The 72,089-nt window shown below is 39.8% G+C and overlaps 1 long non-coding RNA gene across 1 annotated transcript; it reads left to right on the forward strand.

The window, feature by feature from the left end:
* The first annotated feature begins 27,572 nt into the window (after window positions 1-27,572).
* On the forward strand, window positions 27,573-43,085 carry LOC121073132. Its single transcript, XR_005821521.1, has 3 exons — window positions 27,573-27,709; window positions 28,050-28,151; window positions 42,942-43,085. It is a non-coding gene; the product is annotated as an uncharacterized LOC121073132 (long non-coding RNA).
* Window positions 43,086-72,089: the final 29,004 nt, after the last annotated feature.

Genomic DNA, 72,089 nt, shown 5'->3' on the forward strand with positions numbered 1-72,089 from the left:
GGGTGCAATGGATTCTCCTGGAGATGGGCTATGCAGAAATACTGAAGGAGCAGAGATAAGCTGACCCACCTCTTAACGGTGTGTCATAGTTGAAATGTTATTAGAGGAAGTCTTCAAAGAATGAATGTTTATACGTTGCTATATGCAGCTTTGAACTTTTTTTTTTTTTTTTAAGATAGACATTATAGTCAAGTCTTCATACTGTTTTCATTAAATTCATTCTAGCTTTGAAATGGGGTCAATTTCTGGAAATTACACTATTTCTGTCTTTTTTATTATCATTATTTATTTATTTAAACATGTAGATTAGTATAGCCTGAAATGAAATATCACAATGCTTGAAACTCATAATTCACTTGGAATGCAGCACTATGCCTTGGCAAGATCACTTTATATAAACTCCTAAAAGTATTGATAGCTGAAGCTCTCCAACAGACAGAAAAAGGAAAACACATCTTTTTTTTTAAATATAAACTTAACCGAAACGAAGTTTCTTCAATAACCTCAGGTAAATTAATAACAGTGAGATCTTTCCTTGTATCCTTTCAATGTTGTTATGTAAAATGTTTTAAAATGTAAGAAAAAAAAAAAAAAGATATTCCAACTAATAAAACTATAATGATTGTTTAAGAAAATTTCTTAACCAACTAATTTGCTTCCCTTGAAAGATGAGAAAGATGCTGTAAAAAATATTCCTCTCCCCGCCCCTGGGAGAAAAATTGTGTGAAAATATATTTTCCCAACGGGAAAATTCTGACCAAAATAATGTTTATTTACAGCTAACTTTCTCCCAGAATTAAAAAAAAATCATTGTAGGCTTGATGCATTTATTCTCATACTCATTGGGAGGCTTTGCTCACAGTATCTTCAAATCTTCATCTACTGGTTAAGCCTTATTCAACCACAGGTAGGTATTACCTGAAATGTAAAAACAGTCTGAGATATGGAGTAGAATGCACAATATCAAAGAAGTGGAGAAAATATGTTCCTCAGCATATTCTCATGAAGATCTGAGTGTTTTTCATTCTTACCTAACTGTTGACTGCTAGTATTGAATTTCTGGGGGAGTAACTTTTTTTTTTTTTTTAACCACTTCCTCAAATTATTTCATTTTCAAAATATATAATAGTTGACTTGCAGAGCCAACTATGCACATTGAACCACAAAACATTATGATGCCTTGAATGGGTCACACTGATTAGGATGTGGATGCCATTTAATTTTTCAGGGCATATGGAATGTGCCTACTGTGTGGATACCAAAACTAGGAAAGACGACCTTGCCTTGAGACTGTGCTTCCACACAGTTCTAAAATACTTATTAAAACTGCTTTATAAATAAAACATTAGAGCTTTTGACATTTAAAGGCTTCAAGACATGCCATATGCCTTACTGCAGGGCATTTACGTGAGTCATTTGCTGACCCTGCTGTTTCTTCTTAAGGTATAAACTTTTACAAAAGAAAATAAAAAGAACATGGTAATGAGTGGTAATTAGACCCAGCAATAGGTAGTGAATGCTGATTCTCATGCTTATAACAATATGCCTTGTTAGCACAATACCACTTGATTTGTACAAGGAGGTGAAATTCAACCTCTTCTATAAATTGAATGAGACTTAAAACTGTTGCTTGTCCCAGAAAACATGTATTACTCCTGATCTGTATTCTAACCCATCTTGCTTTCTACGGGAGAAAAGAGCAGTTAGTTATTTCAAACAGAAGAATATCTCCTCTCACTCTTCATCATCTACATTACAACAAGAGGATCACCATTACCTCTGGGATGAAAAAAATACAGGAAAAAAAATTTAAAGTAATCCCAAACCTAAGATAGTAAGAAGGAGACAGGTTAGAAATCAATTCATTTTAAAGCATTTAGTACATTTTATTTGTTTATCTTTTTTTTTTTTTTCTCCCCCATCTATTGTGTATCAGAGCTGTTTTTATTCCCTCCTGGGGGGAATGTTGCAGCCATTAGTATCCCATCTCTATTGACTCTGTGCTCCCACCACTTTAATGGCACTTGCCTGCTTTGCAGTTGCCTTCAAACTTATGGGTGCCTGTATTTCCAGTGTTACTCTCATCTGCAAAACTGATCGCACGTGAATTATACCTAGAAAACACATGCTCGTGCTTACTGCTGATTGAGGCTTGGGATTTGGTTAATTAACATAACCTTCCCTGGAAATGCTGGAAGAGACTTATGAAGAGCTACAAATAACAGGAAGCATCACAGCTTGAATATTGACCAGGACTGTTTAGAAGTACTATTTTCTTAAACAGAGGGTGACGAATGTCAGAGGGGGAAACAATTTGTAAATTGGAAGTTGCCAAATGCGTAAACAGAGCAGACGGTGTAGCAGAAGCTCTGCTTTTGCTTTAGCCAAAAAAAAAAAAAAAAAAAAAAAAAAAAAAAAAAAGACAAAAATTTAAAAGAAATACTAACACATCTCCAAGAATTAGTGCTATGAGGCATGTTTTAAATTTGATTATTATTAATTTCAGATCTGATGGCAAACTTTGTCCCTTTTGGTATTTCTTGTTGGATATTTCACCCTTGTAAGAGCTATGTCACTCAGCCTTCACCGAATGATATAATAATTGCACACAGTACATTTGTTGCTGACATTTATTAAAATCTGGGTTAAAAAGGCCAGTTCTCTGTCTGCCATAAAGATCGTGACTGAATAGTTTATCAATAACATTTTTTCAAATGGTTAGACATACCAATCATTTCCTACACTACGACAAGAACACTACAACAAGAAACTTCTGTTGTATAATATCTGTGCAATATTCTGTTGTATAATATCAAAACCACTTTTTGTTTCATAAAACAAAGCCTGTAATTTAATCTTAATCTTAAAATGCAGGGTAGAAGCCTGCATTCTTCAGAACTTTTTTTTTTTTTTTCTTTCCGGAAGCACAGGAAAAATACTTTTTTGCTATCACTATGAAATTATTTAAACCCATCAGTTTTTAATTAAATAACCATGTGACCTCGTGATTGCACAGACCTCAGGGGACTGAAGGGTTAATGTTAGCTTTAGGTGAGAGCTAGCCAAAACAGCAGCACTTGGATTGAAGTCCAGATTTTCCCAAAGCTCCAAAAGACTCAAATCCAAGTTTTTGTTTCTCCTGGGAGAAGATCAGTCTCTAGGTCCTCCTTCCTTTTCCTCCACCTATCTGCCCTTCATGCACTTGCTGGATTTACAGTAAACTTTTTAAAGTGGGCGGGGGGGGGGGGGGGGGGGGGGGGGGGGGGGGATAAAAATAAAAGACTTAATCCCCCCATTCCATAGGCTATTAGAAGCACTGTGGTTTGACAGGTCAACATTGACTGATGGAAATTGCTTGAGACATGCTGGATGTACAGCAGTAAATCAGCCACCAGACTCAGGGAAGCTCAGTGGTAGTTTTGTCTATTATAGTAATGGTTTTGCAGTAGTATGAACAGGCTTCTTTCTCATGGCAGGGGACATAGGAGCTGGTTCCCTAAAGGGAACATTCCTTTTCCAGCACATTATATGGTAAAAAGCCCACTTTTTCCTTTTTCTTTTTTTACTTTTAACATGCAGAGAACTAGAATGCCTGTGATGCTGGAATCCACGGTTAATTCCATGGAAGCAGGCTCTAGCCTCAGCAAACAATAGAGCTTTTTTTACTTCCTTGACAATTCTCATATTCTCACTTTCTGTGAGTAAAAAAAATCTACCATCATGGAAATCATTGAAATGTTCAAGAGCCAGTGCCAATAATCTGGTGTCTTCACTCATTTCCATCATTTTCCATCATTCTCCTCTGCTATTAGGTTTGAAGTTTTCTAAGCCTTGCCTTATTTCTAATTCTCTCATTGAAGACAATATAGTTCTGTAATGCCTGCCTTAACGTCTTCCTCAAGAAAACTGAAAAGGTATCACAGAGATTGTCACCATAGATTTGAATCACTAAAAATAATCTATGAAATGTTAAATATTACTGGGTGATAAGAGCAGGAAATGGGAAAAAAAAATTACCTACAGAATACCTTTGCATTTTTCAGCTAGGGACCTTCCTATTGGCTTAGGTTTTTTCTTGGCAGATGTTGCATCTTGCAGAGTCTCTTGCTAGAAATGTTCCAGTTGATCTTCACAGGGGTTATAGCTGAGGACACCTGGCCCTTCTTCTCAGAAAAGGGCAATCTGTGCTAAACTTGTGTTGTAAGTACACAGCTGATGTGACACAGAATCACAGAACGGTTGAGGTTGGAAGGGACCTCTGGAGGTCATCTTATCCAATCTGCCTACTCAAGCAGTGTCACCTAAGGCAGATGAGCTGCAGAATAGCCTGGCTGCTTGTTAAGATAAGAAAATCTGAGAAGGAAAGCAACAGGAATCAGGAAAGGATAGTGTTTCTTCTGCACTTGCTTCATTGTGTCTCCTGCTTAGGGTCAGAGGGAACGCAGGAGCACTTAGAGGTTAAAGAAGCTCAAGCAGTAATAGGAGAGTAATTGTGTGTGGACAGATGGGTTATGGAAGGCTGAAAATTTTTTCAGAGATAAGGGCAGAGTGGCCTGTCATGTGGCCTGAGTCATTTGCTAGAAACAGGTATGGGAGCCCTTGAATTGGTATTGAGTGAGCCCTATGGCTCTTGTGAGTTTTGTTGTGTGCTGCTGTTCTTTAAGGTACAGGGAGAAGCTGTTTCAACGGATTTTTATTTAGCTTCCCTACATGAGCTTTTTCTCAGCCTACATTTTAATGCTTGACAGCTGAGCTTTTACAAGTTTTCAGAGCCATTAATCAGAGCAGTGTTTTGGGAAGACTTTGCAATGTATATTTGAGAATTTGTATGGCACTGGTTTAAATTAAAAGCTAAGGCTTACTTTTGAGGCTGCTTTTGGCCTCTTTCCATAAAGCATGGAGCCATGTATTATTGTTCTAAGAACCCATAATTAGTAGCAAATGTTTGCAAAATGCTAAAGGTTGTTGCTAGGGTGCTCCTTCAGGCTGGGATGTGTGAGGGATGGTTAAACCTAATTTAGATCTATTTCAAAAACTGTTTTCTTAAGCTGCAAGCATAGATCATTTTTATGCAGTGCAGTACATTCTGACTTTTCAAATGGGCAACAGGAATAAAGGCATTCCTTCAGGAATAGGTATGACTTCATGTGAGCAGAAATTAAGTTCCCATTCTCTGAAGTAATTTGCCAGTGAAACAGACATGAGATAGGAAACAGGACTTCAGAATTGGGAGTCTGGTGGTTGTTGTTGTTGTAGTTGTTTGGCTATAGATGTGTTGATTCATTTGCCCAGAACCACTCAATTTCAAAGGTACATTGTCAACTTTCAGTTTAAATAAGAACCTGAGGCACATATTTATCAGTTCTGAAGGTAAATGATAAGTTTTCTAAACAGATAGTAAAATGTTTGAGAAACATTAAAAAAAAAAATCCAAAAATATGTATATAGCTTATATGAACCTTGAATGTTCCAAGTGATAATATGATGATTGCTTTTCATTATGTTCAAATTCTGAAAGAACCATATAAAGGTGCTTGATTTGTGCCAAAAGATCTCTGAGTGTATTTTATTGTACAATACGCTAGGTGTTAACACACAGTAGCTCTTCTGGTGGAGATGATTGCCAGCCAAATAAGCTGACCACCTGCAGACAGGAAAGGCTGTCCCCGCTCTTTTTCAGGTGACTGTCCCATGAGGTAGGGTGTTGTTAGAATCATGCTGTGACATTCAGGTCTTGCTTCCAGTTGTGTTATGGATGCCCTGTGTGAGGTTGGTTAAGCCAGTTGTTACCTCTTCGTGGTTCATTTCCCAGCCTTCTCCCTCAATGTTTGATTCCATCTCCCTGCCACTGCACACCCCTTTTTGCATGGTGCCTCTGCTTTTCAGCTAGGTTTCCTGAGGAGCACTTGTGCCCACCCTGGGCCCCTGAAGACACCACAAGGCCAGTTGCATCCTGTCCCTGCCCTGAGCCACCTCGATGGGGCCTCACCTGCTGCCCATGCCCACTGGGAGATGGGCTGCACTGTGGCTCTGGCCTGGGCACCCAGGTCTGGCCTAAGTTACATCACATGTGGAGCTTTTCAGCCATATTCTCCAACCCCCTTTTTGGCTCTATATCTCCATGAAATGGCTTCAGTGAGAGGGCCATCTGGGGTTGCTCTCCCTCAGGGAGGAAGCAAAGGAGTATAGCTTCTCCTGTGGCACCATGAAGCCCTTGATAGCTCTGACTAACTTCACCTGGCACCTCCTCTGCCCATGAGCCTGGCCTGGGCAGTACTATGGGCATGCCACTGCCCCCGTCTCCTGATGTAGGTGTTGATTTCAGCTTTGGGGACATTGTGTGGTCACAGATGTGTGGCCCCAATGGATGCCTGCCTGCTCAGCCAGGGGCATCATCATGTTGGGCAAGCTGTGGCCTGGGCAGCGACAGTGGTGTCAGAGGACCCATGGTGGAGCTTTGGAGGTAGGGAACAGAGATGGGAATGGGGACGGCTAGAGGAAGGTGGCATGAACTGCTGCAGGAGCAGGACCTGGGGCAGGTGCTACTGGTGATGGTCCTGTTCCTAAATAAGGGTTCCTAAATGTGGGCCAGATGAGCACTCAGATTGGCTTTGGAGGTGTGGGTTTCTCTTCTCTGGCTCTAATAGTTTCAGAGTGGAGATAGATATAGGCACATGTCACAATTATCATGGGTCTGTTGCCTTTTTCATTAGAGAGATGTGGGAAAACGAGTAAAATAACAGTGTCTCAGAGGCCAGTAAAAAGAGTGACATTCAGCAAATGGTGTGCTTTCTTAAACATTCCCCTCTTTGGTCTTTCACCTGCATTTTGTTGTGAGTAAATAGGTGGGCATGCAAGAGTGAAGTTGCAGCAGCTCAGATTTTCTGGTTTGCATTCCCTCTGTATCACTGTTCCTTGGTGTGGGTTTACATGCGCAGCACTTGCCGTCTGCTCTGGACTGCATCCAGCTCCCAGGGTGCCCTCACAGGATGGCAGTCTCTGGATTATGAAATGGCATAGACTCTTTTGTGCTTGTTTAGTTACACTTTAATCTTGGGCAGCCAGATGCACATGGAAGTGTCTGTGCACAGTTGGTGGGGGGCTGTAATGCTTCTCATAAGACTTTACTGGGCTAATACAATGGAATTACTTCAAAATCATTCTCCAGCTACTTGGATAGTTGAACTGAAAAAACAACAACAACTTTGCTGGTGTACAGTCCCTTCTTGAATCCTGCTTTGTTCATTGCCATTTCATGGATAATCATTTGAACTGAGAGGAGCAGTGAGAGAATAGCATTTACAAAGAGTACTAAGAATGGTCTGTGTCAGAGGTAGGACCTCTCTTGTCTGCTCCTCTCCTCTTCATCTTTGCTGCTAATAAAAGATTATTCTCTCACTTTCGGCAAGAGTTTGTCAATTGTTTAGAGTTACTCTGTTTTTACTGTTGAAAGTAATATTAGGATCTCACTATACAGAAACCTCTTTATGCTGCAATTCACTGCAAGATGTGCATTCTTTCTTTTACCTAACCCCATTAAAAGGCTAATCTTACTTTTTCCAATATTTCCTCTTTCACTTTTAATTATGAATGACTTCTCTCTGTCTTCTCAGAAGACAGACCCAAATGTGGCTTCCACAGAATATAAGGGACAGGACAAACAAGTAAATATATCCAGTAGGGGATGAAGCTCAGCCCCAGCACTCTGGTTTGCATCAGCAATTACTAACATGCAAGTCAGAGGCAGAATGTTTTAAATGTTCCTTCTGAAATGAGTCCCAAGTGGATGAAAGATTACTATTTAATTTTACTTTCCACTCAGTGGGAAGCAGGCATTAGATAATATAAACTAGCTCACTTACCTCTGAAGATTTGACCATTTGCACTAGCAGATGATCTGCCTAACCCTATGCAGTGTCTGTAGTGCCAGGAGGAGCATGTTTCTGCCCTCCTGGTCTTTTCTAATGACTTTTATCAAGCAGGATGGACATGTGGACACTTGTGTTTGGCTACTGCTCAGGAAATGCCATGGTATCCTCTAGTGGCCTAAGAAAATGCCGTTCCATATCATCTTTTCCTTTTCCTAGGTGCAGCAATTTTATACGATTTTTTTTTTTTTTTTTTTGCTTTGCCTATCTGGACAACTTGAAGGGAGTGAATGGTCTGTCCTCCATCAGCTCTGTCTGTCACTTTGTTTCCTATAAATAAACTGCAAGCGCTCATATATCAAATCTGTGCTTGTTTGGATAAAGGAAGGAGCAAAGGCCACGACCGATAGGCCTGTCAGTAATGCTAAACCAGTTCTGATTGCAAATGAGTTTAAATGCAAGAAAACTGGGATAAAGAAGCTGCTCACTTTGGAAATGCAATGTGCAACTCAGATTACAAACAATTTTCCCCTTCAGCTCATGATGAAGTTCTAGGCTTCCAGTGAAGATTTTGTACTTCTGAAAAAATTCTAACACACTTCCATTACTGAATATTATTTGATTGTATCAATCTAGGTAATATTTTGAATATTTTAGTTTGAATAAAATCACCTTGGATTGGCAGAGTTATCCATGTCAACATCTCTGGTGGCCAGGCCACTTTAATCATTTCTAAGTTTGGAATGCTGTGCCCTGGGGCTGCAACACACCGTGCTTCCACCAAGGGTTGCCTGCTGTGCCATGTATTGCTGCAGGCATGGGCAAAGAGGTGAATGGGACTGTTGCAGCTACACTTCACTCTATACATATTTGTTGTTTTTTTTTCCCGCTTGCATTTCTTTCTAAATTCAGTCTAACACTGACATCACTGAGTGCCTGGAGTTCAGTCATGTTTATTGTGAGCCTGTCATAATCTGCCTCTGTTCATTGGTGGTTCTGCATCATTATGAGAGGTAACCAAGTCCGAGGAGATTATCTGTTCAGAGGGCCTGGTGTTAGCTATTTAAGATACCAGAGTTTAAGGTTTCTTTTTGTGTGTGTGTGTGTTTCTTTGATTTGTTTTGTTTTATCACCTTGCTTCTAATTCTCTCAGCTCCAAACAAAAGCTGTAGCATTTTGTCTTAAAGCCTATGAACAAAGCTTCACAACCCATCTACATTTGGAAGTAGATTTATCCGTAAGGTAATGAGTCAAGGCAGTACTATTATATGCATTTTTTTAGTGGAGCAAAAAGAAATAGGGCAACAGGATTTTCCCAGGGTACATTAACTCGTGATATGACCTGTTTGCAAGTAAAATGGACAGACTTATCACTGATTGCTTTGTTGTTTCTTTTTTGTTTGTTTGGTTTCTTTTCCTGAAGAAACACTCAAGTTAAAACTAAAATTTGTTCCAGCATTTGTTGTTGGCAGTTTTTGTTTGTTTTTATTTACCTCATGTCTTCCCTACCTCCCTTTTAACTCCAACACCTTTTACATTAATGAAGGATCAAGGACAGCCAGTTGGATTTAGGAACCCTCACTACACAAATGTTAACTATGAAAATGCTGATTTTCAAGTGAATTCACCTGAAGGACATACTGCTGCTAATCAAAGATTCTTTAAGTGTTACTTAGACTCTTGCTTATCTCTAGGCCTTGAAGTCCATGAACAGACCCCAATTGCCTTCCCTTAATTCTGAGGCCAGAAGATGCCTTGTTTTTGTTGCCTCTTTGAACTCTCAATATAATGTTAGTCAGTAGTACAGCTATGTAAACTCTGAGACAGTAGTTAGAAACAAAACAAAAACAGCAGACCGATGAGAGTTTTGGAATCAATTTAAGCTGTATTTTTAAACTGTGTTTTGTGAAGTAGTTTTTAGGCATGTGAGTATCTAATGTAGTTGTGATGCTTGAAAGCTGCAGTTAGAAGAAAGCCTGGTAGTCTTTAAAAGCTGGTCTTTTCTAGATTTGTTTTCTTTTGCTTGTGGAAAGAGCTTGGCTTTTAGCTCAGCGTAGGTGAGTGTGGGTGTTTTTTGTTTGTTTGTTTGTTTTTGAAAAATGTTATCTTCTGTATGTGACTTGGCTTCTTTATTTATCTTGAACTTGTGAAAACATGTTTTAATGACAACAGGGGAAATGGAGCAGGTGTAAGAGCCTACCACTTGAGCAGCAGTACTGCAAACTAAAAATGATGAAGGCATTTTTGTTTCCTTAAAATCATACTCTAAATGTGCATTTGACGAAAAGAGGTTATGTGGCTTGTGTTCTGACTAGGTGGTCCTGTGCCTGTACAGTCAAGGCTGCAGTGTGTAATTTAGACTTCTCTTCTTGCCTCTGTTTCATCTATACCCTAAGATGAAACTTTCTAGACAAGAGATGCACATGGCATTCTCTGAGAATGTGGGACAGAAGCAATGGGTGAGTGCTTTTGCTTACTTATGCATCACTTACGGTGTGTACAGACTGACCAGTAGTCATCTTGTTGATGGTATGTCCTTCTCTAAATAGGAAAACACTACTATATTTTTCTTGTTATATGTAGTTAAATTAATATCTTAAAATAATCCTGCAGAGTGCTGTTGAGTATCTAGTCTCACCAGTCACATGGGACATGGTATATGTAAAATATACTAAGATATAACTGTCCATAAAAACAGTACTAGTATTTTGATGGTTGTTGTCTGTCCTTTTTTTTATTTTATTTATTTTTTTGTTAAACAGGCTAGAGTATAAAACTTTATCTTTAATAAACAAAGCTTATGCTATGGCTGCTGCTACTTACACATCTTTAGAGAGTCGGTTGTAAAGTCCTCCTGTGAAGTAGCAGAGAAGGTCTCTTCATCCCCAGTTTCAAATAGATTTGATCTTCAGGATCAATATAGTGTGCAGGGACTCTTCTAAACTTGTATGTGCAACTTCTGTTTGGCAGCTTCAGCACTTTTTCTGGCACCCTGCTGCTTTTCAGAATGAGTTGTCCATAATGATAATTGCTGCAAGCTTTTCGTTTGGGTAATGGTTTAGTGGCCTGTTCTCAATGTCTTTCAGAGAACTGTTGGGGAATTTCCATAACTTAATGGCTAATGCTTCTTGTCTGACTTACCCTAGCCAGCTTATAGGGCTTAGGATGTCCCTTCTTTTGGATATAGAGCAATGTGACTTGAAAGATGATATTCTTAGAAACAACATAGGATGACATTAGAAGTCTCTTGATGAGGATTGCAAGCTCATATCTGGTGTCTGTCTGCTACCTGATGACAGAAGGCTTCCCTGCTATGAACACAGCATCAGCAGGCAAATATTTCCACGAAAAGAGCATGCTGGTACTGGCAGATAAGATATTAAGAAGATTTCTTGGCAACCTCTAGGAATCTCTGGTAGGAGATCCAGTGGGAACCTTCTTGGACTTGCAAAGTATCAAAAGTTTGTGTGTTAGGAAGGCAGCAGACTGTCTTGAGTAAGAAAACTGTTTTGATTGATACTCATCATAGTAAGCAGTGTAGCCGGCAGAGAATGATTAAAGTCTGATTATGACATGAATTAGGTAGCCTACTTGGAAGCCAGGTGAAAATGTGTAGCTGAGATGCAGAGATGTTTTAATGTTTTGTGGAAACTCCCCTGAACAGATGTTAAGCTCTAAGAAGAAAGATGGAAACTTAAGAAAATGCCAGTGTGCAATTCAAGGATGTAGATTTATAGTTGCTGTTGCCCATCTGTGACTTGGTCAGTATTAAAATTTGTCTACAATGTAGACATAAACTGAATCTGATTAATATAGTGATAGATTGTCTATCCCTTTCTGAGCATATCTGGTTGCTGTTGTTACTATGGTGATTGAGTACAGTTTAGATTTCATTAAGCAAACAGGAGAACCTGCCAGTTCTTCAGCAAAGGCCTGATAAGATAATTTCCTTCACTTCCTTGACAGTAGTGATGCAAGTCAGGTACTGAAAATGGAAAAGTTGTCTCTTAAAACTCTGCTTTCTGGTAGTGACCATGGTTCAGTTTGTATGCTAGCCTGGTTTTTAATGTTTGTGGTCTGATATCTGAGCATGTAGATTCTATCCCTCTTGGGGGGGGGATCTACCTCTGTGTTGTGAGGTGAGATGCTATTTAAAATTTATAGGTTAACTGCAACTACTAATCTTGTCTGGGGAATCTAACTGGTGCTCTAAGACACTGTTTTGGAGCTGCACTCCTGGTTGCTTTTTCCATGCTGTAAAAATGTTAGGCTGGCCCTGTAACATTTTCAGTTTGACACAGAGGTGTCTTTATGGAGGGAAATATAATATTACCATTTCTCTTATTACAAAAAGTATAGGTCTAAGGATAGTACAGAAGCCCATTTGTGTGTGATTTTAAGTAATCACATCTGTACAAGTGTGTGAGACGGAAGCTGGCTTGCCTGTGAAAGACAATTACTGTCATAAGGCTGAAGCAGTGATAAAGTGTTATAAATCTGGCTTCAGTAACATATTTGGATAATGATAGGCAGATAATACTGTACACAAGAAGAAAAGCAGTAGGTTCTGCATCTTTGGTTCCCTCTCAATTGTCAGTGTACTTAGCAGTATTTTCTAGTTCAGGTGAGACAGGCCAAACAGTATATGCAAGAGTGTATCTTATTCATAGGATATGCCACCTGGAGCATCAAACTGCCTTTCATGGTATTTTTGCCTTGATTCTGAATCCTGAGTTTCTTTTGGAGTGCATGAGTTAGTGGTCAAAATTAAAAATGTCTCAGCAGTGAAACAATGTCCCCCTCTTTCCTGCAACATATCTTTCAGGAAGAAAGATTGCTACTGCAGCTCTTCAACCCCAAGCCTTGATCAAAACAGTAGTGCCTGTCAACTTGCTACATTAAGTGTTGTTTTGGGGGGCCGCAGATATGGCAAGAAGCGGTGGAGACTAATTTAGCTCTTGTACAGTGACAGCTTGCCTCACAGCTTCAAAGTAGCAATTGGAAATTGGAAGATGCCCAAGACAAGGTTAGTCAAAGGTGGCAGAAATATTACAGAAGTCTCTTAAAGGCAAGAGGAACAAAGGTCTCTCCCAGATGCAGCAATGGAAGTTTAATGTCTCCATGACACTTCAAGTAGGAGGAAGAGCTATATGAGAATTAAAACTAAGGCATTTGACAAGTATCAATAGTACGTAATTGTGGATTTTGTTGCTGTGTACCTTTCTGGGGTGTCAGGCAAGTTCTACTGTCTCCAAATTTCAGATTAAATTTTGAGTACCTTTTGCTCTGAAGTAACCTTCATTAGCAAACAGATTCTTTGCTAATAGTACACACGACTTCATTAAGCTTTGTTCAGCCTCTGCTTCAAGGGTCTTGGTAGTTGGGATCTGCTCCTTCTGTAACTATCGCTAACTGGCAGATGACATACCATTATAGGAGGCCAAGTTTGAAATAGACTAATCTAGAATTAGAACTGGAATGGCTTTCCATTTCTCAGCAGATATTGCCTTATTGCTTGCAGTGTCTTGGTCTAGTATCCAGAATTCAAGGCCTTTATTGGGAATGCATGGAGGATATTTCCTTGCCCTATCCATTGCCCATTCCTTTCAAGGCTTCCCTGGTGCTATCCCAATTTAAAGTCAAGTGAAGCTGATGAGGATCTAAGAAGACATTGCGTTGATGTGTGTGACCCATAGTACTTGCAACTTGAATTATATACTAAAGCATTCCTTCTGCTGTGTACAGATTATGGAAATAGAGTAATAGAGTAAGAGTAATACAGATTATGGAAATAGAGTACAGAGTAAGGAAAAGAAGGGTGAAGTTGGTTCCTAACAGAGCAAGCTCAGACCTTGCTCTGTCCTCTAAGGATAACTCTATTGAACTCCAATTCAGAGTGACTGATGCCAAATAGTGCACTTAAATATATATATATATATATATATTGTTGTTGTAAATAAAGCTGTAGTCACAAACAGCTCTTAAAGGGGCTCATATGATATAAGTAGCAATGTTAGTCAAATGTTCCTCTTGATTTGCCATTTGAATTTAAAACAGAGAAATGATTGCTGGAGCAATCAATTCTAGCTCTGCCATGGCTTCTGTAAGAGGCAGTTGGGTATTACACTTCATGCATTTTAATCATGAAACAAGAACTACTCCTAGATCAGATGCTAATAATCTCTTTTAAGGTTGAATACTGCTATTGAAAATGTTGGTATACACAGATGATGGATTCAAATCTGTCTTCTGGTAAACATTTCCACTTAGACACCAATGCTTGCATCTTGACATGATATCTATGCCAATGAGTCTATCAGATGGTGGAAACCAGTAGCATCAAGCCCCTAAACTATTAGTTAACATATTAGTAGCACTAAATCCCTAAACTCCTTCAAGTTACTCAAGCTATTTTCTCCTGGAACTCTTCAGGAATGAGTGCAAGACTTACATAGCAAATTATTAAACTAAAAAGTGCTTTACCATTTAGCAGATTCTTTTTAAATCCTTCCTCTTTGCCTTCACATGGGGGTGCCTCTCACTGGCACTTGTGTTTTAGACCCCTTCTGTTAGGAGACCTGAAAGGGCAAAGGCAGGACTAATATGCTGTCGTGTCCTGGAACCTCTTCCTCTGTCTGAAGAAGACAAGCATCTCTCCAAGCCTCTCTCTGCTGAAGAGTGAAAATTCTGCTGGGTGTAAGGAAAGTTGCTGTGCTTAGATTGGACCTAATGTACCCTTTGACTATTTTACTCTTCTAGGTGTCTAGTTGCATTAGCCTACATGCTGACATGTTGGACTGTGCTGTCACAAACTGTCTGCATGCTTGCAAGAGACAGCATCCAGATTACTGCATTAAAGCTATTGTTAATCCTATTCCCTTGTGGCAATTTACAAACAAAGAAAATTAATTCTTTCTGCCTTCACTGTTGTAATTAGTTGTCTCTTTGCTGGCCTACATTATCAATTTTTTCACGGGCTAGCTTGGAAAAACATTTGTAAATAACTGTATGACCAAGCCCGCACTGTATCTAGCATCACGTGAGGATAGTGTTATTGTAGAAATTGATACTGAAACTTCCTTACTGCTGAATTTGTGATAGAAAGTTTATCCTATGTCTGTGTTGCTTTCCTTGACACAGTGAATCACATAAAAACATAATTTACAACCTATAAAGAAGGTTGTCTACTAGTGTTGCTGCTGCTATTAAGTTCAACAACCGTGATGACAGGTACTGAGATACAATTGAGGTTGCTGTCTTTGCTCTAAGGAAAGGCATCAGGATGTAATCTGGAGCAGGTTTTTACCAAGAAGGAATGTTTTCCTAGATGAAGATGTGTGTTTTTGGAAAGAACTTCTTGTATGCTATAAGAAACTAGTTCTCTGGGACTTGCATGGAAATTCATTAAGCATTCAACTGTACCGGAGATTTCTGTATATTGAAAGAAACTTTCCCAGAACCATCTGTGTTGGACTTCACAGAAATCCCAATTTGCATTAACCTTGGAAAAAGCAGAGCTTTGTATACCCCATAGCACACCTAAAACATGTCTGAGGAAAAATATGTAAAACTTGCCTGTTCATCTCTGCTATTTCACGGTGGTATATGCCGCTACAGAAACACTTAGTGTCCCCAGATTCTGCCTGTGCTCTCAAAGGAATGTACCCAAAGTGCTCTTGCAGTAAGTGTGAAGCTAAGCAACCATTTTTCAGCAGAAAGAACTCTCATGAGAAATCTTTAAAGGGCAAAACCACCTACTGACAAAGAGTAAATGTTCTGTACAAAGCAATTGCTTTCTCTATTCCTAGACCTGTAGGCCTCTTACCGCAAAAATATCCAAAGATGAGCCTAGAAGCTAAAATTAATGATGCTACTAGATGCCAGTAATATAGACTCAGTAGGCTTATGGTGCATTAGAATCTGTGGCCAGCAGGAGATGCATGCAGGAGATGTCTTTCTAAACAGTCTTTATTCTCCTGAGGGTGAAGTTACCTTGTAAGTTTTCTTTCTTCCTCACCCTCATCACCTCACCTTATTCCACAGGGATGCCAAATACCATTGCTCACAAAAATGATCTTAGTTATCTTTCTAGCTGAACTCAGAGCAATGCATTTCTGCGCTTGCATTTAGCTTTGAAAGCTGCTGCTTTCAGAAAAGAAAAGTTGTATACCTTTTCCAATCATATGGTTTGTTCAGTAAGTTATTACTTTAAGCTACAAATATTGTGCTGCCTATGGTCTTGACCAAACTTGTTTCTTAAGCTCAGCCATTTTCCTTGGATAGCACAAGTAACAATTCCTCCAGTGTTTCGGTTGCCATTCTACGCCCAAACTAAATGACTTAGTTATGCAGTCTCTCTTTACATTAAGTAGAACTCTGTGGTTACTTCAGGTGGCCTCTAATTTTTTTTTCCTCATGAATCTTCATAGATATTTTTGTTTCCATTAAATACAGGCATTGACTTCTGCCCATTTTTAGACAAGGAGCCCTTTGGTTAAGAAATATCAGCAGGTTTGGAGCCTCTGGGGATGAGGAGATGGAAGGTCGAAAGCACCTAGATTGTGTAGAGCTAGTTTTAAGGTTAAGTAGGTTTAGACTTAGACATCGTGCTCTAGTGTGTATTCCTGCCCTGCTACACCTAGTTCATATGATTCAAAGTCATTATTCAGAGGTGCCTGAATTGTGACAGATCACTGTTGCGTGTAAGTCATGGAAAGTCATTTATCTGGGAAATTACTCAGCACTGCTCATTTGGTGTCTCGTCTTTGTGAGACAGCAGGATAAACTTCAAATTAGCATGTATTACTCTATATGCAGTAACGTATACTCTGCATGTAGGCCATACAGTGGACTTCAGTGGAATTCAGATGAATGGGGGAGTGCTGTGAACCAGTTCATCAGATTTGCAAGTGTAAAGTCATGTAAGGAGTTACCACTTTTTTATTTATTCTTCCAGTCTCTAGGATTTGTCTGCTAATCCTTCCACTCATCTTAGTGGTATGCTGTTTTTTCAGTACTTCCATGTGCGTTTTTTTTAATTGCTGTTTTCTTACATTTTTTTTAACATTTCTGGTAGGAGATTACTGATGGAGAGAGCTGTTTCTAGGTGACATTTTTATAAAATATTGTGACTCTCGTTGTCTCAATGACTTACAATGCGTTTTAGCTCATCTAGCTACAGAGGATTTCAGCATTTTAAATTTATAATTAAAGGGGTTGTTATATTTGGCTTCCATAACAAGAACCACTTGAACAGTTTCCTTATTTAGTATACATAAAATTGACAATGTGTAGGGGGATTTTTTTTATTTTTATTTTTTAATACAAAGAAAATTGGCCTCTTGTGAAAAGGGTGTGAAATATTTATTCTCCTCATCTCTGCAGCTGCAAAGAAAGTTCTAAACTTGTAGAGGAAAAAGTTGCTATTATGCTTCAGGGACTGGGGGGTGCATGAGGGGAAAATTTAGTCTGTTAGGCATGCTATTCCCTGGGTCACTTTGCTCTGTTATGCTCACAATATATCAGGCGCCATGTGCACCATAAATAGAGAAATCCTGAATAAAGATTGATATTTGTTCTTTGTCTTATCCAAATCATCACCTTAATCATTTGCATTTCAGTTCTGGATACCAATCTAAAACCTTTCTGGCAGCCTAATTTAGACCAGTCTGGGATTTGCTTTTTGCAGATGCTATGATGATAACCAGAGTGCTGCTTTAGTATTCTTGTGCTGCTGTTTGGTTTGTAAGGTGTAGGTTGCTGTTGTTTATTCTGCTGTTTGACCTTCTGCTTTTTAATCTTGTTTTTCAGCTGGATCTGCCCAGACTCTAGCCTTGCAGAAGAATAAAAAAAAAAAATGAAGCAGGTTGTTACTTTCAGATGAAATGTAGGCTTCAGTGAGATAATGATCTGAACTGCTGGGTGTCAGCCAGCAAGGCTGTTGTTGTGCTCTGTATTAATACTTCAGTAGAAGTCATTCCAGTTACCTGCTGTTTATTGGTGCTGTCAAGGCCTCAGGGCTGACCACTTGAGGACTGGATGTTTTGCGGGAATTCGGGTGGTTTTAACACACTTGTTTTACAGTAGAACAAACCTAAATCTGTTATATGGTTTTACAAAACAGAACTGCATTGAAATATCCAGTAGAGGAGCTCGTATGATGGTTGTGTGACATGAGAGCTTTTGACTTTGGAAACCTCTGACAGGAAACTTGCTGAAATAGGCTTCTTCATGAAATGCTTGGAGACGCTGTCCAGAATAAATGGCACTTTGCCACCAAAATAAAGAGCACACGTTGAGAGGCAGACATTTGTTTATGTGAATGAAGTACAGTGATTGAGTAGTAAGAAAATCTGACATGGGGAGTCAAACTTAACCAAAAATATTGAGTCAAGTCTAGACAGTGCAGAGTAATTGGAGGCTGCAGTTAGCCTGGCTTCTTGCTGAAATACTTCAGCCCATATGAATGCTATGGTCAGCTTTGACATCTTGACCTACCATTGCTTTGCAATCCGTGGGAAGATGCAAACTTTGTTAAAGGACAGTTTCTGGGAGTCTTGTGGTCTAGCTTAGACCAGATGATCTTCTGGCATCCTTGTGTTGTGCCCTAACTTCTAGCAGTAGAGTCAGCCTTCCAAGAGTGAGTGAGAATGCACTTACGTTCACTTTGTCTCTTCTTATTCCCTCATTCTCTCACTCAATCCCTCCAACAGTTTTATCTGCTTTGCAATATAAAAATAATTAGTTTCTGATTCTTTCCAAATAAAAAAGAAAAAAAGATATAGCTGGACTTTAAATCTGCCTGGTCTTGATTTAGATTTGGAGTATGTACTTGAGGAGTGGAGAATGAGAGATTTTTCAAACACAGAATTATCAATGTGAATCTAGTATTCGGATAAGAGGGAGGAAACATTTTATAAAAGAATTTTTGAGTCCTCTCTCCAGCAAAGAAGTACATGGTCCCTGTCTTCAATTCCCTGTCTTCTTAGTAGTTTTCCCGGTATAACAAAGAAGATAAATCTTGGCACTCTGATATTTCTAAGTCTTTAAAAAACAATCTTTTATCTATGGATTTTTTCCCTTCACACACTCCCTCAGATCTGTGAAGATGCTTTGCGTCTTTGAAAATATAATAGAGCTTTGCCAGTAATGCAGACAGAAAATGAGTCATGAAGGCTACTTCACTGTTTGCCTGCTGTTAACACCCTTGTGTCCAGCCAGACTTAGGATTTCTATCATCTTTGCTTACAACACATCAGTCAGTTAAAACAACCCTCAAAGCTCTCACCTTCTTCCCTCTTCATTCTCAGTGACCTGAGCTCATTTGCCTTAGTGCAACGAAGTGAGCTTCGCTTGCACTTGAACTTCTGGTATGGAAACCAGGGCAGTGGGTTGGATTCTGGGCAAACTTCTACATGAATAGCAGGAATGCAGTGTGCTGCCTTCCATGTGGAAAATCCGTCTGCTGGGTGATAGCTGGAGAGTCACTATATGTCTGCATTGGCTTTCCCTTTTCCTGTGAAATAGGCATAACCACATTCCCTGATTGGGTTACTTATTTGTTCAGAGTCTTCTTAAGGTGCATTATCATCCTTGGCTAGGAGTAGGGCTGGGCATAAAAAATAACTTGTAAATGGAGAAAGGGGAGAAAGGCAGGGTAACTATTTTCTGTAGTTTTGTTATACAGCTATGGTAACAATTGGTTCCGATAGGAAAAAAAAAAAGCTTGTGTAAATAGAAAGGAAGAAGAGTGGTTTACTCATAACCTCAAAAAATAGAAATTTCTTCAGTGCAGAACTGTCAACATGCAGTATTATATATATATATATATATATATATATATATATATTAGCTGCAGTGTAACCTTGAAACACTCTGGTTCCTTATACTGTTGGATTTTTGTGCTCTGAGATACCTGAAGTAATTTCTTTCTATGCATGGAGAATATAATTAAATAACATAGATTTAAGTTCCAAAAAAGGCTTCACATGTTCAGAGATGGCAAAAAGCCAGTCTGAATGTATGATGTTTTTATTACAATCTAGTGTAATATCAAATGGAGTTCTGCTACCATTCATGACAATTTTTTGTTTGTCCATTTAAAATAATACAGTATAACAAATTGAGGTTATGAAACTCTTTTCATGTGAAAGAGTGCTTTCAAAGTCAAAGCTCTGAAACAGGGAGGCTGAGAAACTTGAATGGCCTCAAGGAGGTGACTGTCAGCTTCCAAGCTGATAATTCACTCTACTCCTCAGGAAAAAAAAACTTGGTATTATTCTTTTTCTTTTTTTTTGAATATAGACTCATTCTTTTATTTTTATTCTTTTTGAGAGAAAGTGTAAGACAAGGCTGTTCACTTCAAGCTCTATACAGTTAAATTCTGATGTGAATCTCTTACTCCCTACTTGGTTTGCTAGCTTAATGGAGAGTTTTAAAGTCACTCTGTTATACCTATCTGCATATAAACTTTGGATTTGTATCTTGCACTTCCAAAAATCCCAGCTACAATCACTCAGGGCTTGTAATGGTGTTAAAGTACTGTACTGGAAAACCATTTTTGCATTAACAACCACTTTACATTTCCAGCTGGACCGTGAAGGTGCCCCATACTCTACCAAATGCTGTGGTCAGATCAGAAGCATGGGTCACTCAGCCAGAGGTGAGAGTCAGGAGTGATATGCTAGGCTGAGGGAAAGGCTAGGTGGGGAATGCTCAGTTTCTGACCTCAAAGTTAGGCACATCGTGGCCATGTTTGGCTGTATTTAACATTCTGGACCAAGTAATGCAAGAGGTTCTTCTGTCTGCATGCTGTAGGGCAGTGTCATCATTGCATAACCACTGTGGAGAGATATTAGTCAGGAACAGATGAGCACTCAGCACTGGGGCAAAAAGCAAATCTTCAAATGACGGTATGGCAATGATTAATGTTAAGGAAGACAGAGTTTTAACTTAAAAGGCACGGCCAATTATGAGGAAGTGCAAGCGAGGCTTGAGGAAAGGTGGTCCATGTGAGGCAAGTCCTCATCTTTCTTTTTATCAGTTCTTGTGTTCTGCCTTTCCTCTGGTATCAGGTAATACGTTTTTATTAGTCTCACCTTCTCAGTGCTGACTGTCTGTGCTAAAAGTGTGGTCGCTCCCATTACAGAAAAGGGCCAAATGCTGGAGAGCTGGACTTGCTGCCCTCCTGCCAGCACAGGGATGTTGCAGGCCATGGGTGCTCTTGGGAGAAGCTGTTCCTCCTGGGACTGGCCAGCAACCTCTGTGCTTTGATCCTTGCATTGATGGCAGCCAGAGCAAGCTTGCTTTCTGTTTAAAAAAAAAAAAAAAAAAAAAAAAAACACCTGGCACCAGAGACCAGAGCCATGTCTGTTTTGCTGTCCCTAATGTGTTACTACCCTTTGCATCACCTGCGTTGTCTATATCTGCAGCAGACGCAGACATTGGTTGTACCTTTAGATCTTGCTTATATAGAGAAAAAAGGAAGAAATTAATTTGTTTTTAAAATTTATTTGATCAAAGTCAAAATTTCAGTAATCAAAGCAAGCAGATTTAAATTCAAAATACTGAGGAGAAGAGTATCTTTTATGAAATTATGATGATCTGAACTATTGAAACCTATCTGGTCATATCTAGTTCCTCAGTGCATTGTTTCCTTGTGCTCTCCTACTGAATTTAAGTAGTTCTCTTTATATAAAAAGCTCTTCATGGGCAACATAGCTTGTAAACACTGACTAGAAAAAGAATCTGGAAAAAACATAATAAGGAAGCAGTCAGCAAACATTAATCTCACCCTTTTATTTATTCATTTATTTTTGCAGTTTCCTTTGGATTAACTTGCATCAGTATCTATACTAATACGTGGTTGTGCTCTAGGGGACAAAATGCTAGGAAGGATTGTTAAGCCATGTTTTTAGCATTACAACAAGATTTGTTGCTGTATGTTGTCCATCAATTCCCTCGAGTCTCTTCAAATGAATTGCTAGAGTGTATTAACATCTGTGTGCTCAAGTTCACTTCCTTTTAGGGGTTTGAAATTAATTGTTAATTGATTTCCTTGTAGTGGGACTTCATCCTAATTTGCCTACTGTGCATTTATAGGGCAGGCTGGCCGTCACCTGGTTTGCAGGGTGTGGGAATTGGCTCCCTTCCTGGCCAACTGGGAGCAGGGGCACTGACAGCCTTCACTGCGCAGCCAGCTCTGCGGTCAGCGCTTCCCATCAGCCTCCTCCCAGCATGGACCACATGCTGGTGCCAAATCCTGGAGTGGGTGGCGGGCCACCCTCAGCAGGGAGGGCTTTACAGAGAATGAAGGTGAATACATCAACACAAAGATTTTTATGGATGAAATGAATCCTCAGAAGAGTGACTGTGTGGTGCAGCAGGGATAGATAACTGGGATGATTTACAATCTCCATGGCACCACTGGCATTACGGGGTGTCCTGTCAGCAAGGTGTGCACACCCACGTCTCAGCTGACCATACCCCTGGCAAGAGGTGACCTTGTTTCTGCTCATGCCTCACAAAAGGAGGGTGGTTTGGTTTGTCTGACCTTCCACAGCCTTGGGAGCATCTGGTAAGGAAGCAGTGAGGCCAGTAGGCTCAGCCTAGGCAGTTCCCAGGAGGGGTCCAAACCATTTCTTACCATGGTGAGAGAGGAAAAGTAGGGAAGTTTTTGCCACCCAAGATAGCAATTAAAAGGGGCTTCTGCTGTGTGTGGTTGTGCAAAGAAATTTCAGTGTGGGGGCTGGTGGGAAAGCAAGTGTTGAAAGTGCAGTGGAAGACTAGAAAGTGAGTAGCATGGGGAGAAATGTCTGGGGAACTGTGGTGATACAAATACCAGTCCAAGTAGTGCAGCTTCCCAAGACTGCATTTGCAAGGAGAGGTGCTGAAGTGCCCCAAGGGATCTAATGCTCAGGCAGTTCGAAGGAGGGAGCCAAGTTTCCCTGGTTCTAGGCATTCCGTCTCCATAATCTCTGAAGGAGATAGAATTACTGGAGGTGTCCCCATCCTGTTGCCATTTAGAATTCCTTTATTCCCCTCAACCTAGTACTAATATAATCCAGATTTTTATTAACCAGGAAACACTACCTGGATCTTCCTCCCCATTTACTTCCTCTGTGAAGCATGTGGGTGTTTTGACAAATTACCACCTAGTCATCGGCTGGAAAAATCACTTCCTTCCATGTTATTTTTCTCTATAAAAATAACAGCTGGTAAACCATGGATAAAACTGCTAAGTATGAAGTAAGCCTCCAGAAATCCTTAATCTAGGTAACATCTCCACTAAATGTGAGTAAACAGCCTTATTTCATTCAATATCTATTTGAAACAATGTAAGTGTGATGGAACTTCTAATGAATTTGGACTAGGTAGTGACTTGCTACTGTAGCTTAGTATAGTGATGAAAGAAGTTCTCCAGAATAAGCAGGGAAAATCTATTATCACTCCTTTGTGGAGAAAAATAAAGCTAATCCAGAGGCTTTGAGGTAGTCCTTCCTTTTTTTTTTTTTTTTCCCATTAATCTAGAAGTGTTACTATTCTTGTCCTTTTAGGCTAATCGGGAAGAGTTGAGAGACCCTTCTTCTACTTGACTTAAATCATTCTTTTTGTCATCAAATACAGAGTAAATTTATATGGGATTCCTCAGATTTCTAATCTGAATTTCTCTAGAACTGAGAACTTTGCCCAGTGCTGATGGCGCCTTATTTTCTTCTCGGCCATTTGTTAAGGATTTCCAAACGTACAGGGAATCCATGAAATCTATTTTATATGTCCTGAAAGGCTAATATCTTAATCTAATAAAGAACTCCTATTAGACTAAAATTCACAGTAACTTTTCAGATATGTTTTTGGTCATATTATAGTATAAGGATATGTTAGTTTTAATAGCTGCATTCTCAAATCATGTGTCAAGGATTCTGCTTTCAGGCTTTTTTTCCTTTCTCTGGGTGTCATGGCAAAACATATCCTAAGAGCATAGAGGACCAGGAAAGACACAGAAGCTATGGCTGCCTGGTAGGGGTGACAGGTCTCTGAAGCTGGACACTGGGAGGGAGAAGAAGAATTAGAGATGACATGGAAAGGCATTGGGCATTTGCTGTAAATAATAATAATAATAATAAATTAATATGCGGTCACTTCCCCATGACATCCCAGTCAGTCATCCTGAGGTGATGATATCACAAATGAAGTTGTCTGTAGACAAAGGAAAACATTAACTCTGATCAAAAATTTCAGTTGTGCTGCCATGAAGCAGTTGTAGCAGTGAGACTGGCAGAAAGTCATTGTTTTCTTCAGACAAAAGTGTGTCCAGGAGGACCAGTGTCATTCATTTTTGGTGGCAGTGACAGATGCCACTATTTTTTCTTCTCCTTGTGCTGCGTTTCTTTTTGCCAGTGACCTGACTGCTCATCAGGCAGAGATCTGGGCAACACGCAACATGTTGTTTGTAGATGAGCTGGAATGGAGCAAGAGAGAAGTAGATCAGGAGGAAAAGTGGGAACAGAAATGAGATCTGCGTGTTTGTGTGAGGCCTTAGATATGTGGTGCTGTCAGGGGCTGAGTGGTGTGTTGCATTCCCTGTAGGAGACAGACAAGAAGGCTGTGGCACATCCTAGGCTGATCCATGAAGGGGCTTGTAAGAAATCAAAGCTATAGGACATGATTATACTTTGAACTATGTGTATAGTATGGTTCTATACCACACTCCAGCTATTGTAAAGTAAAGCTTTTGAGGTGCATACAGCGTACAGGTATAGCTCTTGATGAAGAAATCTGTTTATATATTCATGGAGGTGTAGCTATGTTTGTATTTTTCACAAAATGTCAGGAAATGTAATCATTATTTTGTTGAAGCAGCACTATCTCAAACAGGAAATTACATCCACAGACCCAGAAAGAGCAAGAGATATTCAACTGCAAGATACCAGTACTGATGGACTCTGCTAGCTCACAGTCCCAGGCAGAACTACACTTACACAAATATGTTACATAGTAGCTTCAAGTATGGCTGTGCCATGTGGCCAAAGGACAAAAATGATTCACAAATCTAAGATCTTTCTCATGTCACCTTTTAAAAATGATTCAGCAAGATTTGGCTGAGCCTCTAAGATGAACAGAATTCAGTAGAACACCACCATAAACACTTTACATTGTTATTAACAGTGACAAAGTGAACTTCCAAATAAAACAGGGAAATAACTAGATTAAAAAGTCATGGTTTATATAAAATGTTTTTAATTGGGTTTCTTTTGACATTCATCCTTTCCCACAAATTAAGCAAATCAGATGACTAGAGGTCTGCATGTAGGAAGGTGTTACTGAGATGTTTACTTTTGGTGTTCTTTATTTGTTAACAGAATCTGTCTCGTTGATGTTAAATCATACATACCCACATGTGTTTTCCCCACAGCAATCTTTATAAAATACTATGAATTCTAGGGTGAGTGGAACTGAGTTATGTTACATGTAAATGCACTCCTAGGTGCATTAGGAGTGGATTAGGAGATCAAAGCAGCGAGTGAAATCCTGATTCAGGCCAAATGCTAGTCTATGATTCAAGTCTGTTTGGATCAAAACTTTCTCAGTTCCTAGGTCATTTGTTTCTGGCTTATTTTGAACTTTAATTGCTTTGAACCTGTGATGATGGGAGACATCTAACATGGTTCTTGTGGTGGTGGTTCTTGTTTACTTTTGTTACCATTTGAAACAAAGCTGTTGTTAAACTACAGAACAGGATTTCTTAATATCACTCTGAAACAACGAAAGGCAATCTACATAAATATACAGTACTGTTTTATGCACACAGTAAATTATCTAAATATTTGTAAATATTCACAAACCACTGCCATACCTGCCATGTTTTTATAATAGCAGAATAGCAACGTACCTTGCAGAAATCTTTGTAGTCACCAGTGAAATCAAGATAGGTAGCTTTGGGAGTCTGGCAAAACTTAGAGCCAGAGCTTCTGACTTTTAGTCCCCTATCCTAATTGAGTCACATGCTTTGTGAAGAAAGACAATTTAGAATCTGACATTGTTTCGTGTGGTGCAAATGGCAAGATACTTACTAACCAAGATCAACCAGTGAAAAACTAATGTTATGACTGGAAAAAGGCAGATTTATATTTGAAGCTGTATCAACATCAAAAATCAATAACTACTTGTAAAACCTAGCTTTAAGTGTACACTTTGGAGCCTATTTTCTCTGATACAGGACAGAGTCTACTACAAAAGTACAAGCCATGAGCTGAAATTTGAACAATTACTGTGGTGGTTATCCAGTGATTTCTTGGTATAGGGAAGAGTTTAAGATAGCATCAATTGATGATGATTTAGTAGTTCCAAAAACAGAATGCTCTTAGATGCTATGATGAAGTGGTCACAGCACTGAGCATGCTGGAGTTCAAGAAGCATTTAGACAACACTCTTAGATACATGGTCTGATTTTGGGGTCATCCTTTGGGGAGCCAGGAGTTCACCTTGATGATTCTTGTGGGTCCCTTCCAGCTTGGATATTCTATGATTTATTTATGAAGAATGTATACAAAGTCTAAAGAGAAGTTGCTTGTATCCTTGCTATGTGAGGGTTCTGCAGTCCTGTGTGTGCACACATACATTAGTATGTTTTCAAATAAAAAATCAACCATGAACTGGCTTTTCTGTTCTGACTCTCTCTAAATGTCCTGAACTTCCAACATCTATTTTTTCAATGGCAGGAAAATTCAATTAATTTCAAGAAATTCAGCACAGCAGACAAGTGTTTCTGTTGGCTGTCCAGTAATATTTTCATAATTTTGTATCCAAAGTACATATAAGATCCTGCTACTGGCAATGTTGTTTTTTTGGTTCAGTGATCTAGGTGCCAAAGTGATTTTCATATCCAAAATCTCAAACTTTGTATTTGATTTACTTCAGTTTATCTGTACTTGGAAAAAATTACTTTTTTGAAATGATGCAACAATTCAGTGGTTTGGATTTTTTTTCTTTTGTTTGCACTATGGCCGTGTATTGGCTCCTCTCTCCCTGTTTTCACAGAATCACAAAATCATTTAGGTTGGAAGAGACCTCCAAGATCACCTAGTCGAACCTCTGACCTAACACTAACAAGTCCTCCACTAAACCATATCACTAAGCTCTCCATCTAAACGTCTCTTAAAGACCTCCAGGGATGGTGACTCAACCACTTCCCTGGGCAGCCCATTCCAATGCCTAACAACCCTTTCAGTAAAGAAGTTTTTCCTAATATCCAACCTAAACCTCCCCTGGCACAACTTTAGCCCATTCCCCCTTGTCCTGTCACCGGGCACATGGGAGAATAGACCAATCCCAGCTCCCTCAGCTGCTCCTCGTAAGACTTGTTCTCCAGACCCCTCACCAGCTTCGTTGCCCTTCTCTGGACTCTCTCAAGCACCTCTAGGTCCTTCTTGTAGTGAGGGACCCAAAACTGAACACAGTACTCAAGGTGCAGCCTCACCAGACCCGAGCACAGGGGGACAATCACTACCCTAGCCCTGCTGGCCACACTGCTTCTTATACAAGCCAGGATGCTGTTGGCCTTCTTGGCCACCTGAGCACAGTGCTGGCTCATATTCAGCCAACTATCAACCAATACTCCCAAGTCCTTCTTAGTGACTTCTTTTCCTTTTTATTTCCCAGCTTCTGTAAAACTTCCTGATGCTTTCATTCCCTTTCCATTTATCAAGACATACTGCAAACAGGTCAAAAGATGAAACGCTGCTTATAACCCAGCCAATACAGAAAGGGAAGGTGATGCTACCTTTGAAGTTAGAGCCATGTGGGATGACTTTTCTCAAGACTGGTATTGATGAGACACTAATGTAAGTCTAAAGGAAATCCAGCAGTAGAAAACTTACAAACCTGAGTTGGGGGAAAAAAAAAAAAAAAAAGAAGAGGGAAAACACCAGCCTGCACAGAGAAGGGGTTATCTAGAGGATTGTGGAGAGGCTGCTGCTGAGGTCTGTAAGTCATGTCATGTGCGTAAGGGGTATTGCTGTTCCACGAGCCTTCATCTGCTAGTATTTACCCTTCTGGGGAAGGGATATATATTGCTAAGGAGCTGGAAAGATCAAGCTTTCATGTTGACCATGTGGGCGGGACTAGTAATGGTGCATCCCAAAACATGTATTCTTGGGTGTGTACTTTTTTTTTTTTTTCCAGGCAGTGACTGTATTTTAATCTTCCTGTGTGGATGTGGCTATTTTGGAGTCACAATGTGATGTGAAGGGCTTGAAGACATCAAAGCAAATTGCATCTTCAAAAGTAATTGCCAAGCCTTAGTGAAGCAAGCATCCAGGATCTCTATTAAGGTTGGTAGGCAAAACAAACAAACCAAAATGTTCTAGTCTCTTTATCACTGTTGGCTTGCATTACTCCTTGAACAGAAACAGGCTCAATATATGAGTCTAGTTCCTAAATTTCAGTTCAGTGAAATTTCACCATGATTAGATTTGGGTTTAGGGATTAGAGCCTCTTTCTTGGCTTGTGAGAAGACCCGTGTTTTAGGTAAATGCAAATATTATTTTTCTTGATTTCATACTTCATTTCATCCTTATTCAGAGATCTGTAAAATTTACAAATTCCGACTTTTTTTTTTTTTTTTTTTTTTTTAACATTGTGTTTCTCCTATAAGAGGCAGATGGAGAAATAAGGAGGCATTTTTCTTTAGTCAAAATTGATTATCAAGCACTGTCTGTCAGGGAAGAGTTGTAGTGATTACATTTGGGATGATGGCTTCAACAGAGGGAAGGGATAGCCTTTTGTCTAGAAAGTCCTGTTGCTGTCTTTATTCTGGTAAGATTTTGTGTTTGCTTGTTTTCTCCATGAGGCTTATGAAAGTATATATATATATATGTATGTGCATAAACGGCATACATTCATGTTTTGAAAACTTTTTGGTATTGACTTTTTGGTATTCAAAGACTGAGGACAATGCTAGCTTTTTGAACTGAACTGTTAAAGAAACAGTTTTGAGAGAGGGTTTTCTCTCTTTTCAGAAGCTGTCATGATTTGAAGAGTTGTGTGGTAAACATCTTTACATAAATTTTGGATGCTGTTTGGTACCACAATTAATAAACTTAGCATTTGGTTCCAAAGGGATTCCAGGACTGGTATGGTTTTCTGTAGTTGGGAAAAGTGATTTTTGGAACAAATATGAAAGTTCCTGGCTGTTTGTAGAAAACATGTTATAGGTTTGGCTGTTTCTCTGAAGCCTCACCAGGGTCAAAGGAGTGCATGAGTTTTGGGTAGTCGTGAAGTTGTTTTTTTTTTTTCTGATAAATAAAACCACAGTCATCTGTGTTATTTTTTTGTTATTAAAAAACAAAACAAAACAACAACAACAACAAAAAACAGCTTCTCAGTGCTTTTCTTCTTCAAGCTTTTAATTTATGGAAGACATGCTGAATTCTACATTTCTAGATCCTTTCCTAAAAGCTGTAAAGGCTCTGATGTGTGAAACAGGCCAAAAAGTCCTTATCCTTTTTTAACCAAGAATTCAAGGGATATGACTATAATAAACCCTTTTTTTATGCCAAAAAAAAAAAAAAAACTATTAAAAGGAATGACACTGATTTTGAGATCTGCTGGATGGGGAGGAGAGGTGAACTGGGACCTAATTATCCTTTATCTTGCTGTAACTGCTGACTTGCTCTACTGCAAGCAGGTAGTTGTGCTCATTCAGTCCTCTCATCAGACCTGGACATTGGCTCGCTAGTTACTAGCTCTAAAATGTCTCACAAGATGATGATGACATTTTAGTGCTCAAAATGGAGTAAATCAGGGAATTACGTACTTAGTACATGCAAAATTGGTGCCATTCTCCCCTTTCCATCTCTCTAAATATTTCAAAAATTTTTGGTGCTACTAGTAAAACACCCGTGAGCAGAGATGCCTGGGAATGAGGCTTTAAAAGTGCAAAGACTTTGGTCTCTGAAAAATGAGATCAAGCTTGCAGCTAAAGCAATAAAGAAATAACATTTTCTCTGGGATTTGAAGTTCCTACATTTTACTTTCTTCTGACTTGAAGTACACTTGTGTATTTTTAATTTCTTTGCAGAAAAAAAAAATCTACCTCTTTATCCTTCACAGTTTTCATTTCAATAAACAAAAATGTTTTCCTTGGTTGGTATGTAGCTCTCCTATAGCTGTCTTTTCCACTCTAATTTTCATTCCCCTGATGCTGGATTGCAGTGAGGTATCGGTTTTCAGGGTCGCTGCTGTAGCTAATCCTCTCTCTCTTTTTCCTCCTCAGCTGATTGTTCATATTTTCAAACTTCATAATCTCACCACCAAAACCTAAGCATGCTTCGGAACATAGCTTAAGAAGGAAAACAGACCTCAAAAATGTCACTGAGCTTAGAACTCTCAAAACAAAACCCTGTCTTAGCTTAAATAGGATGCCACCAAAGGGTCTAGGCCAAAATTAAAGGGAAAAACACTCCTTGTATCAAGCAATTTATGTTGTGTTTTGAGTTTTGCACAGCTGAGAAAAAGAACAGCAAATATTTATTTTTTCTTTTTATTTTTTGAAGTCCATAAAACGTACCAACAACTGTCTCAAAGTAATTGTTTTCCACCATTTTCATTTCTTCCATTTCCACTGCTTTCCAAGTGAGTGCTGAACTGAATACCTGGTGCTGTGTAACAAGGCACTGTGCTTTCTGGATGATGTCTACAGTTGAAATAGCTAATTTAACTTGGAATTGACATGCTGATTAAAAGATTTTCCTTGCTTTCTGTTCAATACCACTGCTCACTTTGCATCTATCTGTATCATTCCACAAGCATTAAAGTTTATACTGATTTGCAGTGAGTAGGGATCTGTACCCAGAATTATTTTTTTGCTTCACATATACCCCCAAATGAAATAGTTTTGCCTGCATTTTAAGTCTGGACAGAAAATTTTCTAAACATTCAAATCCTTTAAAAAGACATGAGAGAGAATAAGCTTTTCCCTCAATGAATGGCTTTCAGGATGAAAACCCACAGCGATTTGTTATAGGGCTATTCCCTACAAGTGGACTGCTAGAACTGTTTCTAAAGCAAAAACGGAAATAAACAGGAAAATGTTTAAGGTCTCGCTTTGCAGCAAGCGAAGTGAAGGGAAAACAAAATGTTAATGAAGCCTGTGCCAGCAGGCACAAGCATGGCAGGATTCGAGTCGGAGTCCAGCAGATAGTCTGTGCTAACGTGAAGCTTTCACACTTCTGTAAACACGGAGGACAGGAACATTGATGCAGAAAACACTCTGCGCCGCCAGTAACACCATGTACTTCCTCCGTGCTGTTATTGCAGTCCTGGTCGTTGGCAAAAGAGCATCTCCGTCAAGAGAAAGCTAATCTCTTACAGCCTGATCAGGGGAGTGCTGTAAAACTGTCCCACGCATTTTTTTTTTTTACTAGAAATAGGTGTGCTTGAACAACAAGTAGCTCTGCCATTTCCCAGCCAGAGGTGTACCTCCCAGGTTCTCTACTCAGACAGTGTCATTTTAAACAGGAATTACAATACTCTGCATGTTGCCGAGCTTAGAACGATTTGTTGTCATCTCTATCATTTTGATGAAAGGGAAGTATTCGTAGATTTGTAAGAGTGGGAGATGGGAAAACACAAGATCAGTTTTAATGTCAGGTTTTGTATAAAAAAGCTAGTGCAATTATTATTAACCAGCCAGAATCTGTCTGTCGTTAAATCCTTGTTGTTCAGTATTTTCGATACATTTTGGAGATACAAATAATGAGCTTTTACTAGTATAGGCTCAGTACTTTTCCTGTTACTTAGGTTTCCGCAATGGCTACAGAGCTCTTTTCTTCCTTTTTATTTTTTTCTGCAGCCTTTCCTCTTATTCTTGGTATCATTCAGAGTTCTTGTGGTATTGGTAAATAGTTGGTGCAGACATGCTTTTTGACATTGCAAATGGAACAGGAAATGTTGCATGAAAATGTTTAATAAGAGTTAAAAATCACATGCATCAAAGCTGAGTCTAAGTGAATTGGAATAAAGTTTAACCTAATGAAGGAAGACCTCCAAACAGACCTGCTAACTTCAATTGGCTTCTGTTTTTGTAATGAGACAAAACCAAACCTTGCAGATTTGGAATGTGTTTCTAGAAAATCTTTCTGATCACTGAGATTCAGGTCTTCTTTCTGTCTCAGGCTTTCAGTAGTGGGCTAGATCAGCAAATTTCCATAACCTTAAGTATAGTCATCCAGCATTTATAACAGCTGGGTATGTGAAATATCAGTATTTTAGTTGCTTTTACAATAAAAGTACACAAAGTGGCATACCAATGACATCTTTTTGATTTTTTTTGGTGACCAGTATTCTAAAGAATTCACAAGCACTCTCATGTTTATATTTGTAACCCACTTGTGAAGATTCAGATCACCCAACATCAGCCTCTATAAATTCTTATCTGCAATGTCTCATTTGTCAGTGGAGATAATGCTACTGAAAACATCAGGCCTGTGCCTTCTGGGAGAGTTGCTTGGCTTTTGCTTTTCTTTTATTCAAGAACTTTTCAGTGACAGTTTTCAAACTGATTGCATGTTATGGGGATAAAGAGCTTCTTTTCAGGAATTGGGAAAACAAGACAACTGATTCTACAATGCTCTACAGTTGGCACCTTCTGAAATAATAGAATGCTAATCTAGCAGGACAACCTTTATCTCCTCTTTAATTGAACCACAAACTATTGCCATATGCTAAGAATAAAAGCTGTGCCAGAAGTACTCATATGCAAAACCAACACCACTTGCTCCACTTCACCCATCAACCATGAAATGAGGACATATGAATGTTGAGTGAATGAGGATTTAGGGATTTGGTAATGTAATACGTCCCTTCATATATTTTTGCTTTATCCAAATGCAAGCTGTAAATCTGGGGGGGGGGGGGGGGCAGGTAAATTGAGCTGCCTCTTATGCAACAGCCATTGAAGGTTAGAACTACTTGAAGAACAAGCAATTGACACACATTAATGCTGAGCTTTTAGACTTCTCCTTGTCTTGACTACGGTGCAGGGGAACAGTATTTGCATGCCAGTGGCTGCTTTTTTCCCAACTCTGTTGCATGTTTCAGCTCATTTTCTACCCATTTTTGCATTGCCTATAGCTCTGTCTGTCTCCAAACCATCTCTACTATGGCATGTGCCAAAAGCTAGGAGAGGGATTAAAATGGAATTGCCTTGGGTGGGTATAACAGTATAATTTATTTATGTTCCAGCAGACCTGTTGTGCCCCTGGGGTGTCTTGTGCTATTTTCTCCTGGGTTTAAAAGATGGTGTGTACCTGCAGGTGGGTGTGTGTCCCTGGCATCTGGGTGACTCAATGGAGTGAGCACAGCCTCAGGACATCCTCCTGTTATCTGCTGAAATCCGGGGGTGAGTAGGGGAAGGTGTGGGCCTCTCTGCTGAGAGCCTGGAGTGCTCTCTGAATCTGAACTCTGTCTTTGAATAGATAAAACTAAGAGTGCCACTGTATTCTCTTGCATGTAGGGTCCCTGCAACATTTCTGTGAGTTGCCAGCATGTGCAGGGAGGTTTACTACAAACCTTGGGCAAATCACTTTTGCAGCACATCACTTCATGCTCTCAGTTACCAGAACCTTTTAACCTCATGCTGAGCATGCAGTACTAATTCCACCCTGCTGCTATTTAACATATGCACCTTACAGCTTTGTGGGATTGTTATTAAGTGTACAGCTGAGGCCCATCATGGACCGTCTCGCAGCATGGCACAGGAAAAAGCCAATGGCTTTTGTGTCCCTGCAGGCTTTTTGCAGACCAGCCTGACATCTGTTTGTCTCAGGGCTTTAACTGTGGACAAACTGCCTCTTTCAGGGCCTGGCTGTGCTGGTGGAAGAAATCACAACCCTGGATGCCCATCACCTGCTGTAAGTGAAGTGGCTTACATGAGTTCCCCTCTAATGTGTTTCAGTTCAAGCAGGCTATTGCCACTAAGACCTACTTCTAAGTCAATCCACTTCAATTTGGATAATATGAGCCAAGGAACAAGTACTAGGCTCTTATGAGGAGGAAGTGCCAAGCATTTGGGTGCAGGGTAGACACAACAGCTTCTTATATCGGCATAATGAGGCTTACATTCTCCAGATATATGTGAGCGTCTCTTTATTTAACCTTCAACTCTATCAAATGGGGAGGAATGATTTTTCTCATTCTGTATGTTGTAAAATGAAGTTGCTTTGTGTTAGGCAAGAAGTTGACACCAGAAAAAGCACTAAAGTTTTTTCTTCATATGGTAACACAATATGGGGAGGAATGCCAACACATAATTAAATTCTTTTGAAAACTTAACTGTTTCTAGTGGGGAGAGGAGGAGCAGGGGCTGGAAAATGTGGTAAAAACTCTTTGCAATTTTACTTGAAGGTATCTAGTGGAGTGGATCTATGCAGAGTTCTTCATAAATGTATCTTTTTAGATTTCTATTGCTGTCTGCTAAAATTTGTTTCAGTGGGGTACTGGTGTTTTGGTGGGTAGTATCTTTATTGCTTTTTTTACTGGTTTAATTTTGGGTTGAAATTCACTACGGCATTTTCTATACATGATTACTAATCTTAAATCTCCAATTTTAGGACTGGTTAAAAATAGTTTAAAATTAAATCTGATGATATCTAATGAAAACATTGTTTATTTTAGCAGTTCTCATTTCTTTGTTTAAAAACAAGAAAAGCTTGCAAAGAAGATCAACATCTTCTTTGTTTGCTAAAATTATGGCAAGATAATATTTTTCTACAATTTTACATAGTTTTCTGGAAGACAAAATAGTCAACATGGATGAACAAGACTATTCTCTTCCTCTGAAAGTATTTTTTTCAACTGCTTTTCATTTTTCAGTGAAATCTTGTCAGAAATAGCCTGTTTTAAATGTACTGAATCAAACCATTAGTGGGACTGAAGTAGACTGCTGTTTGTTTTTATTGGTTTTACTCTCAAATTTTCAGTAATTTCAAAGTGATAACTTAAGTCTTCTAAAACTATTAAAAGGAGAAAGCTGCAGGATGCCTAAGTACATTATGTTTTTCTGTCTTTTACTTTACATATCTTAATTTCATTCATATTGGCTTTAAAGAGAAAACTTGAACGGGCATATTTAAATTCAGTCTTTCTTGCAAAGATGTATTTTGTAGAGCCCATTATTTTATCCATAACTTTTTTACTGATGTGCATGAGAGAGACAGTTATTCTATTTTAACTTCATTATCAAGCATTCCCATTTAGCACAAGGTCAGTGTGGTGCTAATCTTTTGCTAAGGAGCTTTGTGCCAGGAAGGAGTTTCTCATGAGTAGTTACTGTGAGAATTACTTTGCATATTAAATGTCAACTGCTGGAGCTGTGTGATCAGCAACCTGAACATATGCTGCCTCTCTCCTAAGGAAATTACTGCAGTTTTTGTTTGAAAGTGGGAGGACAGAAAATTACCTCTGACTGTATATTAAAAAGTGCCAGAGATGCTTTGTGCAGACCCGAAACAATAACATATAACTTTCTGTAACCAAATACTCCAGATCAACATCAAAATCAGGAGATTTGGATCCCCAACTCAGCATTTGGTACATGGGCAAATGTGGCCTCTATGCCTACCAGCTGGGATATATGGTTTAATTTGTGTGTTCTCTTCCAAGGACAAAGGTCAGTGCCCCACCACCCTCTTGTAAATCATTTGTCTGTGGTCTATTTCTTGCTCATAGGGAAACTGTCTCTGGGACTTGGAGCTGTCTTCTGCCTCTATAGGCTTGGATCTTCACCATCTTGGTGCTTCTTGAGTGGACTTATGTTGCCATCCTTGCAACACCCTCAAGTGCACTTGCTGAGGTGGTAACAAAGCCATGATGGCTTTGGTTAACTTTGCTCCTCCCAAGAAACCTTTCCCAGAGCTACAAGCACTGGTGACAAGCATCACCTGCAATGGGAGCCCCTGCTGATGTCTTCTGTGCCTTCCTTCCTTGCAGAAACTAGGTGACCCCCAGGACTCTTTCATGAAGTAATAAGGTCCATAGTATGTTACAAGTAAGCCTGACTGAAGGGCACAGACAAACACATTTTCCTTTCCATCCAGTTTGCTAATCACTTTTAAGAAATACTGCCCTTTTCTGACATTTAAAATTGTGACTGATGTGCATGCACTTTGCACCTGACAGCTTATGGAACAGGTGGTGGCACATACTGGAAATATGTACGCACAGGGTCATGGCTGTGACTTCAGAAACTAGAATTTAAATATCTCATATATTTCATTATCTCATTTCTTTGAAAAATCACACATATTTTGATAGGCCAGGAGGAAACTTCTGAACAGGGAATACTTCTTGAGATTATACACTCATTTTAAAACAAGGGCTTTTTTGAAGTATGTAATGGGATATTCCTTTAATGAAAACGTAAGGGAATATGGACAGAAAGAATTATTTTTTGAGAGTAATTAGTGAACCACAGCATCCATAGGAGAACACTGCAGCAGGCTGTATGTTGAAATTCATTTTTTCTTTTCATAAATGAAAAGGGGTGAAAAGTCCTTTTACTTGGTCAAAGGCAATAGGCGAATGATTTTTCTCTCTTGGACTTCTGGAGCGGTGTTTGATTTACTGTGAGTATGATGGACATCAACTTGGAAGCCTTTATGTGGTTTGTGAAATCACCATTAGCTGCAAAAGGTCAGTTCCATATCCCATGTTCTCCTGAGCTTAATGCTTGATACAAACCCATCTGTAACAGAATTTGCTCCAAGGCATAAAGAGGTGAATGGGTATGGTTACATTTTTTTTCTTAAAGACATAGAATTCAAAAATAACCAGAAGGACTTAAAAAAAAGTGAAAGCAATATTTCATTAAAATCTTCAAAAATGATTGCGCATTGTAACTTACCTGGTAAATAATCAGACATGCTGTATTTGTCACCACATCATGTAGTATTCCAACGTTACTTGAAAAAAATATAAAAATAGAAAGACCTTCTTTGAATTTCTGATATGATAATGCCAGTGCCATTGGAGAATACATTTTTCTCTTAGAAGATGGTACCAGGGTTTGGTCTGTCTCTACACTTATTTCTGTATTCACATTTTTAAAGCTTGAAGACAGTCTTCTAATGATGACAAACAGCAACAGTGGGAGAGGATGAATTAGAACATTTGATGGAATATTATCAAGTGCTGAAAATAAAGCTGAGTTGAAAATCCAACATAAAACTGTTGTAAAAGGAAACATATAACCATAAAATTAATATGAAAGAGAGAAGCTGAGCAAAAGCCAAATCCATAGGCCTTCTGTGATGAAAACCATGCTTCCAAGCCAAGTCAAGACAGTAAAGATATAAGGTACATGGGAAGGTCTTTGGCAAACTGGAGTCCTGAACTATTCTTAAACATCCCTGTCTTTTTCTGTTTTGTTTAGACTGTCAAGAGGTCGAAGCTGATTTTTAAACCTCTGCAAAAGAGTGCTTGTAAAATGTACCAAATATCAATAGTCATCTTCTAATTTAAATAATTTACTATATAGAACAGGAAGGAATGCTTGGAAACCTCCTAGGAGATACCATGAACACCTGAGAATCATAATTTAAATAAATCATGTATTTCTTTGGAAGTAGTCATAGCAGCTGGTGACGAGTCTGTTGGGGATACCTGCAGATTTGTTAGAGATAATTTCCCTGTAACATGAGACTTAGATGAGCCTGCATTAGATGAAGGATGGACAAGCTTTATATTCCTACATAGGTGCATGACTCTCTTACCAAAGTGTCATCCTTAGTTCCTTAGTTGAGATCCACGTGGGAGTTTGGGCTCAAGATTGGTTGATAGCAGGGGAGTCAGCAAGCTGTGAACGTTCCTTCTTGGACTTGCAACTTTCCAATATCACTTAGTATTCAGCTGTAGGAATTTGTATCTTCTTCCAAGTCCATGAGAGAAGGGGAAATTCTACACAGCTGAGAAGTGAGGTGAGGTTCTGGTGGAGGGCTGCGAGATGTTCTCTCATATTTATGGTGTTGCTGCTGGGTTCTTTGAGTCAAACTTAAGTTAGCTTATGGCTGTATTTGCTTATGCATGCAGGTTTAAGATTGTGCATGCTGCCTAGAATGTGAAATGTGTTATTTTCTTATAAAACTTTAAGAATTCAAATAAATTTTGCATAACTTTCCTTGCCCTTTTGTTACAAGTAAAGAGAAGTTGAAAGTTATATTTTATTGCTCGGCAAGCTGTTTTTGGCCACCCTCAATAGTTCTGACATGCATGTAATGAAGCATCACAAGTCGTGGTTACTATATCCAACTCTACTGTTATGTGATATTTTGCTTGCTTAAGACTATCAAACTTGTGTGATGAGTTGAACTTAAAATGCCAGAAATATCAGAGTTTTCATAGATGAACATAAGCCTACAGACAAAGTAATGGCTTATGTTCAAGGTAACTAAATATAAAACTGGCAGAGAAGACAACACAGATTTTAGATTTTCACCTGTTTAAGAAGAAATGTTTCTTCTTAGAGAAACATTTCTACTTAGATGAATTGTTGAGTGTTATTCTCTCTTACATAAAAAAAAAAAAAAGCTGAACAGTTTCTTTGGGTAATTCCTCTTGAGGTTTTGTAGGAATGAAGGAAATTAGGAAAAGAGGTCTGTTTTTTCTGGCAATGGTACCAAAAGTAGATGGCATTTAATTCAGTGGGAAGCTACTGCATGCACTGAAGGATAATGGGCACAAGGGACAATGTAGCCCCAAAAGCACCATAGGTAATACATGTGAATTGTGAACTCTGTTATGCATATTTGTAGAGCTGTGTAATAAGGCAATACTAAGTACAGTGCCTTGAAAGCTATGTGCATTAAATCTAATGGGTTTTGTCTGGAAAAAAATAACACTTTTATTTTCTGGCTCTCCATGAGACAGAGCAGGTAGCTGGCTACTTGTTTGTCAAACATGACCAGAAATAATATGCATTGATGAGTTGCAGTAGGCTTTCTTGATGTGGAGTTAGGTTTCTAGTAGAACTGTTCTATTTCCAACAGCAGTAATGTTGGGCCTACAGTTCTTATTTCATTTTATTTTAAGGGCATTAGTCACAAGCATGAATCTTTCTCTCTCCAGAGCACAGATGGCTAGTTACATTTATTCAGATAATTATGACAAAGGAAGATCTATATGATTTTTGCTCTTGAAAAGAGAAGATATTAAACTATTTCAGTCTGTTTAATCAATAATAGTTTTGTTTCCTGTAACTACAGAAATCATAATGTGGAAATGAGTATTTATCATAGAATGTATTTAATATTTAATTGCATTTTTGTAGTTTGATTCTACCAAGGAAGGCATTCCAAAGGCCAAAGCTTAATTATTTTCCTGTCATTTTATTTGAGACAGGCAATAAAGCACTTCTGTCAAACACCCCCTCCCCCCATCATTTCTAATACAATCCAATTTTGATTTCAAACATTGCAGAGTGACAAGTTGGCAAAAGTCACAAAATTGGTGAAGAGCTGAGATGGTCCGTGCTTAGTCACCTGGCTGTCTAGCAGAATGTGTAGTCCAGAATTAGGTGTGAAGACTTCCCACAAATCATGTTGTAGCTTCCTACAAAAATGTGAACACTAGCTAATAGTAAAAGAAACCATCTAGTTTTTATGTGTGTGTTACCTTATAAGACATTTGAGAAGGTTAGGCTTTTTTCCCCCATTTTTATTTTGTTTAGTTTTGGGTGTTCTCTTGGGTTTAGAATGCTTTCTGTGAAAGAATTAGGAGAATTTTTTTCTACATAAAGGATAGAGAGGTGATTTTTCTTTTGCATCCTTGTCATTAGATTTGAGAAAAATGATTGAATTTCTGCTTTTCTTGAGCAGTTCTCTTAGATTTCTGGTGCCACTGTTTTGTGTTAATTATTTGATGAAACAAGAAACTACAGCACAGTCTTCCTATGTACCAAGTAAGTTTTCTAACCACAGGGTAAAAGTCATGCTCACTCTCTACTTTAGGCCAACAAATACCAAACAAATTATACTGAGGAGAAGGGCTTAAAGAGAAGGTAATGAATTCTCCTTATGTGTATGGGGTAAGAGGGATGACAATAACTTTTCACTGTTCCTTAACCCTGTTTGGAGTAGTGCTTATTCTCCTTAAGTGTACTCTGCAAAGACCAGTGGGATCCAGGAACAGGGATAGAAGAAAACCTGTTTATAGTTGCTGTTGTGCCTTTGACATGCTAGGATACAAAACAGGCAGCTGAAGTGCTTTTGGAAGAGCACAGAAGCTCTCAGGTTGAGAACTTGATTTCAACAGGATTAGGCAACAACTGAGGAAAGATCTGTAGAGACATAAATTAGAGTTGCTATCTTGCCGCCTCTTTGTTTTTGGTTGAGGTCGGTGGACACAGTTGTAAGTTGAATTACCCAAGGTTAATTTGGCAAACTAACAATAGTTAATAACAGTCAGAAAGAGGAGCCAGGGTAACTCTACAATGCTGTTCTTTAACTACTGTCACCTTTTAAAGACAGTACTGCACTCAAAAATGAAGCCTTTCCTTGTAGTATATTAAGATATTTCTCGTCAAAACATGTAAACATGAGGTTTTCCCAGGGAATATACATCTCTATCACTTTTCACAAAGTGCTGTCACGACAGATTTGAGTACGCAAAGCCGGGCTCCCACAGTGCACGTCTCTGTGTCACAAGGTGGCAGTGCAGAGTAGGTTTGCGTTGGGCTGGTGCAGGTACTTCCCTTGGTGTTGGGTGGAGGGCAATTTTTTTCCTAAAGCAGCTAGTGATTTCAGCGTCCTTTCAGATGCTAGGTTTTCTTCAGAATCAGTCTTGAAAATTTAAAAACTTCAAAACTGCCTACAATTACAGCATGAAGTTATATTTTCTTGTAATGATTCTTGTGAAAGTCTATTTAAAATATTGCCATAGGCAGTATTTTGTGCATATGTCAAAGTTGGGGGGAAAAAACAGCAGAAATTGAGCAGTAATGGTAGTGGAAAATCTGGCCAATATCACCACAGTGTAGGCAAATACATCCCTAGATCAATTTATTCCATCAGAGTTGATAACTGAATGTCTTAATTTCTGTGGGGCTGCTTTATCATCTTGGACTGGCATTACAATGATAGGATTTACCATCAGTGGATTCAGGCAGTAGAATATCAAAAGATACGGGGAAGCTGGAGAAAGTTGTATAGCTGAATCTCCTCAAGGGAATGGAGATCAGATCACCTTTAGAAGATGACAAACAAGAATTGTTGAAGCAAAGTACATAATAGAAATAGCAGTTTTTACTTGCTAAATCTTTGGGTTCCTGTGTGCAAAGCAACAGAAGCCTGGCTGCAAAATCCCAACCCTCCCTCAGACAAAGGAGGGACAGAGAAGGTTTTTCTCTTTGCTGCAGACCTTGCTCTGTCACAAGCATTCAAAACAACAGGATGGAAAAAAAAAATCAAGCCCACTAAAATTAAGATTGGTGGATGTAGTTAGGGACCATTATACCAGACTGCTAATACTAGGCAATTGCACCAGCTGATTTTCCTGAGCTCAAAGGTGATGTCCTCTAAAAGCACGTTCGTGTTCAAACTTGTGGCTCCTGTCTCTGCCCTAGCTCCTTGCTCTCCTCTCCTCTCCTCTCCTCTCCTCTCCTCTCCTCTCCTCTCCTCTCCTCTCCTCTCCTCTCCTCTCCTCTCCTCTCCTCTCCTCTCCTCTCCTCTCCTCTCCTCTCCTCTCCTCTCCTCTCCTCTCCTCTCCTCTCCTCTCCTCTCCTCTCCTCTCCTCTCCTCTCCTCTCCTCTCCTCTCCTCTCCTCTCTCCCCCAGCTGTAGCAGAGAAGATGCATGGCAGAGTTTGCTTGTAATCTGGGCCACTATCATTGTAAATGATACTGTCAATTTGCTAATTTGTGACATTTACAATGCTGAAGAGCTGCACTCTTGGGCACATATTGACATTTAATTAGCAAAATTAATGTGTTGGCTAGATCTAAATATCAATTTATTAGGGCGATATTTGGGTAATCTGTCATGTAATGTATGTTCCATACTGTATTGAAGAAAAGAAAAAACAACCAACACTTCAAAAATGGGGGAGCTACCATATGGCCAGCTACTGTAGCGTAACAGAATAACAAGTATAGTTAATGTTTTCAAGCAAGAATGTGTCAGAGAATCCATTTAAATATTCACAGATCACACTGTAATTACCAGTATCTGTTTACAGATACTTTATATGGTTTTCCCCTTCCCACATTCCTCTACTTAATGTTGTATTGCACACTGGTTCCCAAGTCCAAAGGCTTTAGAATGGCTCAGCTCTAACAAAATAAACCTATTTAGGAGCATTAAATAAAGCTTGACAAATCACTGTGGCTATTTGCTGTACACCCAGTTGAGCTCATCAGTTCTACATGTGTCCAAGCTATTTTCACTAAATAAGGGCAAAATTCTCCACTCCATTCAGCACTTTGTTTGCTGCATGTCCTGACATCAGTGAAAGCCCTCTGTATATTGCAGCCATAGACTGTGCAGCTGATGTTTCACTAATTGAACTGGAGACATTTACAGTGGGGGAAAAGTGTCATCTGCCAGGGACAGCCAGCATGTTGGCCTGTGCTGGGCAATGTAGCCAGGTGATGAGGTGCTCAAGCTGAGTGAGAGGGACAGGGAAGTGGAAAGCTGTAGCAAAGCACAAGCAGGATGACTTAGGCTAAATGTCTGCTGAACAGCTTTTCTGTGATTGTAAATGAAAGAGCAAGTTTGCTCAATGGTGGGCCTACTTAAGCAAAGCAAACTTGCTTGAGTGCTGCTCTGTAGGGGTCAGATCATTTAGAAAATGCAATGTTGGTGAGAATTGAGGACATCAGTGTGTTGACTCCACTAATCTCCACCAACAACCTTATGCCATGTTTTTTTTTTGTTAATGTTGCAGAGCAACAAAATAATTCAATTCAAGTAAGCACCCAGAAGTTGTCTTGCTTATCTGAACTACAGCTGCATCTGCAAAACTGGACTGGAAATCTGCAGAGGACGTGCTCTTCATTAGATTTCTAATGTTTCCCTTTTCTAGTCAGGCTGGACTGATGAGAGCATCCTGCCCTGGTCCCTGGTTCCAGCCAGAGCCAAGAAGTGAGATGCATGTGAAAATGAAAGGGGTATATGGAGCAATAATAAAGTCCCTCTTGCCAAATCTGAAAAATGTCATCTTGGATTTCATGAAAGAGGTGAGAATAACGATCAATCTATTCTGAATGTATCTGCTTAGGTTCAGCCATTCCTAGGACCTTGTTAAATGTTAATGTTTATACTCTCTTTGGCAGCAGATGTCTTCTCTTTCTAGTTGCAATGTCTGCTGCATCAGTAAACATAATGCGGATTACAAACAGACACTTCGGATTAGGACAGCAAGAGTGCTGTTGAATACCAAATACTGTTTGGAAGGGGTCTGGCCAAGGTACAAATTGTCGACATAACTTCCTAGAGGCCATCCAGCCCATGGAGAAATTTGTAACAATCAATATGATCCGTATGCAGAGAGTTAATCTAATGTATGTATGTTACTTATAACTAACTGGGGAACTTGAGGTGAGAGAGGGTTTAAAGATGTTATGTTTTGACACACAACTAGTCCTATATGTCAGAATTGAGCAAACCAGCTCTGTGTGATGTAAATTGGCATCTTGAACTGCTAAAATAAGTAGAGACCTTGAATGACGTTGTATCTGAATTATATATATTTTTTTTCTTTCTTTGAATCTGAGTGGCTTTCAACCATCAATGGTTGAAACATTTCCCTGTTTTGATTCCATTTTGTCATTTTACAAAGCTCACCTGCTGTCCACTTACTTTTTCCATCTGTCCAGTTATTCTGCTTGGAAAATACTTCCTCTTTCTTTGAGATAAAGGCAAGTCGCTTTGTCTTCCTCACTAAATTCAGAGAACAAAGTCTTCATTCTTTTCCCTGAGGCACTGTGGTTTGATCAGCTGTGGTTTCATCAGGCACATCATCCACCAGCAACTTTGCATGTAAAAGGCATGCTTATACTCCCTCAATCTTTAATAAATTTTGTTTGAGTTGAGAAATCCACTTAACAGGAAATGGCTGGCATAGAAAACAGGGAAGAAGAGCAAGAAAAGTATTTCATTTATAAACATTTGTACAGTAAATCTATTCCGCTGACTAAATAAACCTGACAGCTTATGCAAAGATTGTTGTGGTTTTTTTTTGTTTGTTTGTTTTGTTTTTTTTTTTGTTGTTTGTTTGTTTTCCTCAGCTCCAGGGACCAAATTAAACTAAGGATTGTCACCCACGCCATCTTTTATCAGCAGCCCAGTTTGAAGAAGTAAATTCACCCTGTGGTATAAATTTTAGTAAAAAATTTGCTCACGCTGGTTTTGATCATAAGATTTATCAAAACCAAAATCAGATGCAAGATACAGAAAACATACTGTTATATGCATTTACTTTTGGCAAGAAGTGTTTTATTATACACATGGCGAAACAAATTAAAATAAATGGCAACCGATGTCTTTATCCTATGCTGTCATTATTTTTATACTTCCACAGCCACTGTAGGCATGCTGGAGATCTGTAATGAAGGTCTGCTGCAACTGAAATCCTGAAGATTAACTGGGATATTAGTGTAAAATCAAACTGACATTGATTAGTAACTGCAGCATCTGGAGTAAGTTGGACTCAGAGCAAGCAGGTTTGTTTGGTATTCTCCCAGCATTACAAGTGCCGGGATGCATTTTTCAGTCCTGTCGGGAAACAGATGCCTTGAAGAAGTTAGCGAGTTTGTCTTTAGGAAGCTTTGGGCCAGAAAGCTGAATTTGAATGATTTCTGCCCAATTTGAATCTGGTTATTTAAATACAAAAAATCCAGCTGCACTACTGCAGGACTACATTATGACTTGCTCTGTAAAGCTTGGCCTGCTGCTTTTAGCAGCATTTTACAATATTTGGTTCTCCCTCCAAAGTTTCTCAAAATGATTCTGGATGGAACAGAATGTGCATATAGAACGCATTAATGCACCAGATTCTATTTTAAGCTGTATATAGCGCAACTGCTGCACAAGTGATGCTGTTGATGCTAAACAATGCCAGGCAGAGTGACTCCCAGCAAGTCCCCTTGCAGTGTTTTTGACTTTGTGCTGGGGACAGCTCCCTGGATACCTTGCTATGTCACATTTGTCAGAATCTGCAAGAAGTGCAGCAACTAACCACAAAGATTAGTATTAGTTCTTGCAAATTACAGTTTGAATCTGCACGGACCCAGTTTCCATCACTTTTTCTGAGATACAGAGCATCCTACAAAAGCTCCTAGAGCCTTCTAAAGCCAGTTTTTTCATGGAGAGCTACAAAAACAAAAGCCATCTGCAGTGTTGGGGTTAGACCTGAAAGCAGCCCCAGACTGGCTCACATCCTGCTGTGGAAGGTAAGGCTCAGGTACAGCATACAAACCAGTCCATAGGCAACAAATCCTCCACACACAGCACCACATGCTGCACAGAGCCTAATGCATCAGTAAGAATAACATTTGTGGGTCTTAGTTTGTGAGCCAAGAGCTCCACTTCCCAGAAATGCTATGCAATCACTATGGGGATGAAACAAATGAGATTACTTCACTGGCATCAGTTGGTATACCCACAGCATATACTGTTAGATTTCTCTCTGTAGAAGAAAGTCAGTCCACAGCTATTTGTGGTCTTTGGAAGGGGAAAGGGGGAATTACATATTATATGTTGTTTTCTATTGCTTTTGCTTTAAGGCCAAAAGAGGACATTATAATAATTTAATCAGATCTTCTGCACAACTCAAGCCAAAGAATACGGCCACTAATAGTGGCATCAAACTGAGATTCTGGTCGAGTTGTATTTTAGAAAGACATCCAGAAAGAATGATATGTTTTTGGAAATGGCTTGCCATCTGGAGCTGGGAGGACAGCACAGATAGCATGTGTTAGGGGGGAATAGATTAAAGGAATAATTTAAAATACTCTTTTTTTTTTTTTTTTTTTTTTTTTTTAATCCTGAACTTTGAAATATATTTAGATTTAGACAGGCAAGTAATTGTTTTAGAAATGAGTTGAGTGCTGCATTTAAAAATCAAATAATTTGGCGGCAATGTGGATCTAGGGAGGCCTGTTTTACAGAGGTGCCTTTCAAAGGGTGTGTGCCTATGTGATTCTCTAATGTCTGATGGGGAATGAGCAGGGGCTATATGCCATGGCAGGAACAGCAATAGTGCTGGTCCTCTACTTCGCTTCTTTTCTCTCTCTCTTTCCCTCTCTCTCTCTCTCTCTCTCTCTCTCTCTCTCTCTCTCTTTCTATGTACCTCTTACTTGCTTGTCTCTCTCCCAGAAATGCCTACATACCCAAAACTTTTGAGGAGCAAGAAGGACTAAAGGTGTACGTATTTGCTTGCAACTGCTATTGCATTCCCACTCTCTCTCACATGTTCAGAGTGATAAACAGTTGGTATCGAAGAAATAAATGCTATAGACTTGGTAGGATTAGCTCCAAGTATTCAGTGACTGGTGAAGTATGTGACCACCAAGAACTAGGGTAAAACTCAGGATTTGATTTTTATTTCAACTTAGGAAAAGAGCACAATTGTGTAGCTAGGTTTTGAGCTTCAGTGGGTGGTATATTTCCCCCTTCATTCCAAAACTAGAAATGCTAAATTACTTGGTTAAAAATAGAGATCCTCCTTACTCATATTGCTGTAGCTTTAAGAAAAATACTAAAATAATGTGTGAGCTGGCAACAGTCCAGTTTAGGACATAAAATGAAAAAGGATTTACTGTCCAATATGTTACAGTAGTCTCAAAGGCATTTATTTTCACCTTTGGAAGAAGGCTTATCTTTCATGTTTCATCAAGTATTGAAAAAATTCAGAGGAGAGAGACATCAAAGAGCATATTAGTGCCACAGTTTAGGTAAATCAGCATATTTGGGGATCTCTTGTTTAGAGATTCTGCTTGTAAACAGTTCACAAAAACTGTTCTCTACACCTTTCTGGCAGGTGCATCCCTTTCTTGTTTAATGGATTCAAGGCAGATTGTGGTTGAGCAGCCTTGCATTTCTAAGGTTATTTTGATTTGTGAGGACTTCAATGAACTGCAGCTAGCAGGAACACACTATTTATGTCAGCTGTAACGTGTGGATTTTTAAGGATTCAGTTACTCCTCAGGGAGTCTGTGGCATTCTTGCCATGGACCATGTTTGAAACCAGAATGAACCCTCATGTTTGTAGCTGCTGAGTTAAAGAAATGACTGCTGATTGATAGCAGGGAGAATTGGTAAGTATCTCCCATATCTGAAGCTGAAAAGAACAATACCATTACCACCCTAACTGTCCAAAGTTAGCAGCTCTGAAGTGACTGCTTTGCAGAAAAATTCCTTTCTTCCTTCCTTGTACTTTCTATAAAATAGTACAAGTAAGTGCATGGACCATAAAATGGAATTATTCACAGGGTTACTATTTTGTCATGGTTGGTTATTGGAAAGGAAAAATTGCAATGAACTTGCCTTTTTGTTAGTTTTATTATTGTTGTTGTTGGCTTTTGGTTTTAAGTCTCTAGTTAGAGGTTTTACAATTTTCTTGTAAAATAACTTGCATATAGTTTCATAACATTTAACTCTGAGTGTGAAAGATCCTTAATCCATCAGAACGACTGCTGCAGCTGCATTCCCCTTCCCTGAGAGGGCATGGGGTTAACTTGTTATTGCCAGTTCAGCTTGTCACTTGAAGGCATTTTGCAAAATTGGTTGTTCTCTTAATATCCTCAGCACACATGATGTAAATGCCCTGGACAATTTAATATATTGATTCATCATTCTCCTGGCTTGTAGCTATTGTCTGCTGGAAATTTTTGATAGTACAACCTGGGCATGTATTGAAAGAAAACTTAATTGACTTTATGTTATTTCTAGCACAGGCAGTGAAATACAGGCAAGCAACCTCTTATTAGTGCATTTCACCCAAGCATCAGAGTCCTAAAGTACGGGAACATGTATACTGTTAAATAAGTATTGACAGAGTTCTTGCCCCAGCCCTCCCAGTGCTCCTTGATTATTTAATTTCTTCCTGGCTCTGTTTTGGACTGTTCCACTTAGTTCTGTTGCAGATAACTCTGTGGTGCAGTGGGCTCTTCCTGCACAGAGTGGATGGAAGTCAGAAAGTGCTTTTGTCTTTGTTCATACTATATTTAGCTGTTTATTTATAGTCAGTGTCCCAAGAATCAACTCTAGGTAACTATTAAGATGGAGCTAAATTCCCTGCTGATTGCTACAGCTTCCCTAAAGAAACTAGCACAAAAAACAACAGTGATACAATAGCATCAAAAACAAACAAACAGTTCTGTGTTCTTAAAAAGAAAAAGAAAGAAGAAAGAAAATCTCTGTAAAAGTGCTGGTTTGTGACACCTTCTTAAAAAATATGAATTAATTGGTCTTGTGGCATGTGTATCAAAAATGAGTCCTGAATTATTAAGAAATTCATGTGACCCAATTAACCCAAATTCACTTTACAAGTGCATGGATTCACAAAACAGTGTGAGTTTAAAATCTAACTCAGCTTCTTGGTTTGTTTGTTTGTTTGTTTCTAAATAGCTTTTCAGTGAAGGAAACTGCAATTAATCTGTTACACTTTGATTTTTTATGAGGTTAGTATGCTGCTTGTAATCCTAAAGTCGCATTAACCTATAATCTTTCAATACTAAAATGCTGTTTTCTTTAAATAGGTCTATAGGAAAGTAAGCACCTGGCAGTCACAAAGAAATTTGCTTAGAAGTGGGTTTCTTCCTGATGTGCTTCCCAGCAAGAAGCATCTTTTCTTATTTCTCAACTGTATTGTTGTCACTATATTAACAACTTATGAAAAGTGAATACTCAGCTGCTAGGCTTCATTAGAAGGTCAACCAATGTGATATGCTTCTATTTTTGGCATAATTTTTTTTTTCCACATTGAAAAGCAAGCTTAGGTAGTCTCCGATGCTAGCTAAATTGAGGATCATAAGCCAAACTGAGGCTTGTGAGCTTTGGCCAGGGTCCAATGCACAGTGTATGAACACTGTATGGAGATTGAGACACTGAGATTGGGAAAGTGGCCGGTGATTGCTGGATACAGCAAACAGGATCTTCTAACTCACTGCCTAATGCAGTCCCTTGTGGAGTGAGGGATTTTGGAATCTCTGTCCTTGGACTACGGGGGATTCTGTGAGCTCCTTGTGCTCATGCACTGGATGCAGGCATGCCCAGCTATAGTAATCTTCATGCGTACGTATCTGCAGCCTGGCTCGTGCAGCCAAACCAGTACACTGAGGCAATAGCCCTGCAAGCTTTCTTCCTGCAGGGTTATGTGGAAGGCTTCACTTGTTGTAAATCTGCTGGTTTTGTAACATCAGAGGCAAAATCAGTTTATGAATAGCATGCAAATTATGTCATACAAAAGTGACTGGTAACCAGATGATTCACTGGAAATGGATTCGTAGTTTTAGTGTTTGTCTATTTTTTCTTCCAGCTGAGCTGAGAAAGGGTTTATTGTAGGAGTCTGAGAATTGCTCACATCTGAGAGGTTTTGGATCATGTCTGCTATTCCCAGGTGTGTGACTTAGCACTGGAACAGGAGATCAGGCATTCCACCTCCCAAGAGCTGTTCATATTTCTGTTACTGCCTCTTTGTAGTTGTGGCCCACTCATTTAACGTCATTTTTCCCTATGATTACAGTGAGAATGAACATTACTGGCTGCAGACTCACTGGAGAAAGGGAGGGAAGGAAAAAAGGTGGGTAATTTTTCTGTTTACCATTTCTCAGCCACACTGCCAGAAAAGTAGAGAAGTCCAGCTAAAGATCTGCTTTCTCCTGCTCCTCACCTTAGAGAAGATGGGGTTATGCATAGGCTTTTGGAGTCTCTCCAAGGGGCAACTCCCCATGTAGCTCCACTGCTCCCCTAGTCCTATGTTGTCCTGATAATCTTCAGTGCCAGAATGGAGCAGTAATCTCTTCGTAGGTGCAGTTGCCTGCTCTCTTCTTCCTCCGGTTAGTGCCACTTTAGGTGGTGGCATGTGACTTGTTCAGTTTGGAAACCAGAGATTCCTGAAGAGTGGCAGAGCAGGCTGAAGGAAGGAAAATAAAGTTAAATTCTCTCTAGTGCTGGGGGTGCTGATGACATTACTTACAGCAGTCCTGTGGGTACAGCATGTGTATCCACTATGAGCAGTTGCAATGGATCAATCTCTTCTCCATTCCAGTGAACACTGAACATTGCTGTCATAGGTTAACAGCTGTAGTGGAGCTGGATACTGAGACTTACTTAAGAATAGTCGAGGTCAAAGCTTTTACCCTTCTTGATTATCTCTCTCATTCACATGCTCCCCTATCACTGTTGTGTTCACTAGGTCTCATTTTTCCTTCTGTATGGGGAGATTGTTGTTGATCTGGGAAGGCTGGACAAAAAGTCATGTTGCTTCATGCTGTGCTGTTGCTTGCAGGTGTCAGTCTTAGCTGCTACTGGCCAACACCCCTGGGTCTCCCCCAGCATTCATATCCACTCAGCTCTTTGATGTCACAGATCTTCCCCCACTTCTATGATCTTTCCTCCAGCTGGAATCTTCACCTTCCTATTTCCAGGCCCATTTCTTCTTTCCAAGACCACTGTTTCTCTGTGCAGCATCTCTTCTTGTTGGGCTCCTTTCTGAAACCATAACCCCCTGATTTTGCCAACGCTAATAGTAAATGTGAAGAAGCACAACATGTGATCAGCCTTCTAATTGGTGCTCCTGTCTTATGTCTCTTCCTTAATTGAAAGACATTCTACTTTTGTTTAGTCCAGGTGTCTTCAAAATTTACAGCCTGGCTGCATCTATTGCAACTAGCAAATAGCAGGCTTCTGCTGGGCAGTTCAAAAGTTCAGTTTTGGATGTTCACCCACCTACCCACCCACATAGACCCAACTGTTTGCTGCCTGCTAGCTTAAATTGTGAACACTTTTTTTTTTTTTAAACCTATAACAATTATTCACTTAGTTTTGTATCCTACCTTACCTCCTCATAAATTAAGTAAGAGTAGGGGAAAGTGAAACTTCAAAGTTTGTGAAGATGTGCAGGGAGAATGATGGAGAGATCACAGGTTCATCATTAATGTTACCCAGTCTGGCATATGCACACAACATCAAACAGTGCGATGAACTGCAGAGAAATACCCTTCCTCCATATCATAACTGACATATTCTAGCTAACATCTGCATATTTTAGAGAGATGTTAGTAAATGTAAAGAATCCAAATTTGTAACAGTTTTCATTTAGTATCAACTATCCGGAGATAGTTTTCTGTTTTCACTTTCTGCCCTTTGGATTTCTCCCATTGTCTCCACGATGATTGAACCCTCTAATAGTAAAAACCAGTTTCCTCCATCAGTTCGATTTGGCAGCTGCAGCCTGTTTTAATAATGTGCATTGTCAGGATGCTCGGGTGTTTTATTTCTGCTGTGGAGAAAAGTGTAGCATAAGTGAGAATTTGATTCAGAAATTTGATTTATTTCTTCTTTACTTTCGCTAGGTTGGTGGTTTGTTTTTCGGATTTTTTTGTTCAGTTGGTGAAAAAAGCGTGCATTCCAGAAGCGATATCAATGTTTGTAGGGCTTAGGCTGGCTTCTGGCAGTGACTGCAGTGAAAGAAGTAATGCTTCTGAGGCAAGAGGAAAACCCACAGAACGAACCTTATATAAAACCTTTGTTACTACTGTTGTAAGCCACTGACGTATTTAGTTGCTGAATCTGAAATTAAATATGAGTGGCATGATACATGAAGAACAAAGAACTATACCATTATCTCTTAACCATAATTGTAATTTACAAACAATTGGCTTTTATGTGGTGATGTGGTAAAACACAACTTCATTTTTGGCTTAGCCTGTGGATAGCTTGTGCTGACTTACATGTCACCAAGGTGGCTCAGCAACAATCGCTCTGTGTTAATGCCAATCACATTTTTTAGGCCAGACGTTGTTTGTTTTGCATACAGAGGTATTCTGCAGTTTTCCACCTCTGGTTATGTAACCAGTCAGTCTTACAAAGACCGGCAATAATCTTTCGATCTCATTTTAAAGTATTTCTTTTCTTTCAGCAAAGACTCCATCCAAACCCTATGGGTTTGGCTGCTTGCTCTGACCTTTTGTATTTCTTCAGTTAGGCGAGTGATGAAAGAATATGCCTTATTTCCAGCACTTCTGTATGAAATGCATTAAAAATCCTTTCTGTGACTTCAGTGTCAGTGCAGTAGTAGAGATCCTACAGGGACATTCATGGAAATGTTCCATTGTGCTCTGGGCAGATGGTATGGGTGCATGTAAGAAAAACAAGTTCCTGTCCCTGTTTAGCACCTGCTGCACCCTGAGGATAATGGTTTCTTTGGAAGTAATTGGAAGGAATGACTTTATCAACCAGCTTTTTGAATTGTATTTTTCTCCTCATAAACTCCTGTCAGAGAACATGCAGAGTAGGTAATTAGAATTGCTGCTTTGTAGCAAGTTCCTTGAAGATGCTTTTATAATTAAGATGACACATGGTGATTTGTGGCAATTAGTGTGTAAAAGAGGCCATAGATATTCCACTGACCTTCAAAACATAGTTCTAGCAAGAAAAAAAATAAACACTGAAATTTTCTCAGTTTGGGCAGTCAGGACCAGCAATTAGAACTGCAGGAGGCATTGTTTTTTAATGCAGGGTAACAGCAATGGCCTGATCTTTAATGACAATGAGTGTTTGTGAGAATTCATATTTCTGAAGCATTTTGACTACATGCATGCCATAGGTACTTAAGAAGATAGGAATATCTGAAATTCAGAACATAAAGTTCCTCAGCAAAGAGCAGGGCCGGATTGTGAATGCCCATGTTTCTCAGACTCTCTGCATTAGGTTCAGTGAACTTTGGATCAATCTTTTCCAGACCATTTTGACTCAGATGGTGTTCTATCCAGCAGCATTGCACAGCCTAGTCTACCTAGATGTGTCTCCTTCTGTGACAATCCATATGTATAGGTGACTTAGAGAATAATCAGGTTCCTTGACGGTAGCTTGCTATATTAGAGTGCACTTTTAACTGCTGCTACAGTGATGGTCAAACTGCAAATTTCTTAACCATTTTTTTACTGGGAGCTTATTTCTGGAGGTGCCTTTATTGCCAGGTGTTTTGATCCTCATTCCTTTCTTACCTGGCAGAGTTGAGGGGGTGAGAAGGGAGGGAGCTACAGTTAAGGCTGCAATGGTGGTACAATAAATGTGATATATTTTGTATTCCTGACTATGCAACCTACTCTGGATAGATGGAAACAGTAGTCTTGTCTATACTATACATTTATTTTAGAGCGTATACACCAAACATCTGCTTTGAAATTCTAAGGAAGAATAGTAGATCTTACCTTTGTTTTAAACAAAGTAGCAGTAGTCCCCATCCAAAGAACAATTTGATGGTTGTTCTGATAGTTATGCTGGTAGTAATGGAAATTGTGGCAAGTCTCAGAATAAAATCTGGAAGCCCGTGACCGTAACTTGTTTTTCTGCACAAGGCAAGATCCAATATTTTAGCTCTTTCAGCCTGGCATCAATTACTAATAACAACTTTTAAGTGCAAGAAAGCTTGCATTAAATATTTTGCAGAAAATTCTGGAGAAAGTCAAACAGTGTGGCAGGTTTGGCTATAGTGGGAATCTGAATTAAATGCTAATAAGTAGGATAGGAAAAGATTTTCATTTTAGTATGTTCTACATTTATTGAAAATTTGGGTAAGTTATCAACATAAACCCATGAGTGAAGTACTGAGACTTCATCACAACAGCAGCTGTTTTATTTGAATAGATTCCCAGCTTCCACACCAGGCAGCTTATTTCTGTCCAGTTTACATGGGATATCTCCTGGTAGAAGCACATTTCATGGGATTCACACTGCATTTGCAAGCACATTTTAAGCTGAAGAGTTGCTTGTGTGGAGAAACTAGTACTTCATCAATGACTCTGTAAAGCTCCTCTGGACATTTCTTCCTCTCAGTTCAGTGCTCTTGCTGCTAAGTGCCAACAGGCAGCAGTAAAGACAGCTTGAAAGTGTATTAACTCCTTGAATACTTTATTGATTCTACAGGGACAGAAGTCACCAACCACTAGGCTCTGTTGTGGCTCCTTTCAGTTCATCCTTGTTTTTTGCACAAGTGTTCAGCTTAGAGAGGACACTCCTTTCTCTCGAGTGTTCATACTAATAGGATGCTGTGAACACAACATTTTGGGATGCTTGGGTCGGGAGCTTTAGTTCAAACTTGTTATGAAACAAATTCTAAACTCCCTTATGCAATCTTTATTTATTTATTTATTTTCTGAAAGTGGTGCTGCTCTGAGCCAGTAGTTAAAGATATCTTGTTATTTGGGATGCCTTCAAGTTTGTCAGTTTACAGGCTTATCAGCTACTTTCCTTTGATATTTACTTCTGTTGGATATATATCTAAATATTACTGTAAAAAAAATAAATCTCAAACAGCTCCTATTTAATTTTGCTTGGATGGTTTCCACCCTTGACTGTATCACAGAGCTGCTTCAGTTGAGGAGGGTTACCTAAGATTCACTTTGAAAGCTTTATGGAAATCAGACTTTGGAGGCATTTCCCCTGGTGAGATAAATATACCACTTACACTGCTTTTGCAAAAACAACCTTTGGTCTAACAAACCTCTTTCTGTCTGCTGGAGAAAAACAGTCTTGGAGCTGCAGCACCAGAGGAAGTGATAAACTGGGAAGGTCAGCAAAATAAGCTGTTGTCTTGAATGGTGCTTTTGTACCTGAAAAGGAGGTCAGGGTGTGCAGAGGACAGGAGGCAGGAAGAGGGTAGGAGGCAGAAGAGGGTGAAAGGTGTGAAGGAGAAGATGACCCCTTTAAGAAGTACAGGCTGTGGCATGATCTTGCTGAAACCAGTGGCTTTGTGCACAAGGACCCTATGTGCAGTTGTATCTCCTGCTGAGTGGAGAGGCCTACCTCCACCTGAGCAGTTTCTGAGCAATGAAAGCCTGGTGTCAGCAGTAAGCTATGAAGCACTGGCTCCCCTTGTGCTTCACATCCAGGTTAACACATGGTCATTTCATTATGAAACTGCTCCTTGTCCAGACAACAATGAATTATGACCAATAATATACATTTTTTACACCTTTTTGCCAGGACTGGGTCATTTGTTGCTGCTGCAGCCAGTTGTGCAGACATCTTCCTGGCAACTAAGCATCCCAGAAACTTTGCCCAGATTTCCAGCCATTTCGTAGAAGAAGCATGGTTTTACTTTAGCTTTGCAGTGTTGTCCTCTCAAATGAGGATGTAATTTAAAACCACAACCAGTAGCTTTCCAGTCTTTACAGCTGTGAATACCAGGCTGGTACTGGGTGAATTTAGTGTTCCTGGTACCATTGCCCAGCTCAAGGCTTTGAAAGCAAGGGCTATATTAAGAACTGAAAAGATATTTTAGAAGACCTTGGAAGATGTAACATTTCAGGACTGATTAAATAGAAAATATACTGCAAAAGCTGAAGGAGTACAAGATGGGAAAGCTTCTAATCAGGTGGGAATATAGGAAATACAAAAGTTCACATACTTCAGACAATCCATATGTGTGCTTTCTTATTTATGAGTTTGCTTTTAACAATTCCTTATTATGGGTTTAGCCTTAATCTTTAGATTTCCTTTTGAGACCCTATTCCCGGTCTGAACTGCTTCAAATCTGCACTGAAATCAAAGAGGAGGACAATGTGCACTCTGCTTTGTACACAAGCCTTCTCTTTGGTTAATCATTTCAGTGTAAGGGGAGAGGGGAAAAGCTGATTTGTTTTGTGTTTTCATGGGCACCACATTCATAAAATAAGACAACTATTTAGGACTCTGTGGTGGAAGCACTTAGACTTTAACTCCAGTTATGCTTCATTAAGGGTAAAGAAATCAACATTCAGTTTCATGGAGAAATCTTATTCTCTCTGTGCTTTGATTGCTTATTTCTAAAAGAGAGATATTAGTAGTTCCTATCACACTGGGAAGCACTAAAGTAGTGCCCAACAGTTCATGGCACCCAGATGCCTCAATCATGGGAGCAACAAAAACACCAATGACAGCAGGCTAGAGTTAATGCTGAGAATAGTCAGCTTTTTGGCTCTGTCCCCACTCTGTGTTCGTTGGAATATATTGTATGGCCCTGCACCCAGCCTAGTCCTTTTCTGGGACAAGGATAACTGTGAAGATGCTGCAGACTATGTCTGGCTTGTATGTAATTACATGTTGACTTGGAAAGAAAAGATTGGATTTCTCCTTAAAGGGAATCCTCAGTTGTAGGAGCACAGATATAAATCTGCTGCTATTCAGGCTGAAATTATAGCTGCTGTATATTAGAAAGGAAACCTATCTTCTCCACAGTGGCTGGAAAAAGGAGTGGAAGCTCTCTTAGATCAGGGCTGTTCTTCTCAACCACCTGTCAGAGGTGATGACTAAGACAAAATTGCCTGAGAACAGTGAAGAGAGGACTGAGGTGGCCTTGAAGGGTGGGCCTTCACATGGTGGGATGAAGCAGAGGAAAAGGAGAAGTTAGACTGGCTGTCAAGAAACAGATTTCAAACAAACTGTGGAAATATTTCTTGCTTGAGTGAATTAATGACGGAGCTTGCTGCTCCCTGTTTTGTGGAGGCAGGAAATAGGTGTCTGTCTATGTATGTGAGTCAGGGGTGGTTGATTTGCTCAACAATATTTCATTAGCGTGTGCTTAAAAAGTAAAAATTGTAGGTTTTGTATAACTTCTGCCTCCTCCTCCTCAAGATGTTATTTCAGAAATGCCCAGAGTCTAGAGTGCATGGGGAATAAAAATGACCTTAAATGAATAAAAATGACCTTAAATGTCTATTTTACATCAGTATTTCCATAGGTGTTATGAAGGTCGTGGAAGTCATATGGCTCCTGAGGCAGGGTTGCTGACTGAGCATTTGCCAACCCTTCCACATCCATATCCCTCAACCTGTCTTACATGCGCAGTGGAGCAAATTTGAGGGGAGGAATGGAAGAAGATGCTGCTTTTTCTGTCCTGGGATAACTACTGCCTGTGTGCTGAGTTGTTCTCCTTCTGCACAGTAGCTGGAATGGCTTCTGGTTCTCTCTCAACCCTGCCCAGCTGGGATCCTTCAGCATCACCCATGGGGTGGTGTGAGTGTACTTACCACACAAGCATAGAACCACAGAGAAGTTTCCCTCTTTAGCTTGACTTGAGCTGTTGAGGCATGAGAGATTTGCTGGAGAACATTTGGCTATATGTTTTCCTCATAGAGTTTCTTTAACAACTTGAGAATGACCCAGTGTCAGGATGCACAGGGACAGAAGTTATTCTATATCCTCTAGGCTGCAAGGTTAGTGTTGAATTAACAAAGTTTGGCTTTGTGCATAACTACATATAGCAATTATGTGCTTCTAGCTCTGCATGATTCCTCCATCTGTTGTAACTGCCACAGTTTATAAATAAATAAATAAATAAGGGCTTACATTGCTGTGAAACTCTTCTTTGATACAGATATAGACACAGCATTGGAGAGCTTCTGTAAAAAGCTGTTTGTGTTTTTTGTTTTGTTTTCCAAACCACAGCATGGCTGACTCCCCAGTAATTCCCAAAACTATTAAAAATACTACAAAGGTACTTTAGTCTTCATGAAAATGATGTATATGAAAAAAATACCTGCATTAGACTTGTCTGTCTTTTGTCTGTGAGGAGTGGAAACTTTTCCTGTTATTCCTTCTCTATTTGTGTGTGTGTGTGAATAAATTCATATTTGTATTTATGCATTCATATATATGAATATAGAAAAATTATATGTATGTAAAAACACTAAGTAAAGCACTTGAATGTCACTATTACTCAGCAATGCTCTCCCATCTCTGTCTTTTCATTGTTTAGTTCTGTAACATTTTCTCCCCACAGTCTGCCTTCTGAAATGGGAGTGCATTGGGATCCACTTAGTTGACTTATCTGTAGTTATCCCTTTAGACATTTGTAATTCACTCCCCAAACATTGGAGGAGTGCAATTAAATTATAGAACTGCAGAGCATTACTGGCCAGAAGCCAGACTGTACTTCAGGGGAATTCATCACAGCTTATAAGGTAAAGGAGGGCTGGTCCAAACCACAGCTGGATGTTAAAACCTCCGAGGAACACCCAGGTGCTGAGGAAAGTGGGTCTGATGACTTAACACCTGTCTTTCTATGCACAGAGCTGTGCCTGCTTGGTGTGCTAGAGACGCTGTTTCTTAGTAAACATTAAACCGAGGTTTTTCTGACATCGGTAACTCACTATCTTCCAGCTGAAACAACTTTGGTTAGCTGAAGGCAAGCCACAGTCAAAGCCTCTGAAGCAAAATAAATAGAAGTGTATATTTTCTAAGAGGCTGTGTCTATACTGCCTACAAAACAGTAAGACATTCAGCCCTTCCTTAATGTTAAGGATGCAGAATGGGGAAAACAAAGCTACACAGTTATATAGCCACATCCACAATATTGATCTCTCAGGGTAGTTATTTGGAGCCTGCACTGCAGCCAGGTTCTGATCAGATACTTCCACTGGGGCTTTGTGAATTATATATGTGCTTTGCACCATCTGAATTCACCACTTAGTCCCTTCTGTTATCCTCATTTACTCTCTAGCATTTATCATGCTTTGCTGAAACAGCTTCACAAAAGCAAGTGGAGAAATTTGTATGTATGAGAGAGTGTTTTGATAGCAAAAGATTGATGAGCCCGACTTCTTATTTTGTAGATGTGTGGCAACCCTTCATTTCATTGGGTTTGTCACTGTTTCTCAGCTCTCCAGAGAACTTTCCTGAGTGTGTCGTTAGATCGTCTTCTCAGCAGAACTACTTTCTGGGCTCTTCATAGAGTAGAAACTGTGGAGTAAAATGTGCCTGTTGAAAGAGTGAGATGTAGTACACTGCAGATGTGCAGCATGAATTGTGGATGTGGAAAGGAAAAACCTGGCAAGGCAGCCACCCTTCCTGAGGTTGCCAAGAGAAAACATCAGACTGCAGTTTGACCAGTCATCTACACCCCTCATCTCAATTACTAGCTCTCTGCTTTTGAGATCAGTCAATAAAACAGCTTCTACTCTAATTTCCCCATCGTGAGGTGAGCACTGCCTCAAGCAGCAGAGCACCAGTGACAGGAGCTTCATCCATTTTCTTCACTGGCTTATCTTATTCACACACTGACTAGACATGACCTCTGTTACCATTTGGAAACTGGAGAGATGATTGATAACTCCCAGTGCCTCTTACTGTCATTAAATCCTTCCTATTCCTCTCACAAAGTCAGTCTGATGTGGGCTCTCTTCTCATTTCTCCATTTTTGACTCTGGGGCTGGAGCAAATGTTTTTCCTTCTGGTGCCATCTAAGTACACACAGTCCAGCTCAATTTTCAATACAGAGTTAAATCAGTTCAGTTGTGTGGAGATGTATTTTGTACCTTTGTTTGATTTGCTTTATCTTCTGTTTGCATGTTATTCTTTTAAATAGCAAGAGGCCATGACAAGCTTAGGTTATGGCCTGCTGCTCAGCTGGGACTCTCTCAGCTTATTTTTTTCTGCTGCCCTCACTTAATCTGATTTGTGGAGTTCAGAATAGGTTGACCTTGTTGGTTGCAACTTGAGATAAATGGCTCTCGCTCCCAACTGTGGAATAAATTCTCTTTGTGACCCCCTATACCCTTTTGATTGCTCTCTGAAATGCACATAGGTCTAATTCCCTTATCTGGTTAATCATACAGTGACCACGATATTTGCTGTATTCTTAGCAAAATGGGAGACTTAGTCATATTTTTGTGTATTATAATGTAGGCTGTGAACTGAGTTGGTTAAATCCAACCAAAAATCTGTACTGAACTTGTCCATAGCGCCCTTGAAAACAACTAATCTGGCTTGCCACCATGCTCTGAAACAGACTACCTGCAGTCTCATGGAAGACCTCTATCTTGCTGAATTTCACTGCCAGGTACATGAACAGCTGTGTTACAAACAAGAAACCCTATCCAGGGGAAAGGGATTACAGTCATAAAGTTGGGGCTTAAGCAAGGCAGTAGGAATGGCAACAGAATGTAAAAGGAATTCAATAGTAAGCATTTCTTTGCTCCATATGTAGCATTCCTGGCAGTAGACTATCCAGATCCTTTCCTCTTTCACTGGGAAAGGTGTCCCACTAGTAACAGTCCTTTGCAGTGCGTTACCTCGCTCATTAATCCAGCCTTACTTGGGATGTGGATTAAAAGGATACCATTAATCTCAGATTTATTTGCAATTTGGTCTCTATTCTCTGTGGATCCCTTTTTATGGCTTGGCCTGTAAATTCCCCCATCCAAGCCTTTCCTGCTGAAGTTATATGCCTGTTTAGAAAGCAGTGCCAGTTTCATGGAGAGTAACAGAGGGTTCTATAACTGCATTTCCCTTGGTAAGGTGGTAAGAGGATTGAAATTCACGTTAAAGAAAAAAAAAAGGATAAGTGTTATTAATGTCTGTTAAAGAGTTTTTGGAGTTAGTTGCACGTTTTTATGCTGTGCAGAGGGTGTGGATCTCAGACACATACCTGTGTTCAGCATTGCCTCTGGGCTGCTACATGCGGGCCTGCTCACTGGGCTGGAGGGGGTTTTGGATTGCAAAAATCTTTATTCTGGCTTGGATTTTGTACAAGTATTGAGCTTCCACCTCTCAGTTTTAACATAGTAATGTTTAGGTGTTTGAGCCACTGTTGCAGGAACTTACTTGAGCCTTGGTCTATGGTTTAATTTGAACTCAATAACTTCATTCACACCTTGTCATTTTTATTATTGTTATTTATTTTCTACTGACATATGATTCCTTGATTGTTTTTCCTCCCCTGATTAACTTGCACATATCCTGTGCTCTTTGGTACTGATTCCTTTGAGTACAGAAGCCTGTGGTTCCCTACATAAGACACCATAAAGTTTCCTAGCCCGTAACTGCTGTGTAGATGCTTGTATATTACCATTTTGGATACTAATAAAAATATCATCTTCACTTCTTTCTTTAAAGATAACCATCTCTGTTATTCCTAGAGAGACATTTGTGAACCTTCAGTAATGCCCAGCCCTTTGGTGTTTGTCTGTGACCAGGCTGACAAATTGATGTCACTGGGCTTTGGACCATTCCATAACAGGGGGCAGTGTCTTCTGTGCACCCCAGAGTTTGCCAGCATCACTGAGAGGAACATCTGTTCTGCAGGGTTTTGATGGCTGGCCACCTCTTGGTTGGGAATGCCACGCCACAAGGTGGTAGTGCTGCTCAGGTGACAGCCTTTGGTGAGGGCTTTCCCAGGAAAGAGGCAAGTTTAAATTCATAAGCAATTTTCAGCTGTAAACTGATCTGAAAAAGTCAAGTAATGTAATCTCGTCTTCTCATTTGATTAACTGTGGAAATTGTGCTACATGAAAAACACTTAAAGGTGTACTTCGGGGTCTATGAACTTTATGCCACAATTATGTATTTGTATTTAATGCCTTTTTTGAACTGAGTGTACTCTTCTTAATATTGCACAAATGCACTGTGCCTCAGAAAGATGAAGATATATTTTTTTAGTTTTACCTTTCGGAAACCCAATGAAATTTTGCAGTGATGTTTTTAACCTTCAAAACATGTAACTAGTGAAATGTAGGCAGATATGTCTGAGTTTGTTTCTTCAAGTACATAACACAAGAAACAAATGATACAGAATATTACTGTGTCCCCCAATTTTATTTTATGACTTGTTCTAGGTTATTTTTTATATCCAGGAGATATATGGGCAAGAATTCAAATATTTGTTCAGGGAATCTCAGTGAACTGTCTAAAGTGAAGGGTGATCTTTCCTCTGCTTCCATTTTCTCCAATAAGCTGTTTCACATATTTCAGATTACATAAAATGGAAAAATTCTCTTCTTTGGGGTTGTTTTATTGACTTCTTTGGGTGCATACCAGAGACAGATTGTTCCAAACTATTCTTTGCTGAGAACCAGCTCTGAAAGCACTCAGCAAAAGGGCATGTGCATGGGTTTTCTGCATTATTATTATTTTTAATTAATCTTGTAGGGGGAAAAGACCACTTTACTTTGTTTAACATCTAACATCTTGTAGGAAAAAAAAAAAAAGTCATCTTCAGGCTTGTGAGAGTTTATCAAGAATTGTCATTTTTCTTTTTTCCTTTCCAGCCACTGCCAAGACTCTTTGTCTGTTCCCTTCTCCATTCCCTCTGCATTCAGTCCACCTGTGCAATGCTCCATTATTTCTTTGAATACAGTGAAACTTATTTTCTTAATCTATTTTGATATCCTATTTTCACAAGGCAAGAGGATTTGAATTTATATGGTCTGCTGAGCTCCGTTGTGTTTCCCTACATAAGATGTCTTCCTCCGCTGCAAGCAGGCTATTTAGCCACCTTCCTCCTTAGCCACCTTCCTCCTCACTGTGGTTCATTCTTCTCTGGTTACAGCAGTTGTTTCCCAGAAGGCAGCTGTGGAGCTCCATGATTCAAAGACAGTACGGGAATCTCCGGGACAGCCAGCAAAGTCTCTGCAACTGAGGTCCCAAAGGGAAAGCCATTTCAGGTTGTTCCCATAATCCAGCAAAAACACTTTCTCTTGGCTAATTATTTTCTTCAGGGCTTGCCTTCTCTGCTCTTCTTCAAAAGCCTTTTTCTTAAAATCGGGAAATGTTGTACCTAATCCCTCCATCATGATTCTTTTATCTCTCTGTGCTATTTTATACTACTTTGGCAGTATAAATTAATTTTCAGACTTGCTCAAACAGCTAGTGAAAGTGGTCACTTAGGCTGAGTATGGAAATTTTCTGACCTGGACTTTGAACTCTGCTTAGTTTACATGTTTGCTGGCATGTGAATCTAGACATCAGTATAGCTCGACCTGGGTCTTGCTACACAATTTAGGCCTGAAAAGGATCCAAATTAGAGAGATGTTCAGACCTAGTGTTTCAAACCGTCTCATGGGAGATACATGTTCCAGCTGTGAAATTTGGAACATTGTTTGTATTCCATTTTCTTTCCACAGTTTTGAACCTTTCTCTAACAATAATAAAATTCAAGCAAAAAGACACAGGAACAGAAACATCATCATCTCTATATTCTCTCTCTCTCTCTCTCTCTCTCTCTTTTTTTTTTTTTTTTTAATTCAGGCACCTTGCTACCAGATAGACACAAGCACACTCAGTACATAATCCTTGCACTGATGGAAAGCTGAAACTTTCATGAAATCACTAACGCATGCGTTATCCAATAATATGTTTCTGGCCAAATTCTGCATGTCCAGCATTCTGGGCCTCACTGCAGTTACACTGAGGAGAGTGCTGGCCCCAGAGATTCTGTTCAATGCTGATTTGAAATTCAAGAGCTATAACTGATTGTCAGCATCTTCTTCAAGCCTTGGTTCTTCCTGCTGCTTCTTTTAAAAATATTCAAGACAGGAATTCCTGTAAATTCTGTTTTATCATACATCAAAGCATTAGCCATGCTACTCTACTATTTTAAAAGATGAAATCGGAGTAAAATTATCTAGAAATTACCCAGAGAAAAGTTCTGGGGAAAAAAGTGCCAAGTTCATAAAGATACATATGGGTAAGTATCTTAAATTCAGACTATTCTATTCAATTCACAGTGAAATTATAAAATGAAAATTGTTTGGAAATATATCTGCAAACAAGACCTCACAGGTAAAAGCAAATTTTGAAATTCTAAATATTTGTCACTCTTCCAGTTATAATCCACCATTTCTCTTTGGCCTATTTCTTATCTTTGCTGATTTGCCCTCATCAATTCCACTAACTGGTCATGAGACACATTTCATATGTGAACCTCAAAAAAATGGAATATGTCATTTGCCCCATTTAAGAATAAAAACCAGGCTCAGAGAGAGCTGAAGTGACTTTACTGAAGTCACATAGTAGGAAGAAGACTCCAGGACTCCTGCCTTTAGACTCTCCAGAATCTATAAACAGCAAAACAGCAACATATTGGGGTTTGTCTTACGCCCCCTTCCCCCCCCCCCCATGTTAGTTACTTCACATTAGAGATCTAAAACTTTCACTGTATCTTCACATTTATAATAGAAGAGAGACATGGGAGGAAAAGTGAGGGTGGAAACCATGTCCATGATACAGTTTTCTGTGGGATTTAATGGGTTAAGGAAGCAATACTTGACCTTGAAGTGTAAGAGGAGGGGACTGTGTTTATCTTTCTTTTATTGTCTAGTAAAACTTTCAAAGCCTTGTGTACTGCAAAGAGCTGGCAGAGTAACTACAACACAGACACATTTACCTTCACCTCTGGTAACCTAGCTCTGTGGTTGATAAGAATGGCAGCAGACCATACTGTCTCCTATTATGGTTTCTTCATCTCAGTAGTCTGGATCGACTTGAGTAGTCTCTTTTCAGTGTTTAATAACCATGCAGTCTCAGCCATCTAGGGTGAAATTCCCTGGATGGAGAGAATCCATTTCCAATAAATAGCAGAAGATGTCAGAGGTGTGACTGAGGTGTACTTGAAACAAGCAGGTCAACTTCATTAATAAGCTATGGCTCAGGAACCCTGATGGCATCAATAAGCATTACTGTCTTTTCTCTTTAAATGAGCAATCAGAGACTGATGCCAATGTAGGCAGGAGTTCTATAGCAGAACCCAAAGCAGACTCCTGGTCTTTCAATTCCTAGATACAGCTCTTAATATTTCTTTGTAGCTTTAGATGAACTTGAAAGAGGTCTGTTCCTTTCTGCTGAGACATAGTTCTTGTAAGCCATCACTGGAGTAGTTCCTGTACTGGATCATTCTATATATGTAAATCAAAAAAAAGAAATGTCTGTCATTCCTTAGGGGAAAAAAGCCACCACTGTTCTCACTGTCATGATTTCACAGACTGATGAACTTGTGGATCCAATTCAATATGACTTCCAGCACTGCCAACTAGGACAAATAAATGGCAGCAGCTCTTGCTTGGGTGTATTTTCTGTTCTCTATGTGCAGCGTCGTGTCTGGGAGAAGATTTTTTCTAGGGCAGACATCCACTGAGGACAGGAAAAAAAAACATTGGAGCAATTGTGATCTCAGTGAGAAAGCTACAAAGCTTAGTTTCAGTATACTATATACAAAAATTCACTTGGCTTGCCCTCCTCTCAACACTTTTTTTTTTTTTCAAAATATGAAATAATATTGAGTATGAAATCACATGAAGCATAATAGAAGGTGATCTTTTCAGGATGCATATGACATCCTAAGGACAAGAAATAATAGTGAGAGGAGAAATAACAAAGTGAATGACTGCAGACAATAAGGTTCAGGTGCTCTCAGCTTTCCCGTTTACCAGAAACAGCTGACATTATAAGTAAGAATATAATTTGCTTTCTTTGTCTAGTTAATGCTTTTCCTTTCAACTTATAGTGTTAAAAAGATGCCAATTATCGGACTATCCTTTTCCACAGCCCCTTCTAAGATAAATTCTCATTATTGTGAGTGAGAAAGGAACGTCCTTGCTATAATGCAATGATGCAAATTTATGCACGCAGCTATCATAGGAAAATTCTCCAGATGAAAAAGGAAATAACAAGCAACAGGGAGATTTTCTTTTAGAATTTAGTCTGCATAGAGGCCAAAATTTGAAGTGTGCCAAGTATTACTGCTCTAATCGTGTACGGTGTTAGCAATTTGCTCAGCACTGGCCAGAATACATGAAAGAGAATGTAAATCTCTCAACTCCAAAGAACTTGATTTAAGTAACATACTTTGAACTCCTCTGGTAAGTATCTTGGAAATGAATGTTGTTGACTTGGCAAAGAAGGTGATTTTTTGACTGAATTGGAAGGGAGAAGATGCTTATACAGAAGGGTAGAGAAAGAAAATAAACAGGCCTTAAATGGTGTCATTAGTTGAGTTAGAAGAGTGCCAGACAGGTTAATGGACCCAAGATGGAGGCAGACTTTGGGGAAAAGTGGCTCAGCATGAGTTGTTAATGCCTTTGAAAGCAAAACCGGTAATTTTTGTTGTTATCCCTAATGGTGTGGTGGTTTTACCCTGAAAGACAGCTAAACTCCACCACACTGCTCTCTCATTCCCCCTCCTCAAATGAAGACGCAGAGAAAACATGATGGAAAAGGGCTCAAGGGTTGAGATAAGGACAGGGAGATTGCTCACCAAATACTATCACAGGCAAAACAGACTCAGTGCAGGGAGATTAATATAATTTATTGCCTATTACTAACAGACTAGAGCAGTGAGAAACTAAAAGCAAACTAAAAATACCCCCCCCCCCCCGCACACACACACACACACACACACACAATCTACCCTCTTCTATACCTTTCCTCTCCCCTCCACCCCCCCACCCCCCCCCCAGCAATTCAGAGGAATGGGGGTTGTGGTCAGTCTATAACTCTTAATCATTTGTTGCTTCTTCATCATCCTTCTTCCCTTGCTCCACGTGGGGTCCCTCCCACGGGATGCCGTCCTTCCCGAACTGATCCTGCAGGGGCTGCCCACAGGCAGCAGCTCTTCAAGAACTGCTCCCACATGGCTCTGTACCACGGGGTCCATCCCCCAGGAGCAAACTGCTCCAGCACGTGTCCCCCAAACGGGCGGCAGCCCCCCCCCGGACCCCCTGCTCCTGCGGGGGCTCTCCATGGGCCGCAGCCTCCTCCAGGCCACATCCACCTGCTCCACGTGGGCTCCTCCACGGGCTGCAGCGTGGAGATCTGCTCCATGTGGGACCCATGGGCTGCAGGGGACAGCCTGCTCCACCAGGGGCCTCTCCACAGGCCGCAGGGGAACTGCTGCTGCATGCCTGGAGCAGTTCCTGCCCTCCTGCTGCACTGACCTGGGAGGCTGCAGGGCTGATTCTCACTGCTTTCTCCTAACTGCTGTTGCGCAGCTGTTGTTGATGCAGACCCGATATAAATGGAAAGGTTATAAATTAGTTTTAAAAAGGGATGTAGTTGTTCTGAATGAATGGCTGAGCATATAATTTTTAGTTCCTCCTCTACTGTGTCTGAAAGTAGGCAGAATGAGTACACCGCTATAGGGTTTAGACTGAAAAGAAAATGTCTGCAGTGTGGATCTCTTTTCAGGTGTTTGAACACAGAGAAACAAGTGGAACAATGTTTGTAACAAAAAGCCTTGAATGACTTAATGCATCCCAGAAAAAACAATATCTAGCCATAGTGTCGTCAATGTTCACAAAAAATTTTAATCAAAATTGAAGGAAAATCATAGTTACTTTGGAATAAGCATCTTGATGTAGGTTAATCATACTTTTAGAGACAGTAACCTCATCTCTTTCAATATATGTAGTCTGGAGGAAGGGAACGTTGTTTCATGATGACAGCTGCTTTTTGATTTTTATTTTATTTTTTAATTCAGGGGTCATCTGAGGGTTTTCACATGGTTACCACTCTGTTCCATGTCAGGATCTCTGTGTGAGGAGGGTTACACAGATAATTCCTAAAAATTCCTCACAGAGTTATGAGATAACTTAGGTTGGAAGGGACCTGTGGATATTATGTATCCTCAGAGGAGGAGGGCGGGCTAAGATCATGTTCCAGAAAAGGGTGAAAGGGTGTTCCTTTTCCTCTTTTGTGCTACAAGCTTTTTTTTTTTTTTTTTTTTTTTTTTAAGATTGCATTAGTCATGTAAAAGAAAGAAACCAGTTAAAAATGTTTTATCAGCTAATACTTGTGTGTCTGCGTGTTTAAATTATGCATTATCATCACTTTGCTTGGTGAGTAGCGGTGATGTACAGGAGTCAAGATTTATTTTCAAATTGTGAGAACAGATCTCCTGAACTGAATTGCTACATTTTAGTGTGTCTTGAAAATGTTAGTCACTGCCATATCCATACAACAGCCAAACATATGCTTTAAAAAAACAAACATATGCTTTAAAAAAATTCTGAGATAGTCTCAACAATCACCTTGGCAATTTTATTGTGGGGTCTCATGCATATGTATGTCATCTTTTTTCTTTCTCTGTGCAGTCACAAGAGTGACTAGCCGGGCCCAAAGAGTTGTGGTGAATGGAGTCAAATCCAGTTGGAGGCCGGTCACTAGTGGAGTCCCCCAGGGCTCAGTACTGGGGCCAGTCCCCTTCAATATCTTTATCAATGAATGATCTGGATGAGGGGATCGAGTGCACCCTCAGTAAGTTCGCAGATGACACCAAGTTAGGTGCGTGTGTCGATCTGCTTGAGAGTAGGAAGGCCCTGCAGGAGGATCTGGATAGGCTGGACCGATGGGCTGAGGTCAACTGTATGAAGTTCAACAAGGCCAAGTGCCGGGTCCTGCACCTGGGGCGTAACAACCCCAAGCAGCGCTACAGGCTAGGAGATGAGTGGTTGGAAAGCTGCCTGGCAGAGAAGGACCTGGGAGTACTGGTTGATAGTCAACTGAATATGAGCCAGCAGTGTGCTCAGGTGGCCAAGAAGGCCAACAGCATCCTGGCTTGTATAAGAAGCAGCGTGGCCAGCATGTCTATGGAAGTGATTGTCCCCCTGTACTCGGCTCTGGTGAGGCCGCACCTCGAGTACTGTGTTCAGTTTTGGGCCCCTCGCTACAAGAAGGACATCGAGGTGCTCGAGAGAGTCCAGAGAAGGATGACGAGGCTGGTGAGGGGTCTGGAGAACAAGTCTTACGAGGAGCGGCTGAGGGAGCTGGGATTGTTCAGCCTGGAGAAGAGGAAGCTCAGGGGTGACCTTATTGCTCTCTATAGGTACCTTAAAGGAGGCTGTAGCGAGGTAGGGGTTGGTCTATTCTCCCACATGCCTGGTGACAGGACAAGGGGGAATGGGCTAAAGTTGCGCCAGGGGAGGTTTAGGTTGGATATTAGGAAAAACTTCTTAACTGAAAGGGTTGTTAGGCATTGGAATGGGCTGCCCAGGGAAGTGGTTGAGTCACCATCCCTGGAGGTCTTTAAGAGACGTTTAGATGGAGAGCTTAGTGATATGGTTTAGTGGAGGACTTGTTAGTATTAGGTCAGAGGTTGGACTGGGTGATCTTGGAGGTCTCTTCCAACCTAGACGATTCTGTGATTCTGTGATTCTGTGAGTTCAAACTTGTGACAATGAAAAGTTCATCTTTAAATATTTTATTGGTCTAAGACACAAGACCTCAAGAAAACACCTCTGTCATGGGACTGATAAGAAGCTCATCTTGCCAGGATGTAGTGACAGCATTGGCAAATCACTGCCTATCCACTAATAGTATAAAGACAGCAACTCTTTTCAGACAGTTGAACAATTAGATAGCCTCTGTCATGATTAGTCTGGAAAAGATTAACGGTGAATTTTAGATAAAATGATCAATGTTCATTTTTAATCTTACTGCCTACTGTTTCCAAAATGTGGCAGTCAGGCTCCCACTATGCCAGGAGCTGTACATGTACTCACCATGATGTGCCTTAGAAATATGGAAAGGGATATTAGGGATCAAGACACCTATTTCTTGCATCGAGTCAAGGGAACAGAAGTGTAAGGATAAAGATTCAGATCTCAAAGTTCCTGAAAATATACAGGGAATGCTTTTTATTAACTTCAGTGAACTATGAAACAGGTCTTACCTAATTTGCTCAGGATCAAAAGAGGGAAGTCTGAGGCAGTCTGAAAACTGAACTTTGACTTGGTGCAGATCTTTAGGAATTGCTGTGTATTCTAGCCCTGTTCTGATGTATATCTTACTATTTGAAATAAAAAAATAATTCAGAAAAAAATGCTTCTCTAGAATCTTCTTGATACATTCACCAGTCTTTGGGAGTTTCTGAAAACTTTCCCTGAGTAGTACCGAATTATGCCATTGGTACACATTCAGTTCATATAATTAGAAGTGGCTTATTTCCTTCTTGGTACTTCACAGACACAATAATTGCATGTTGAAAACACCACTCTGGGCTTTGTGTGTTCAAAGTTCAGACTGGGTCACAGAAGAAACTGGATCAATTCCATGAAGAACCATGTGTGAAAAGTGCATAGCCTTTCTGCCTCTAAGTTGAAACGCATGCTGTGGCTGTAAATCAAGTGCAGATGATAGATTAAGAGACATCATCTGCAGCTGGAGTTCTTGGTCAGCCGAGTGGAGTAGCCAAGAACATGTCTCGTCAAGCCACATGAAAGCCCCGGGATGATGCAGATCTGAGGCTCGCAAACCTCACCGAGGTGGTATGTTACTTCTCAGAAAGCGTTTGCATTAGAGGCTTTTCTTTGAGGGAGATACAGGAGTGGTCCTCTGAAATCTTGTTCAGGAGCATCAGGGAGCCTTGACGTGCTGTTCCACTACTCCCTCAGTGACAAGTAACATGGGGTGCCCAGCCTCATCAGTGCTAACACAGGGCAGCATCCTGTAATCTGAGAAGGGTAATGGAGAGGTCAGCAACTGACTTTCCCTGCTGGATCCCCAAGAAGGCAGAGAGTGAGACAGAGCCCTAAGGATCTCTGTGCCATCTAAATGGGAAACAGGCATTCGATCTTGTGAATGGATCTAAATGAGCTCTGGACAATATAGACATTATTTTCTGATTTAAGACCTGCGCTAGACAGGCAGAAGGAACAACCCGTGGAGCCCAAAGCACACAGCACCTTTCCATCTGAAATATGCTGACTGCTTTGAAAATGTGTGTACTGAACTACACACTTTTTAACTCATGGTCACTGTGAGAATAGTATGAGCTGTCAGACCGTTATGTAGGATTTAACCTCTGTATTTCGTTTAGCCTTCCTACAGGTTAAGTTGAATTGCATTCTACAAATCTTTACAGCCTCCTTTACCTTAAAGGAGTTGTTTCAGGAAATTAAGGGGGAAAAAAATAATTCTTAATCCTCACACTCTTAAGACAGAAAAATTAATATTACATTTTTTGAATTATTATTTTTTCCCTTGATTTAATAATTGTTCCCTTTACTCATCCTTGAATATGGAAAATTGACAATACCAGCAGTTACTGACCTCAGACCTCTCACATGATCATGACATGCTCTGTGCAGCTATTTCAATAAAGCAACTTATTTTAAGAAAGATTTATGGGAATTCACAAGAATTTCTGAAAATAACAGGCCTACTGCTCAAAAGTTTAGGAGAAGCTAGGTTAAATCCCAACATTTTCCCTCTGCTTGCTTTTCATTTCTGGCAGTAACCTGCCACTACAGCATTAAAACCTAGACTGATGATAATAATTGTAAAATAAATGTATATTAAGTCTTGCAGAGGATTTGTGCCAGAGTCTTGGGTGATCTTAATTAGCATAGTTTGATGGACTCATGCTGGCTTACAATGCTAAAGATTTCCTCTTAGTTTTCATAGCAAATCTAATTCCAAGCCCCCTGGCAGCGTCCTAGTTACCGTGGCTTTGGAGCAAGAGAGTTAACAAGGCAGCAGTACTTGGGGAAGGTTTTGAGAGCAGGAAGCCAATGTAGAGTGTGAAGCTGTGGATATGAGGCCACATCCAAGCCTACCTATTGAATTGATCAGGGCCTCATTTGTCTTTCTGAACAATAGGTTTGGGATCATGGGTTACTCATTGGAGGAAGGCACAGACAAGGCCAGGAGTTTAATGGAAGGGAGTGCTGAGAAAGAGGTTTACATAGGCACTAGGTGGGGAAGGAAGCAAGAACAGAGGCCTGACAGAGAACAGGTGGTCTTTGAGGAAAAATGAGATATAAAAAAGGAAAGATTTCAGGAGGCAGGGGTTGTGCATACCAATACAAAGCAAGAGGCTGGGCAGGAGCTAGACACTGCAGTATTCATGTTTCTCAGCAGAAATGTGTATGTGGAGAGTACCTCCCACAGACACCGTGGTCTGTGGCTACTTAGCAAGAGAGAACGACTGAGCGTACTGAATTGTGTATGAGCTCACAGAAAAGGTCAGAACAACTGTTCACTGTTCCACACGTATTTTCTTTTCAACATATTTGTGAGAAGTAGCTGTCCTAAGCAGCTATTTAAGTATTTTCACTGAGCTCATCATAGTAATGCCTAAATTGAAATGCTGTGGGATTTTTTGTTGTAAATGTTTTCTAAATGCTTTTGTTAAAAAAAACATATAAAAAAGATCAACAGTCATTAACTTTTGCATCAAATATTTTTAGGAAGCTTTTCCCTGAAAAGGCCAAAGACATTAAAACAGCCCGGAGTTTGCTTGTGAATATTTGGGCTAACAC

The sequence above is a fragment of the Cygnus olor genome, chromosome 1, assembly GCF_009769625.2.
Source record: "Cygnus olor isolate bCygOlo1 chromosome 1, bCygOlo1.pri.v2, whole genome shotgun sequence".
NCBI lineage: Eukaryota > Metazoa > Chordata > Aves > Anseriformes > Anatidae > Cygnus > Cygnus olor.